This window comes from Lemur catta, chromosome 15 (genome assembly GCF_020740605.2).
Source record: "Lemur catta isolate mLemCat1 chromosome 15, mLemCat1.pri, whole genome shotgun sequence".
NCBI lineage: Eukaryota > Metazoa > Chordata > Mammalia > Primates > Lemuridae > Lemur > Lemur catta.
The window spans coordinates 30607029-30679117 of NC_059142.1; the positions used below are offsets into that span (position 1 = coordinate 30607029).

Genomic DNA, 72089 nt, shown 5'->3' on the forward strand with positions numbered 1-72089 from the left:
GCTCACAGCAACCTCAAACTCCTGGGCTCAAGGGATCCTCCTGCCTCAGCCTTCCAAGTAGCTGTAGGTGTACACCACCATGCCCGGCTAATTTTTCTATTTTTAGTAGAGACAAGGTGTTGCTCTTGCTCAGGCTGGTTTCGAACTCACAACCTCAAGCGATCCTCCCACCTCAGCCTCCCAGAGTAATAGGATTATAGGCATGAGCCACCACACCTGGCCTGGAATCTTATTTTTTCGTTAAGGCATCTCTTAAGACATATCATTGTTTTTGTTGACACGAAGTTAGTGACATACAGGCACAATATACACATATTTAAATTATTCTAGAATTTGTATGTTAGCTTTCAGCTTGCCCTCCCTTCAAATAGTCCAAAAGAAGAAGATTTCTCAGTTTCTGAATAGGTCGGGGTTCTATATTGATTTAATTATATCTATATTACAACAGACCTGAGCTGGAACAGAAGAGCATGTGTCCTATTTTGTTTCCTTTACTCATTAGATTTCTATTTTTAAATGGTACTCAATTGTGCATGTAATGCAATGCACACACAATCAGTCACAGATGGAATTTTATTCCTCCTTGGCTCTAAAGAGTTTTCACAGATTTAGGCTTTGTATAAAGAACTCCTTCACCTTTCTTAGATCCTTCCTTTTTTCTCCACTCCCATTGGTGTCGCCTTCCTCACTTTGTGTCTGGACTATTGTGCTCCTGTTTTAACCAGCCACTGTACTTCCAGCTTCACTTGCAGTATTTGTTCGGTTAAGCTGTGTATGACAGAAGCCCCAAACAAGAGCAGTATAAACGAGATGGAAATTTATTTCTCTCACAGACCTCCTGGAGGTGGAGGGTTTTCCTTACTGGTCTGGAGAAGAAATGTTGGATGGGAAAATGGGGTTATCTGGGAGCAAGGGATATGGCAGCTACCATAGCATGTAGAACTTCAGAGAAACAGAGATGTCTAAGAGTGATGCACAATTTAATTCCCTTTCCATATTCACAAGCAACTTTAGTAACAATTGACATTACTTGTCTGTGCTTTTAGAGAATCATTTAGGTGTGTGGATTCTCCCAGGATCATTAAGGCAGATGATAAGGCTTATCCAAGGAGGCTGAGCTGCACTTGGATTACAAAAGGATGATGATGTACCTTTCCCCAATAAGCTAGCAGGTGAGGCTTCAGAGGAGCATCTTTCAGTGTGTGCCAGTTTAGAAATGTTCTTGGGCATTTCCTCCAATGTACTCTGCTTTTTTCTCTTCAAGAGAAGTTACACTTTATCTTCACCACCACTTCTTATTTATTATGAACAAATAGTATAGCTGAGACCATACACAGACACCAAGAACCTCTCAAATCTTTTCCATTCACAGTTGACTTTGGCAGCATAAAAGAACTCCCAGATTGACCACCCCCACTGTTTTCCTACTACCCCTACCTAAGAAAGAAAGAGGCATCAAGATAAATGGCAAAATGACCCCAATGAAGGGGCATCTACACTTTGTTAAATATAATTCTTTATAATTTGTGGCTGATGCAAGAGCACAGACATGAGTTTCATACAGACCAATATGAAAGCCCTTGTGTGATCCACATTATGAGAACCACTATTATCAACTTTTTTGTTTTGTTTGATGTTGGTCTTTTGGGGTCTCCTTTGCATTCCCATCCTTATTCTCATCACCTCCCAAACCTCCTTTTGAAGAAAGAGCTACAACAATCCTGACCCTCAGTGCTCAGCAGGAACACACGAGGCAGAGTGTCCCACATTCAAATAATGCTTTTTCTTGGGAGGAAAACAATCACAATAGCCACCACAATGCCATTTATTGATAGTTCAGTGAGAATAGAACAGTGCTTCATGCAGTGAGGAATGACACAGTCATAGACTGTGCTGAAGCATGGAAGGAAAATAACACTGGCTTTGGGGTCAGAAAACCTGGGCTCAGATCTTGACTTTTTCTCTAACACAAATTTATGTTACTCACAAAACCTCCCTAAGCTTTTGCTTCTTCATCAATAAAATAGACACGATATTATCTATCTCATAGGATGGCTTTAAGGATAAAATGAGATAATAGATGTAAAAATTCTAGGACCACTCAAAAAGGTAATGTGTGTGACCATTGTATATGCCCCTTCCACGTGACCCAGTCTTTGAAAGAAGTCACTTTGAAATGAATACAATCCAACAGCCAAAAATAATCTTAAAAGAGGACTCTAAACTTTACGTATTGGAAAATATTAGAGTATACAACTCAGACTCTTGATAAAACTCACAATCCCTTTCCTATTCTTTTTGTTCTTTTCTTTTTTTTTTTGGAGACAGAGTCTCGCTTTCTTGCCCGGGCTAGGGTGAGTACCGTGACACCAGCCTAGCTCACAGCAACCTCAAACTCCTGGGCTTAAACGATCCTACTGCCTCAGCCTCCCGGGTAGCTGGGACTACAGGCATGCGCTACCATGACCGGCTAATTTTTTTCTATATATATTTTAGTTGGCCAGATAATTTATTTCTATTTTTTTAGTAGAGATGGGGGTCTCGCTCTTGCTCAGGCTGGTCTCGAACTCCTGACCTTGAGCGATCCACCCACCTCGGCCCCCCAGAGTGCTAGGATTACAGGCGTGAGCCACCACGCCCGGCCCTTTTTGTTCTTTTCATATCCCACAATCCTATGAATCCTCTTACCTTGCTAAGTCCTTCCCTACCTCTCAAAACACCTTTATCAACATACCCCAGATTATAGAATCTTTTTTTCTCTCACTTGTCTTCATCATGTAGATCAATATAACCTATCTACCTAAGTCCTTCCCTTTTTCTCTGGATCTTTTTCTTTCTTCTTCTTTCCATTGTTTTCTCCAATTCTTTTTATCAGGAAAGTCTAGGAACAGGGCATGGCAGACACAAGTATCCCTGAAAGGTCAGGGATTGTGGACAGAAGACCAAGTAGGACAAGACGACGTTCCTCTTTTCAGAAAAGGGGAAAGGCTGAGAGCATCTACATTTTAAAGATTGCTTTACCCTCTCGTATTTGTAAAAAGGCAGATTGAAAGCCAATAACAGAACATGGGCTTAGATGGGAAGTTCAGTTAACCTCCTCAGGGTGTCTGGAGTCCAAGTTTGGAGCAGAGCTGCTACTTTCTGATTGGACGATTACAGCTAGGAAATCAGATCCCAGATGCTTCCTCGTATGGCCAGCATCCTGTCCAGGAACTCCCTCAGTAAGCAGAGCAGGTGTTTGTGCTCACAAAAGTTTCCTCTGGCACCTGCTTCATCGCAAATCCCTTCTTATAGGCACAGGTAGTGCCCATGCAAATATATATCTGCAGTTTTGCAGAAAGAAGAACTATATCTCTGAGCTTAACAAAAATGTCACATCCTGCTAATGCGGAAAAACTTTCCATTGTCTTCAGCCCCCACAGCACTAATCTCTAAGTCAAATCTAGTAAGTACCTGTTTTCTTCAAACATACTTGGGATTCCTTCTCAGAAATAGATTAAAACGGACACTTCATGCAAAAAAATGTGGCAGGTGTTTGTATGATTCATTCAAAGCTGTTTCTTGTGTTTTATTTTTATCTTTTTAGGTTTGCTTTTACCTTGGGTGGGTGGGTATCAAGAACAATGAGGTTTATTTAAATTTGTGATCATATTTGTTTAAATAAGCCACTTTCAGGTAATATTCCTGCGTTTCTATGGAAGAGACCACTGTAGGTCAAGGTGTTTTATTCTATCCAATTTAATCTGATTTTTTAACTCACTCATTTTCTTTTTGCTTGGGTAAACATCATTCCCATTGGTTAAGTCATTGACAGAATGTAATCTGACATCTGTCGGTTCATTGTGTTGTTGTTTTCAGGTTGTTTTTTAATTAAATTCATATCAATGACTAGTTATTGAGCACCTACTGTGTGAGAACTTCTTTTAAAAGTTTTCAAGAAATACAAACATGAGTAAGTCAGCGTCTGCGCTCCGGATGTTTTCAGTCTGTTTTCAATTTTGATCTTTTTACAGAAATTGAACTTTTCAAAGTAATTTTTAACAACTTTATTAAGATATAATTCCTATACCATACAATTCACCCATTTAACATATACAATACAATGGCTTCTAGCATATTCACAAAATTGTGCATCCATCACCACAATTTAAAAAAATTTTCATTTATTTTTATTTGTTTATTTAGTTTGAGACAAAGTCTCACTCTGTCCCCCTGGGTAAAGTGCAGTAGCATCATTGTAGCTCATTACAGCCTTAAACTCCTGGGCCCAAGCAATCCTCCTGCCTCGGCCTCCCAAGTAGATGGGACTGCAGGCACACACCAGGACACCCAGCTAATTTTTCTATTTTTAGTAGAGATGGGGTCTCGCTCTTGCTCAGGCTGGTCTCAAACTCCTGAGCTCAAGCGATCCTCAGCCTCGGCCTCCCAGAGTGCTAGGATTACATGCTGAGTCGCCATGGCACCTGGCCTTAAAACATTTTCATTAGCCCTCCCACAGAATTTAGCAGCTCTTAGCCATCATTTCCCAACCCCCTCCAACTCCCCTGCCCTAGGCAACCACTAATCTACCTTCTGTCTTTATAGATTTGCCTATTCCAGACATTTCGTATAAATGAAATCTTACAATCTGTGGTCCTTTGTGACTGGCTTCTTTCATTTGACAGTGTTTTCAAGGTTCATCCATGTTGCAGCATGTGTCGGTACTGCATTTCTTTCTTTTTTTTTTTTTTAAGACGATTTTTAGAGCAGTTTTAGGTTCACAGCAAAATTAAGAGGAAAGTGCAGAGATTTCAAATCCCTCTTTCCTCACACATGCACAGCGCCCCCCACTATCAGCATCCCCCAGCATAGTGGTACACTTGCTACAGTTGAGTGAGGTTCAATTGCTTTTTAACCCGTCTGATTTTATTTCATACGATTAATTTTCATCTATCTTTATTAGTTATCTCCTTTGTTACCCACTCTCTCACTGATCATTTAGTCCAGCGGCCCAAGATAGGTGATTAGTGGTGATTAGCTGATTAGATTTTCAAGCCATACTCATCTTCCTGCCTTAACGTGTGTGGGGGGCGGAGGGAGGGATTTTTTTATTTTTTTCCTAAAGAGATATGTACTACTTTAAAACAGGGAGAGGCAGACCGGTGTACTATAAGGATCTGAGTCTTTAATGTTAGAGAAGCTAGGTATGAACCTTAGTTTTGCCTTTGGCAAGATTTTTTTATCTTCTAAAAGCCTCAGCCTCCTTATCTGTGAAATGAGTAAGATAATGCTTATCTCTAGCAGTTATTGGCAAGATTAGTGCCATAAGCATGGAAAGCACCCCTCTGGATCTCCCCCCGCACTTGGAAGTTTAAAAGAAAGGAAACTAGAATTATGGGTGAAAAAGTTCCCTAGCTTTCCAATGCCTCACTGCAGCGGAGTAAGAAAGCACTCCGAACAGGCTGTCCTAATGTCCCCTTGACAGCCTCAAGTTTGGGGGTGGGGCATGGGTGTGGACATGAGACCTAGAGGGGAGCACACCTAACTTCCAGGAGTGATCCTGGAAAGGCTAAATAAATCACACATTCATTCTTTTTTCCTTGAACGTCTCTTCCAGGAAGCCCTCTGAGTTTAGAAAGTTCATCAACAGGACCCTGATTCAAGTCACTTTTTGGTTTATTTGGAAGCTGCCTGGATAAAAAATATACTGAAGGATACATAAAAAGATCCTGGTAGAGGATTCCTTCGTCAGCAGCTCTCACTGACTCTCCGATTAGACGATGGCTTAGCGATCTCAACCCCTTCATATGACAGACAGACAAGGAAAGGCTTTCCGTGCTGCCCTGGATCCTCTCACAATAGCCAAGCGGGAGGTGGCCCTCGAAATGATGCAGGAATAAATGAATGGAGAGATGGAGAAATAGATGATGAGGGATGAATGAATGAGACGGGGTGCTTGCTCGCTGCTGTTTCCTTCACAATTGCCTTTAAGATTCTTGGCCCTCCTCCTCCTTTACCATTTCTCCCCCGCTCCCCTCCGTCTGCCCTTTTCACTCTGCAACTCGACCCTTTGTGGAAGCGCCCCGCCCTCCCAGCGCTCTGCCCCTTCCCCTCGCCCCGCCCCCCACCGCGGGGCTCGTCCCTCCGCCCTGGGATGAATGGCAGCGTGGCCGCCGCGCCGCTCCGGGCGCCGATTGGTCGCTCGCGCGCTGACGCGCCGGCGGCCGCGGGTGCGCGCAGGCGGGCGGAGCGGGCAGGGGTGGAGCCGGGCTCCGGGGCGGGGCGCGGGCGCCCGGGGGCGGAGGAGCCGGGGAGGCGGGAGGCGGGAGGCGCCGGGGCCGTTTTAGCGGCCTCCCTCCCGCCCCCAGCCGCCTGGTGTGGCCCCGGCTGCGTCCCGACCCCCGGCCTGGCCCGGTCCGGCCCACCCGGCCGAGCGGCTGTGAGGGGCGCGCAGGCGGGCTCCCGAGCAGCCCAAGCCCATGAGGGCCTCGCGCCCGGCCGCCGGTGCTGACGAGACGGAGCTCCCGGCCCCCGAGGAGAAGCGGAGGATCAATGCGGTTCAAGAATCGATTCCAGCGGTGAGAGGGGATGGCGCCCCCGCCCCGGCGCGCGTGCCCGGAGCGGCCCCCGGATCTCGCCTGTAGCGCGTGGGTCCTGGCTCCTCACCTGGGTCCATCCCCGGTGGGTCCCGCGCCTTGGCCGGGGACCAGCTCCCGGGAGATTCCCTGCTCTGCTGGCCGCAGGCGAGCCCCTTCCTCCGAGGACGGGAGCTCGTGCCTGACCGGGTGTCCCTGCGCGATCTGTGGACCTGGGATGGATTCCCAGACCCAGCACCCCGAGCCTGCCCTCCTTCCCGAAGATCCCTTTGCTCACGCGGCTTCACCCTCCCGACTCCCATCCAGTCTGGGCTCTGGCTAGCTGTGAGGACCCGAATCCAGCCTCAGGGGCCGCCCCCGAGTCCTCCGACCCTGGCTTTGGCTTCTGTCCCTTTAGGTCCAGAGTGGGGGTCTCCCGGGGCTCGCGGAAATGGGGGGTAGCTGCTTCACCCTGCGGAGAGACTTGTCGTAAAGCGGGGGTGCTGGGCGTTTTAGATGCTTTGTTTGTGAACGGCTCTAGCAACAGGGAAACTGAGGCACGCCCGCTGGCTTAGCCTTGCCTGGCCATGTCAAGGCCTTGCTGATTCTCAGGCTTCGCGTTCCAGGGCGGTGCTATTTTGGGGATCTGCAAAGGGGCAAGTTAGCTTTGGGGTGGTGAGACCTGCTGTGGAGGCGCCTGTGTTAGGAAACGAGGAGGAGGAACCCAGGAAGCGCCACCGGAAGGCTGACTGGCTGCTCATTCACCGAACTGGTGGGAACGCCAGGCTGGGGGGCACAGTGGCCTTCCCCCATTCGGGGTTTCTGCCATCTGGCAGTGGATGGAGGCTAGCCCATGGTTCTAGAGGAACTCTGGGCCTTTCTTCTTCGTTTAAGTGGGTGAAAGTTCACCTCTCTTGTGTTTGTGGTAACTCTCCATCCTTTTGTCTGAATCCAGCAGCCATCCCCACTCCCAGACCTTCACCTCCAGCAGGCTGGCTCAGTGTGCAGTGACGGGGGAATGCAAAGAAGAAATACATGAAATCACCCAAGGTGGCTGTTGCTACTGAGTTTTTAAACACTGCCTTTTTTTTCAGAATTTTAAAATGCACTTTTTTTTTTCTTTCCAATCTCTATTCCCGCACTGCCCACTCACCCATTATGCTTATCTCATTCCTCTCCCAGTCCCAAAGGGTAAAGGGGCCAAAAAATGCAAAGGAAGAGTTGTGGTGGTCTATGCCATCAGGAGGGGATCAGCTTGAAGACTTGGGTTGACTTCTGAATGTTGTTTATCACTCAGGGTGTGGAATGCCTGGCATTCCCCACAGTGGGAACTTCGTCAGTGCTTCTAAGGGCAAAAAGGAACCTTAGTGTTCTGACTTTAGAACCTGATGTCGGGAATGAAATCTGGAGGGGCTTTAGGGGAGAATGTAACCTGCGTTCAGGCATGATCAGTGAAGCCCTGGTGTGGTTTGTTTGATTTGGTTTTAACGTCTCTGCACATCTACACTCTTCCTGTTTTCAGAGAACAGTGGCAATATTTTGTGAAATTACCCCTTCCCTATTTGATTAAGAGTTTGTATTTCTTTCCTGTCCCTTTGAATTCTTCTCTTGAAAGAAAAAAAGAGTGTTTCATTATCTGCTGCACAAACATTAGAAGTGTTAAAAGAAATGAAAAAAACTCTTCATTTAGGATCCTACCATCTCAGCTGATTAAACTGCCTCCCCCTTTTTTGCTAGACATTTATCCCTCTAGTCCTTACTAGCAGTTTCTTTCTTGATGACATCTAGACCTATCCTGATTTTCTTTGAAGATTCGAATGATCTCATAATTTCCTGTTTCTCTATTATAGGCTAGATTGGAAAGATATTTCTGAGCATCAATTTGAACTTGAAAATAAAGCCTGCAAAAAAAAAAATAATAATATAACAAGAAAGTCCTTATTTTTGTGGTTCACATGTTAAAACGTTGAGAGTACTATTTCTGCACCTTTTAAGGCTGTGTTCATTATACATCTTTCTGAGCATTCACCATAGTTACAGGTAAGTAAATGACAAAGGAACTGGAAGAGGGGCACACTGTCTTTGAAGGGGGATGTGCTCCTTCCCCTGATAGATTTATTGGGACTGGATGAGGAACATGAGGGCTTATGCATTTATGGCTTCTGAAAAAGCTTAGGATGGAAAAATTCCACTGGGACACAGAGACATATTTTATCTTCCTTGCTTTATCCCTTTCACACTTGAGTCTTCCTAAGACACGCACATACAGACACACACACACGAAGTCATTCTCTCCCCTTCACAACATCTCTGACTGATGATTACTGCTAACATTTATTGAGTGCCTTTCTGTGCCAACCACTGGCTGGGTACTTGTATATTACTTATCTCATCCTCAACTGTGACCCTGGAAAACATAAATTTTATACCCATTTAATAGAAAAGCAAATAGGTTTAGAAGAGAATAAAAGGGAACTTGCCCATAGTCACACAGCTAGGAAGGGGCAGACCAGAGACATCGATTTCCTGTCTCTCTCCCTCCACCACCCATGCTGCTAGCTCACCTCTTTCTATCTCCCTGCCCACACCACACCACCTATGTGTATAGCATAGAGGCTTCGGACCCACAGAGCTTCTACTGTATCTTCTTGGTACATACTGATTTCTTCAGCCTGGCATCCAAAAATCCAAGAAAAAGGATGCTTTTTTTTCAGCCCCAGTCTCCTGACCAATGGTTAGCTTCAGCATTAAATGTGGGAAAGCATCTTATTCTAAACCATTAGGAAGTCTTCCAGGGTTGCTGGTTGTCTACTCTGCATGTTCTTAGAGCATTGAATCATAGGCATGGGGTAGTCTTGTTAAGTCAAGAGTACCACTATTGGCAACTCAGCGGACACTGTTCTGAATATCGCGGTCAATCATAAAGGGAGCTAGTAGTAAGGTGCTTGTACAGGGGTTGACTTATGTTGCAACATAGAGCGATGTTGAAGGGGCCCTTGGAATATCCATTGTCTTTACCTGTAAGAGTTTTCTTTTCATGAGATTCAGGGTTCTTTTAGTTCCAGGACTGGCTGTTTCTCTTACCTAACCTGCCGAGTCCCCAGTAAAACTAACTGACTGTGGGATATCTCTCTGTTAATACAAAATAGTTCAGCTGTAGCTGGGATGTCTGTCTTTCTATTCATTCATTCCACAATTATTTATTAAGCTCCAGCAATAAGCTGTGCCTTGTGCTTGAGATTGGAAATGGGACAGTGAACAAGACAGCCTTCATGGAATTCACATTATAGTGGGAAAAGGTAAAATAAAAAATAAACAAGTTTCTTAAAAAGCAAAGTCTTACCAATTGTGATAAGGACTCCAGCTGCGGGGGGAGGGCCAAAATGATGCTTTAGGTAGGATGGCCTGTAAAACCTTCTTGCTGAGGAGGTCACATCTGACACCTCCTCAGACATGACATTGTCCTCTGACACAACATTCTGTACATGAGCTGAGCTTGAAGGATGAGGAGAGAGGGGAGCATTTTGAAGAAGAATATCCTAGGCAGAAATAAATAGCACATGCAGATACCCTGAGGTAGATGAGACCTTGATGTGTTTAAAGAACAGAAGGAGGTAGTGTAGCTAGAGGGTGGAGTGAGAGGAAGGTGGCACCCTGAGGCTGGAGAGGTAGTGGGGCCAGACCAGTCAAGGCTCTGGGGCTCTGACATGTTGCAATACTGTCCTAAGCACTTTGGAAAGCCAACGGGAGGCCTTAAGCTGGGTTTCAGGTGTGTAATATGATCTAGTTTTAATAGACAGTTGTGGCTTTGTATAAGAAGAGAGTGTATGGGGGGACTCATATTGCAACATCAAGTGATGTTGAGGGGACCCTTGGCATAGCCATTGTATTGGCCTTTATGAGGCCCGCTTCCTTTCAGCAGGATGACCAGTTAAGAGACTTCCTATTTTTACACACCTGGGATGTTGGTGTCTTGATTTAAGGTAGGAACTGTGGAGCTCTAGAGACATGGACTGATTGGAATACATTTTGAAGATGGTGTTGACAGTACTTGCACTTGGAGAATCAAGGACAGCTTGTGGATTTGATCTTAGGCCTCTGAGATCTGCAGATCTTTCAGTGGGCAAGGGCTTTGGGCTGAATTTAAAGTGTGCTAAGGAGTGTCCCCAGCTCCCTATGTTAATAGGGAGCTCCCTTCATATTAATAGTTTTGAAATTCTGTCATGGCTGGGTGGGGGTGGGGGTGGGTAAGAACAGGGGGCAAGAAGGGAGGTGAGAGAGAGTGTTAAAAGAGAAAGTGAGGGGATAAGTGAACTAACCCTGCTTAACTAATAGTTTTCTTAAGCATGCTTCCCATGCCCAGGACTGAATCACCTTCCCTCCAGCCCTCTAATGCCTGCAGGTTACTCTGCTTAAACGTTGGGTGAGCATTACGGTCACTCTGCCTTAGATAGAGATGTCTTCCATGAATGGGTGCTGTTTTCTGTAACACGTGCACCTTTCCCATTCTCTTTTGGGGAAGAGATTAGGCCCAGTGTATGGGAGTTTATATGCATATTACATCTGATTTTCCATTTAGGTCTTAGGAGTGATTTCTTCAGCAGGCTGTGGAGGAGGCTTGATTTCTCTCTGGCAGATCAGAGAGAAATGGAAAAATTGTGTTGTAATTTCCCAGCAGAACAATTATGCTGTCTGTCCCCTTGAGCCCCAAACAGTGAATTGCTCCCAGGATAGTTACCCTTACCTTTCCTTATTGCCCAGATCTTGCCCTGTCCATTAGGAGAAACTGCCTTAAGTCACCATGGGTGAGATATTTTTCTCTACAACTTCCTACTTGAGTTTTAAACTGAATTATTCCAGGTGGGCAGGGACTAAGCTGCCACAAACATGGCCATCCAGTTTATTTGCTTTTAGGAGAAAATGTGAAAGTCTATCCCTGTTGCTGGGTAATGGCTTGACTATTTTTAGATTGGGCTGCCAGAGATATAAATTGCTATTTTAGTCTGCAGCCTGGTGGTGGGTAGACAAATCCTATTTACTGCACCCTACACAGAGCACTTTCAGTTTAATCAAACTTCAACCATCTTGGGGCCTTGCTCTTTACCCTTGAAAATTCCTAATAGGGTATGCTACTTATAGCTCTGTTGTTTATGTCTCAGGGTAATGAAGTGGTACACCCTTCAATGCTTGGGACACTTTTAAAGCATTCTTCCCAAGAATGTAATTATTTTCCTTTTTGCTAATAAGAGCTGTATAGCAACACAACATTCTTGTCCCTTAGGAAATTAGTGAAATTATTTAAAGGATTTTCAGGGGAGAAAAGATGATGCTTGAAATTAGTTATCTATGTTTGAGAATAGTTTGTATAAATTTTGAAGCTGCTAGCTGTATATTTCTCTTAAACAGTTAGTTTTCAGACCATCTGGTGGATCACACTCAGTAAGTACATATTTTGCACACTAGTTAAATAACCCATCAGTGGGCCAAGTGCAGTATCTTCATTGTGTCAGTTACATTCCCCAGTGGATTTTCTACCTGAACTGTCTGTTTTGAGTTAACAGGGACACCATCTTATTTTTATTTATTTGATCTAAGGATAACAGGCCCTTCTTAATTCAGGGAAGAAGTATGGCCTAGGCTTTTGTTCATAAACTGGGCACTCTTTAGAATGGCCTGGTCATGTATTTTAGCTAATTTTGGCAACCTGCCTCTGCCATTTGGTTTAGCCTTGTACCATTTTTCATTGTGTGGATGAATAAGGTGTGACTAGCCAGAACTTATTAGTGACAAAATATACCTCTCCCTCCACTTAAACTAGCTCAAGCAAAGGGTTAATTTATTGTACAAAGCCTGTTGACATCTAGCAAACTCCAAGCACAGGAATGCAGGGGGCCATTGAGACCTGAACACTTTGAAGGCCCTTTTATCTCCATTTGTTTCTCTACGTTTGTTTCTTTCCTCTTTTATTCAGAACAGTTAGACTAATCCAGAATCTCTGTGGTCCCCAACACTCAGGCTACAGACCAGTACCAGTCTGTGGCCTATTAGGAACCAGGCCGCACAGTAGGAGGAGGGCGGCCAGAAAGCAAGGGAAGCTTCATCTGTGTCTACAACTGTCCCCCATTGCTTGCCATCCCCACTCCAGTCTGTGGAAAAAATGTCTTCCATGAAACTGGTCCCTGGTGCCAAAAAGGTTGGGGACTACTACAGAATCCTTCTTGAAACTTGGCGTGGGTACGGGTTGGGTTTGGGTTGGGAGGATCGTCACCCATACAACTGAAATGCAAGGATGCTGTCGTCTCTTTAGGTCCTGTGGTATTCATGCTTCTCACTCTTGCTCATGGTCACAAAGTTAGCCCAAAGGGGAGTATGGGACATGCACATGTCTGTATGTGAACAGATTTTAATATTTAGCTATATAAATACATTTGTGTGTACATATGAATTTTATAGCCAGAGTATCAGCTAGTAGTCATGTGTTTGGTTTTTGAAGCAAACTCTTCTAATTCAGGGAGAATGAAGGTAAAAATATACTTCCTGTTTTAGGTGGCCTAGAGGTAGTCAGGTAGCATTATTTGAGCTGCCTGATGCTGGAATAGGTAATGCGATACAGGGAAACTGGTGGGACAGGCCTGTTAATTATGTGATGTAGGATTTAAAGATCTACATATATAAAGTTTTATAAATTTCAAGAGAGAAAATAGAAACCTTTCAAATATAGTCTATCCCTTTGCATTTAATGACAATAACTAAAGTTTAGAAAAAATTCCCTTGATTTTTTTTTTTTCCTGTTAAGATTTTGTTGTGCCTTTTTTCTTCAGTGTAGGGGAGTTCCAGTGGAAGGAGTGGATATGGTTTCTGTTTGCTTTTGGTTGGTAGAAGGCTGTTCTTTTGAATAAACTGAAAGAATACTTAATCCAATAAACTAGGACATTTGCTTTAGGATCAGCGTTGTTGGTTCAGTTTACATCTCTTTGGTAGCTTTGGTTTTGTTACCTTAACTAGGTATTTCCACCTGTCTCCTCCTCATTTAGAATAGACCAAACACCTTCTGGCAGGTTTCCCAATTGTTCTGCACACACTTTTTCTCACATGATGTCTTTTTGTTTTTACAGGTTCATGAACCATCGGGCCCCAGCCAACGGCCGCTACAAACCAACTTGCTACGAACATGCTGCTAACTGTTACACACATGCAGTGAGTACGAGTTTCCTGCCACTGCCATCCTTCCCAGAGGGCTGTGGTGGGAGGAAGGGTAATTATCTCTAGAAACCTCAGCACAATTAGTTGGATTTACCCATCTCTGTGACCTTATCTACCAGGATATCAGTGCTGGGTCATGTTACCAGAAACTGTGAGCATGTAGAACGCTTTGTGTGTTCTAACCTTCAGTCTACTCTCTCCTGGACTTGCTTTCTCCAACAAGATCTTCTTTAAAAGAATAATAGTAAGTACCCTAGTTATAGAAAAACCAAAGGAACCTATTTATGAAGACTGTCACCCCAGGAGTGAAATTAATTGCCTTTTCAAGACAATCAACTATGTTCGTTTGGCAAGGAGAGTTCACAATTTGTTGAAAAAGATGCTATTTTTTTTTAGTGAGTGATCCTGTGAAATGGGGAAGGGAGCCACATCCTGCCACCCCTACAGTGGCCGTTGCTTCTCAGAGAAGATGTTACTCTGTATCGTTGAAGAAAAAGCTGGTGTGATCCTTAAATTTTTTGTTAATTTTTTTCTTCCTTATAAACACAAAACATGCTCACTGTAAGAAATTTTAAAAATACTGAAAAATATATGAGAAAAACAAAACTACCCAGAAATAAACTGGTAACAGTTTGGTGCATTTCTTCTTTGTGTGTGTGGTATTTGTGAATATGTATGTATGTTCATAGGTTTTCTATTAATGTCATATTATTGGCATTTTCTTGTGTCATTATAAATTTCACTTTATCTGTGGTTTCATTATTTACTTAGAAAGTTGTATTTAGTCTTACTTAAAAATGATGTTTGGGATATAGTCTGAAAATCAGAAATAGAGAAAAAGACCAATTTACTTCTTTAATGAATAATGTTTACAACAGACTAGTTTAATTATTATAGGCACAGTTGGTATAGTATAATGGTTTGGACATTGAGAAACACAGCTCACCTTTAGGAATAATATTTGCTTGGGCTAGACCTGAATAATCCTTAACTTATCTCTTCTGAATGTCACAGGTTAAGGAGCACTTACAAAATCTGTAGTTGAGGAAAAACTGACAAAGCCTCCATGTTAATTTTTTAGAACAGAAAATGTAATCTTATTAAACTGTATCCTGAATTTGTGGATTTCAAAGACCAGTAAGATTTCTAAAACAGACACAAGACTTCTATTGTCATCATTTCATTAAAGAGAAGACATGAAAAAAGTAGTAAGGATATAATAGCAAAATAAAGGACATTCCTTTAAGTCAAATAAATTTTTTATTATGAAAAATTTGCCTTATTATTTTTACTGTTCTTATTTTGCTCTGGGCCAATGAAAACTTCAGCATCGACTATTCATGCCGATCTCTTCTGGGGGATTTAATATTCTGTTGCAAGAGGGCAAAATTAGGTGTTCGGGGAAGAAAAGATAGGTAAATTGCTGAAGTTTACATTCTTTGTCAGGTATGCTTATTCTAATCTCTAATAAAGTTATTTATTCTCCTGGGAATTTCTGTTATGATAAAGTGTTTACTAGTCATAATCATACTGATACGACTAGACATTGAAATTTGTGGTCATATGAACTATGAAAAATGATGCAGAAATCAAAATTCTCTCTAAGATTCTATTTCTTAAAAATTTTTAAATAGGTGGGCCTTTGGAGTAGATTACTGTTGCTTACTTAAAAGGTGCTATTAAAAATGAAATGACCCCCCCCAAATCCCTTCACTCTGCACTAGCTCCCAAATTGGTGGAATGTACAGATCCAGACTGAAAAGCAGGACATATGATTTGAACAGTGGACTTTGTGTGTGTGCGTTGTGGTGTTGCATACACTATAATACTATTGATTCATTCAGTTGCCCTTTGCTGAAATATTGGGATTTTAGTAGCTTATGGAGGCAACAGGATAGAATATTATTTATTTATTTATTTATTTGTTTGTTTGTTTGTTTATTTATTTATTTTTTCATCTCAAGAGGTAGAAAGAAAGGATAGAATATTTTAAAATGAGGACCTCCCTGTAAAGTCTGGGTATATGCTTGGTATTTGAACATGTTAAGTGCCTACTCCAAAGCAGATTGTAGAGTACAATGGACCATGTCCTTATTTAATGAAATTAGTATAAAGTACATCTCTTTTGCAACAGCTGAGTAGTGTTGCATCCTTGACTGCTTGTCTGTGTACCCATTGGTTGGCACAATACCGGGGCCCTGAACAGCAGTACCTGTTTCTATTGTAGCAACTAATAACTTCCTCTGGCTCTCATTTTCATTATCCAAGAGAGGCAAACATTTGTTTTAAAATTATTTTTCTAAAATAGTCCCTGGTAAACCTTTGTATTTTTAGGGAAAGTCTCAATTCTGTAAAAGCCAAGATGTTCTATTCACTTCTCTTTACCTTCCCGACAGTTCCTCATTGTTCCGGCCATTGTGGGCAGTGCCCTCCTCCATCGGCTGTCAGATGACTGCTGGGAAAAGATAACAGCATGGATTTATGGAATGGGCCTCTGTGCCCTCTTCATCGTTTCCACAGTATTTCACATTGTATCATGGAAAAAGAGCCACTTAAGGTACAGTGGAGGCACGCTATTTCAACGGATTCAGATAGTTGACTCAACATGTTTGGTAGCCTCCCACACTGGCATCTTTGAGACAGGTGGGACAAAGAGTAAACATTTTCTTGCTTTGTAGATTATAATGCTATCCTATTATTTAAGACATTTTCTTTGGATTGGACAGAGTTTGAGGACCCTCCCCCGCATCTATGAAAACAGGCCTTTTTTTTTGCCCAGTAACCACAAATAAAACCTCACTGGTTCCCCAGGATTGACAACTTACAATCCTGAGAGCTCTTTTCCAGTGCTGTCAAGCACACTCAGGATACAGTGAGAGCAGCAGCTGTGGCAGAATGGCAAAGCACACTGAGGGGTCAGCAGGTGGGCCTTGAGGTCCAGGTCTGCTTAACTTTGGGTAGGTCACTTGACCTTGTGGGGCTTTCAGCATCTTCATCACTAAAACAAGAATGATAATGCCTGACTCACATGGTTACTGTGATAGGTAAATGAGAGGTGATATATGTGCAAATGATTTGAAAATTACAAAAGACCATAGGACTATGTGATACAAGGTGGTAGGTATACCACAGTTTGAGTTTACTGTTTTGCAAAGTTCAGCGTTCAGAATTAAGTCTTGTGTATGTTATTCAAACAAAATTCACATATTTTGCTATTATTAGCTGTCAGGCACTTTCCAAACAATACTCTGGCTCTTGGCATACCAATGAGAAGGACATAACAACTTTCCTCCTCTGAGTGAAGGATTAATTTGAGAAAGGCACACCACTTAGGTGGGAATGGGTTGCTTATGAAATGGATTCTGTACAGCCCAAAAGGGCAAAATTTCTTCTCAAAAATTTGAGATTCAGAGCAGATTAAGAGTGATTTAAAGTAATACCCAATTTACCTTTTGGTTTTACAGAATGTCCCAGAAATCTTAAACTGTTTGAACAATCTAATATTAAAAAGCTATGCCTCATTTATGAGCAGAAGTTGGGATTTATGAGATAATTACTAGTTTCCTTATATGTAGTATCCTAGAGTTTTAGTGCTGGAGGGGTCCTTAGAAATCACCTAATCCAACTCCCTTAATTTTTACCTGGAGAAACTGAGGCTCAGAGAAGTGGCCCGACTTGCCTGAGTCAGTGAAAGCAACAGAATGACATCATCCTGGGGCCTCTGACTCCCAGTCCTGCGTTTCTTCACCATATCTTTCACAGTATTGCATAGAGTTTGCAGTCTGCTACCTTTATGTATAAGGTGACAGTTCCCTGGGCTTAAAATAAAACCACAGCATTGAATCACAAGGACACTCTGGGACACACTCAGAGGAGAGCCACAAAAGTGCCTGTCCCATCACCTCAAGCCACACTTGCAGCACCCAGAAGCCAGTCTAAAAGTAGAGCACTTCATTATCTTTTTGGCACAATCCAATGTTTGTGGTTGCCTCAGCAAACTTGGCTTTGATGTCTAGATTTCTGAATCAATAAAAAGTTGTAGATACCTACTTCAGTATTCAGGGCCTCCCCGCCAGAGGCTGGAGAGGAAGGTGTGATAGAAACAAGACTCTTAAACCTTGAAATAGCACTGCTAGAATCATAAGCCATGTGTAGAATTCTGCTCTGCGTTAAATTTTTTTAAATATTAAAAAAAGCCTTAATTCAAGTAAAAGAGAGAAGGGAATAAACATTTATTATGTGCTAGGTGCTACCATGTGCTAGGAACTATGCTAAATACATGGCCTACATTATTTCATTTAATGCTCACACGTACTCATGAGAGAGATCTTATTTCCATTTTACCTGTAAGGAAAGTGATGGAGAGGTGAGTGGCAGATCCTGAATAAGATTCTAGGTCTAGCTGGGCATAGTGGCTCACGCCTATAATCTCAGCACTTTGGGAGGCTGAGGTAGGAGGATCACTTTGAGGCCTGGAGTTTTGAGACCAGCTTGGGCAACATAGCGAGACCCCATCTCTACAAAAAATTAAAAATTAGCCAGGTATGGTAGCATATGTCTATAGTCCCAGTTACTCAGGAGGCTGAGGCAGGAGGATCACTTGAACCCAGGAGTGAAGTTTGAGGCTGCAGTGAGCTATGATAATGCCACTCACTCTGGTCTGAGTGACAGAGTGAGACCCCTTCTCGGAAAAAAAAAAAAAGATTCCAGGTCTGACTACTTACTCTAACAGTGTGTAACAATCAATCTAGAAAGCAAAATTAGAAAGGCCTCAAACCTTGCTAGAAATCACAGTCATCCAAGGAATTTTTAAAAAATAGAGAGTTACCCCTTCCCTCCACCCTGTTTCCCATCATCTAGCCCTTTTAAATTAGAGTCTTCAGATCTGGAGTCCATGATGTTATAAGCTCTCAGGTGATTCTACTATGTAGTCAAGTTTGAGAAGCTTTGATCTAGTGTTAAATTATTATCTGGGGGTAAGCTATAGCTTTTAATAACTAGTAGACTGAAAACAATTCTTTCTCACAAATATATTTCTCACTTCACTAACAAGTCCTCATCAGTCCACTTTGGTCAACATTGTGTGATGAGGCAAAGTCTTAATTCTAGTGCTCCATCAAATTATAGCTATTATATAGCTTGAACACTGAGAATAAATTCAAGATGATGCTATGCATTTGTACTTTTAAATCACCTCAGTAAAGGGGAGATTTTATCTAATCTGTTTTATGAATGGACCTCAGTGAGCCAATGACTTTGACCATGCACTTCCGATTTTCAGTTTCGGAAGGAAGAACTTAGAAATCCAGATGGCCATGCTCTTTCAGCAAATGCACCTTTTTGTTTTTGTTTTTGTTATTGCTATTCTCATATTAGTTTCTGGATTTCCTTTATTACAATTTATTGTCTATACTAGGATATTTGAAGTAAACACTTCTTTAAAGACATGGTAAAAAGACACACGAGTGTGATTGCAGTTGAGGGAGTGTTTGCTGAGGAGTAGGACTTTGTGCACTGCACTGTGACAGGAGCCAGGGGTGATCTGCTCTACAGGAATTTCATTTTTCTGTCTGACAGGATCTAAAAGAAACGGAAAACATCAGGAAAGACAGATTTTGTTTGTTTTAACCACTTCAGTCTTCCTAACTATCATGAGGCTCTGTCCCTATGTCTCATTCATGGTGAGAATATCTAGTGTGTGTACAACTTAAGAATAATGTAAAGCTTTTACTTGTGGCTTTGTATCATTAACAACAACAACAAAAAGTTGTGTGACTTTGAAGGCCAAGTTATAAAAGCCATGAGAAACTAGAACAAGAAAGGAAATTGCAACATAGTAGAGTGATAGCTCATACTTTCATTCTGAAAGTTTTCTGAGAAATTTGTCTAACTTGTTTTTTTCCCCCTACTAGGACAGTGGAGCATTGTTTTCACATGTGTGATAGAATGGTTATCTATTTCTTCATTGCTGCTTCTTATGCTCCATGGTAAGATATAATTTTTCTATTTTTGAAGGTAGTGTTTTTATGATTAGAATTCCTCGCTCCCCCTTTCCTCTCTTTCTCTTGTTCCTGCCCTCAGCCCTCAGGTATACACCCCACCCTGCTCCCCCAAACACATACATACATGCATTTTTTTTTCCCAAATGGATTTATTTGGGTCAGATGGTATATTTAAAGAGGAGAATATTGCTACTATTTAGAATGCTGTTTAGAATATCTAGGCATTGGACTGTTCAAGAGGAAGTGCTGTGAACTTGTGCGGAGGTGGCTGGCTCACTTTTGAAATCAATAACCTTTGCCCTCCATATTCTCCATATACTCCTACTGCTGTTCACAAGACTTGGAAATTGAATGGATTAAGTGGAAATGCTGTACATATGTATGAGGAAAGCAAGCTTACTTTTGAAATTTATACCATTTTTCTTCGATTCACTTCACATCATAGTAGCTACTCTATACCGAGTACGTTTCTCATTTCTTTTGCTATCTGAGCAAGAGAACTAGCCAAATTCGTTAACTATTTAAAATACCTAGTGTTTTGTTCAGTTTCCTTGATCTTACTGCCTTTTTAGTATAGATAAAATAGAAGTTTTTGTTGCACTGAAATCCTTAATTAAAGAATTATTAGCTTTCCTCTGTCAGCAGACGGAGGAAATGGTCCAGTTTTAAATACTCAGAAGTTTATATTATGCCATCAACTGCTGTAGTCATTAGCCTCTAGATTCAGGCTAATGCAGCATCAATCATTCAAAAGAAACCTATTATCTGATGGAGTAAGAAGTAAGTGCCCCCTCTCCCCAACGCCTCTTACTAGATTGTAGGTCTGCTTCATATTGGAACAAGAACACTGAAAGGCTTTTGTGAATAGATATTAAGTGCCCAGTACAACACTTAACCTAAGTAGGAATCTAGGGGGTGTTCCAAAAAGGATTCCTTACTTTACTTATTTTAAATTAAAGAATTTAAAATTAAATACAATTCTTTAATTTGAAATAGGTAAATAAAATTTTAACAATTTAAGTGTGACCTGAGGAATCAAATATCAAAGGAGGCAATTTGTTTACATGTAGTTTTAGATATATAGGTGACACTTTTTCCATTTAGAAAATATGAATTTTGTAATTATAGACCAAAAAAATCAACATATTTTCCTCATAGTTATTCTTGTATGAAATTAGCACAGATGAATTTGCAGTATTTTAAAATTCAGAACTCACAGCAGTCCACGGGTAAGTTCTAACAGAATATCTTCTGTAACACGTGTTGGGAGTGGTTCTCATGTTCTCTCTTGGCAGAGAGATTGATAATGGAGACACTTGGTTTGTGTATTAGGTATCTGCTGTGGGTATGTGATCCCAGGTCAGGATTTTGTTTCGGATTCTCATTAAACTTTGTAAGCCATCTGCTCCCAAGTACATGGTCAGAAATAAAAAGGCCAAGCAGCATTTACCTCCGTCTGCCTAACGGAAAGTCAGGAGTCACAGGTGTGCTGGGACTCACTTTTTTCTACATGTCTGCTTTTAGCTGATGCTATTTTTAAACCGTGTTGGAACTAATTCTAAGTCTTAAAGGTTGGCTGACAATTTCATCTTTGAGTTATTTAATTTTACCTAAATTGCCCAAAAGCTTCCTTGATGTGTTGAGTGTCTGTTCTTCCTGCTCTTATTCAGGTACTTTCTCTCAGTTTTCAATAACTAGAGGAAAACACAGATTTTATTAATTCCTTTCATTTATCACTTCTTTGTTGTTATGTTTACATTTTTAGGTTAAATCTCCGTGAACTTGGACCCCTGGCATCTCATATGCGTTGGTTCATCTGGCTCATGGCAGCTGGAGGAACCATTTATGTATTTCTCTACCATGAAAAGTAAGAGAAAATAATTTATATTTGATAGTTTTAAAATTAGCTGCTGAAATTTTACCTGCATTGCAATACAATTTACTTTATGTTAGTACTTCAAAATAGTAGAAATACATAAATAGAGTACATATTATATTTTAATAAATCTTCAAAACCATTTGGTATTCGTTATTGCTGGACAGATTGCTGTGGAAAGACAAGAATGGCACATGGGTGGTATGAGGGACAGTGTGACCAGTCATTTTGGAGACCTCATTTCTTATCATGAGGCAAACTGGCCTGATCCTCTGTGATTCACAGTCATCACATGAGAAAAATAGCCACTTTCCAAGGTTCCTATATAGACTGAAGATAAAACTGAAGAGAATAGATAGTAAGTGTTCAGCACAATACTCACCTAAAGAGGAAGCTAGCAGATATTCCAGATAGGATTCCTTGAGAAAAGGGATGTTTGGAAGGACATCTGAACTCTTAATATCCTAGCCCTGGGGCACAGTTTTTTAACCCATTATTCATCCCTCGTAGTCATGAGTATTGAGCAATATAAAAAGAAAGGTTTATTGAAATTTAGCATCTTTGTTCTAGAGGAGACCTTCAAGGTCATCTATTCTGGCTTCATGCTTAAAAAATGAGAACATTCAGGACATGCATCAATTAGTGACTCATCTGGAAGTTAGGACCCAAGTGTCCTAGTTCTTATTCCATTGCTCTTCTCATTCATTACCCCATATGCTTGAATTTGAGAAACAACCATGAAATCATTGTCATTGGATTTATTAATTTACAGTTCATTAAATTTGTTATCTATTGTGGTAAGCCGAATGACTCTCAGAATTGAACATAATTGATGTTTATCAGAAAGTATTAAATTGTTTTCCTCTTTCAGAAGAAAATAATAGTTTTCACTAACTTGGAGTTATTTAATTTCACTTTGAAATTCACCTTTTTGACCATAATTAGCAATGCTGAGTGGTATTATGCAGTATATATAAATCCATGGAAACAGTTTGCTTCTTGTGCTCAAACCCCTAATTTATATTCCTGGATAAAATAGGAAATAAAGTAAGGGAGCTATATTTTCTCTTATTCTAGGGCTTCTGGTGTAAATCAAACCCATAAACCCATTCTTCCCCCATATGATTATTTCACAGTAGGCTTTGAGTACAAAACACGAAGAATGAGGTGTTAGTTATCCTTGGCCATTGAGTTTGGCAGACATTAGGGAGTCCCTCAATCATGTCAGGTACTGTTCTAGGCCCTGCAGATGCAAACATAAATAAAACATGGTCCCTGCCTTTGAGGAGCTTATAGACTAATTTGAGTAGGCAGAAATGTTAAGTTGAATTTCAATACAGTGTGTTTCTTAGGGGCTTCAGATATTCTGTAGCCTAATGTGATGAGCCTTACAATTAGAGTTTGTGCAGATGCAAAATAAAGACAAAAATACATGCCCTTTCCTTAGGGCTGCCATTCCTTTGTCACTGATGAACTAGATCCCAAGCTGCATCCCCATGCATCGTCAGAGTTTTACTTATAGCTCTGTATTGGAATGGTAATAAGGTAAACACTCTAGGATTGGAAGGGGAAGAATGTAAGGTGGATTGGATTAAAGGATAACTACTTTTGGCAGAAAACATTTTCTGGGTAGCATGTGGGGTTTGATGGCTTTTCAATTCTGAAATAAATGCTAGTTCATTATTATTCAGCTACTGTATTTTAGTTAAAAGCCTGGTGGTTTCCTACTAGGAAATACATTTTATTTGAATAGTTAAGAGTTTACATTTTTTTTTCAAAAGAAAAAAGAAAAACTGCTATGTAAATGATTAAATTAACTACACTTCTGTTCCTGCAGATATAAAGTGGTTGAACTCTTTTTCTATCTCACAATGGGATTTTCTCCAGCCTTGGTAGTGACGTCGATGGTAAGATATAGCTTCATAATTTTAGCTGTTTTCTTTTAAATTGCTGGGACTCGATATGATATGTAGCTCTTCTTTCCAAAGTTACGACATGTCCATTAACTAGAGACTCAACAGAAAAAAATGTATAAATAATGAAGTGTGTCAGCAACTTGTACCACGTACTTCATACAGTTTGGAAAAGCTATAAATGTTTCTCTCTTTATGGTCCGGTCCTTTTTTGCATTTATTTGTTTCTCTTGGACGACCTTTCTGTTTTTCATCCCACATCACCCCCACCCTTTCTCCTGAATAGGTGTGTGATTATATAAAGGTGAGTGTTTCTGACTGAATTACTTAGCTACTTAACCCTGAATCCATGGAGGAGGGTAAATTTTAAGGTTTCCTATAATGAAGAAAATATAAACTTCTCAAATCTCAACAATTAGAAGGACCTTAAAAGATCATTTGCTTCAACATTCTATTGGCTATTTTTCAAATCCCTTCACTCTTTCCCTTTCACTTGCTTTTAAGTCATACTATTTCTCTTTCTAGGGAAAGCACTTTTTTTTCTTTTCTTTTTTTTTTTTTTTTAACTTAGCTTGAAAATATCTTTTGGGGACTTCTGTGGATAAAAGTGTAGTATTAGCAATAGGAGGCAATTGCACGTATATGTTTTGAGTTCTCTTTCAAATTGAATTACTGTTGAGAAATCTATATGTATCAGTCACTTTGAAACAAAAACATATTATTACAACCTCATGGTCCCATCTACTTGGTTACGGTACCTTTAGCTTATGCACTCCAGTGTCTTATGTTCCACATTTTTTGGTCCTAGCCACTGTATTAATTAAGGAGGCCGCAGTGTGTTGAGTGTGAACTCTTCCTAGCCTGCAGTGGTCAGAAGAACTGTATCTGTGATTTCATTCCTGAGCTCATAGGCACATTATAAGAACATAATTGCATGATACATAGTTTTTGCCCTGATCACAAAAACACCTGTAAAAGGTTTAGGAGTTACAAATCTGGTTCTGTTTTTTCAGGGGATATGTCTTATTAGAGTGTGACAAAATATGTTTCTTTGACGTGTGTGGAGTTTATGATGGCTTTAATAGTTACCTAGCGTCAAAAATACATACAGTCTAGTTGGTAAAGGCAGCGGGGAATGGTGAGAAGAAGGAGGTGAATGACTAAAGTGAGAAAACCGGTCTTAACATTATATAGTTAGAGGGCATTTCAGGACACCCAGAGCAAGATAAGCAAGGTCTATGTAGATAGGTTACTAATTATTAGAGTAGAATTTAAAGTAAATTTCCTCTGGGTATCATAAGAACAGGTTTATCCAGTATTTTTACTGGCCTAAATCTTTAGTAGGCATTTCCATAAATGGTACAATAGCAAGTGACTAATGTTTATGATAATCAAGCAGGGTAATCCCCACACTGCCCTCACAGAACTTAGAATCAAGCAGGCACATACAAGGCATATTAAGTAAGAAGGTATAATGAAATCTTATAAAGTCTTTGATTGGGGAAAGTTCTAGCCGCCATGGCAGCACATGGCAGAAGTACCAGAGGAAATGATATTTAAGTTGATTCAGAAAGACTGGGAGGAGCTGAGAGCTGGTAGGGGTGAGGCGAGTGTTGCAGGTATAGAACACAGCATGAAAGAAGCCGGAGAGCGGGGAAACACCAGCTGGCTTTGAAGAATTGAAAATAGTTCACTGTTTGGAACATAGAGTGCATGTACCTGCTTGAGAATGTACATATGCATGGTGGGGATAGATTAGTAGCACAGTCTTAAGATATAGCTGGACAGCTAGACAGAGTCTAGATCAGAAAGGACCTCATAAGCCACCTGGACTAACAAAGTGACAAAATGAATGAAGATGCAAAGCTGTGGTTCTGACCAGAATCGGGGGTATCAGACTTATTTTTCTGCCATGAAGAACTGTAAAACTGGAAGAAGAATAAAAGCAAGTGATTTTTGGCATCGAACACAGACAGTACAGGATTGGATTGTGATCCTTGAGGGAAGAGAAACCAAAAAATGAGCTTCAAATTCATCTGAGTTGTCTCCCTGGAGACATTTTCCAAACAACAACAGAAGGAAGAGGAGCCCAGAGGGCAGCAGTGTGGGTGGAGGAAACAGAAATTGGCACTTCAGGCCACTGAGACAGCTGCAGTTTGTGGGGCAGGGTACTGAAGAGGAGAGCTGCTCAGAGTAGAGGCTTCAGAAATCTACAAAGACCTTTCCTTGAGTGTTTGCCCAAATATGAAGCTGAATTTTATACAGGGCAAAACTCTGCAAGCCCTGGCCAAGAATAACTGTTTGAAAGCTGGGGGATCAATGGAGAAACACTGGAGTGCCCACCAGCCAGAGTGAAGAGAATTGCTGGACATCCCAGACATTCATTTGACCCTACCAATGCCACACCTTAGAAGTAGAGCTACTCTCACCTTAGAGTGAAGACTATTCTAGAACTGCCGTAACAAGGTCCAAAACAAACCTTAATAGGATAAAATTGATCTTCCAGTAGATGAACTGCCTACCAGAACAAAACTCAACTGCCTTTAAGGGAAAACAACAAAATCTATACTCTAACAGCTTGGCATCCACTATCTAGGTAAATATTGCCAAATAAGCAAGAAGCAAGAAAATGACACACACCTAAGGAAATACAGGTTCATAGAAACAGACCAAAGGTGATAGAGATCTTGAAATTTGCAAATGAAATTTGCAAAAAGGACTTTAATGAGTACACAGATGAGGAATCTCATTTTTATAGTCTCTATAAATGGAGTCTATAAAGAAGAATCCAAATGGAAATTCTAGATCCAAAAACAATGATATCTTTTTTTTTTTAATTATTATGGGTTCATAACAGTTGTATATCTTTACAGGGTACATGCGATGTTTTTAAACAGGCATACAATATGAATTAATCAAATCAGGATAATTGGGGTATCCATCACCTCAGGCATTTATCATTTCTTTGTGTTAGGAACATTTCAATTCCACTCTTTTAGTTATTTTAAAGAATACCCTAGCTTGTTGTTGATTATAGTCACTTTGTTATGCTATCAAATACTATACATTCTATCTATTAATAACTATATTTTTGCACCCATTAACTATCCCTACATTATCCTCCCTTCCCTGCTACTCTTCCCAGCCTCTGGTAACCATCATTCTGCTATCTGTCTCCATGAAATCAATTCTTTTAATATTTAGCTCCCACATATGAGTGAGATCATGCGAGATTTGTCTTTCTGCACTTGGCTTATTTCATTTAATGTAATGTTCTTCAGTTCCACCCATGCTGGTGCAAATGGCAGGATTTTATTCTTTTTTGTGGCTATATAATACCCCATTGTGTATATGTACTGCAATTTCTTTATCCATTCATCCATTGATGGACACTTAGGTTGATTCCAAATCTTGGCTATTGTGAATAGTGCTGCAATAAACATGGGAGTGCAGATGCCTTTTCGATATACTGAATTTCCCTCCTTTGGATGTATACCCAGCAGTGGGATTGCTAAGTCATATGGTAGTTCTACTTTTAGTTTTTTGAGGAACCTCCATATAGTTCTCCATAGTGGTTGCACTAATTTACATTCCCACCAACAATGTACAAGGGTTCCCCTTTCTCAGCATCCTGGCTAGCATTCATTATTGCCTGACTTTTTAATAAAAGCCATTTTAACTGGAGTGAGATGACATCTCATTGTAATTTTGATTTGCATTTCTCTGATGACTAATGATGTTGAACATTTTTCATATACCTGTTGGCCATTTGTATGTCTTCTTTTGAGAAATGTCTATTCTGATCCTTCATCCATTTTTTAATCGGATTATTTGATTTTTTCCTATTGAGTTGTTAGAGCTCCTTATATATTCTAGTTATTAATCCCTTGTCAGATGGGTAGTTGGCAAATACTGTCTCCCATTCTGTGGGTTATCTCTTCACTTTGTTGATTATTTACTTTGCTGTGCAGAAGCTTTTTAGCTTGATGTGATCCCCTTTATTCAATTTTGCTTTGGTTGCCTGTGCTTTGGGGGTATTACTCAAGAAGTCCTTGCCCAGACCCGTGTCCTGAAGCATTTCCCCAGTGTTTTCTTTTAGTAGTTTCACAGTTTCAGATCTTAGATGTAAGTCTTCAATCCATTTTGATTTGATTTTTTTGTAGATGGTTAGAGATAAGGTCTAGTTTCATTCTTCTGCATATGAATATCCAGTTTTCCCAGCACCACTTATTGAAAAGACTGTCCTTTCCTCATTGTATGTTCTTGGCACCTTTGTTGAAGATAAGTTCACAATAGATGTGTGGATTTATTACTGGGTTCTGTATTTGTTCCGTTGGTCTATGTGTCTGCTTTTATGCCAGTACCATACTGTTCGGGTTACTATAGCTCTGTAGTATGATTTGAAGTCAGGTAATGTGATTCCTCCAGTTTTATTCTTTTTGCTCAGGATAGCTTTGGCTCTTCTGGGTCTTTTATGGTTCCTTATAAATTTTAGGACTATTTATTCTATTTCTGTGAAGAATGCCATTGATATTTTAATGGGGATTGTATTGAATTTGTAGATTGTTTTGGGTAGCATGGGCATTGAAAACTGTGATATCTTGAGACAAAAATTTATTTGAGAGATTTAACATATGCTAGATGCTGCAGAAGAAAAGGTCAGTGGACTTGAAGCCAGGTCAGTAGAAACTATATAAATGGAAACATAAGAGAAAAAAGTATTTAAAAAATGAACAAAAGAAGAGAGAGTTATAAGGTTAGGTTGAGTTATTCATTATAACCCTGCAGAACCTGTCTCCTTTCTACTCCTAGTCCTCAGGAATCTGGGGGACAGACTTCATCAGCTTCTAAGCACTGCCTCTATTCTCTCACCTCTCATTCACACAAACCAGTTTAATCTTGTAGATGGGCCTAGGTCTTAAAAAACCAAGAACAGCCTAAAAAATTCTCCCTCTTGTCCTGAAACACACAAGACTGTTAACTTCCCACTAAGCTAAGAAATGCCCAGGCTCAAAGACGAAAGGACCAAGAGATATCTAGAAGATTAGGTAATACCTTGTACTATATGATCTGTGATCTCAGAGGTTACTTCTAGCTATGATTTGCCTGTGTCAGCCTTAAAGAAGCTATAAGTTCACACAAGCAGGGGAAATCTCAAAAAAAAAAAAAAAAAAAGAAATCAGTGTAGAACAGTGTTTGAGAAGGACAAAAGGAAGTGAAAACCTTGACTGAGAGGTAAATTATAAATAGAGTGGCTTGGGTCCGCCTTATAAAGACAAAGATGAGAACTGAGGATTGTACTTTATTAAAATGAACTTCCGTGTTTTGCTGTGATTACAGTCTGCTTAAATGTGCCATAAATGAGAAGAACGTGCTTTTTTTGTGTGGGGCTGTAATGTGACTGCTTGGTCACATCGAGAATGTCAATCCAAAGGGTAATCCAGGTTGACGTGTGAGGGCCATTTTTTTATGATGGGTTCATGTTTACAGAATCAGGATTCTGTTCACACAGCTTCTCCATTGTCTAGAAAACCAGGAGCCTTAGGGGACGTTACATTATCTCTGTAGCTTGTCATATCAGAGTAACATCAAACCCTTTTTATTTTTTTCCTCTGTTGACAGAATAACACTGATGGACTTCATGAACTTGCCTGTGGGGGCTTAATTTATTGCTTAGGAGTTGTGTTCTTCAAGAGTGACGGCATCATTCCATTTGCTCACGCCATCTGGCACCTGTTTGTGGCCACGGCAGCTGCAGTGCATTACTACGCCATTTGGAAATACCTTTACCGAAGTCCCACGGACTTTATGCGACATTTATGACCAGTCTGTACTAGGTCTCCAAACCAGTATTATTTCAACTGTAGCACTTGGGAGTGGGGTAAGAGCTGAAAATTGCACAGGGAAAGGAAAAAAAAGAAGACAGCTGCACTGACTTCCTTTATATCTTTTGAATATAATTACTGTGAAAGTATAAAAGCTGTGTTCTGGAATTTTCCCCCTCACAGCAAATAAATAAGGCAGTGAATTAATTTTCATTCCATTCCACTATCATGAAGGACTCTGGATAGGCTTGGCCAACTGATGTTTACAAACCAGAATTTTGTATTTTAATTTTACAGATTTTACTACATGATTTTTCTAAATTACTAGGTCAGGTCGTAAAAGTCAGTGCAATAACAAAGCTTCCTTTTTAAGAAAAAAAATTGTTTCACTTTCCCATTCGCTGTGTAAAGAATCATGGACAGAACTTATACTACTTTTTACCATGTTTCATCTTGGCATAACATGGTTATTTTTTAAATAGAAACTTTAGTTTTTTGTAAATTTTTAAAAAATATTTAATTGAAATGCATCTCTGCAGTTCCTCATTCATGTTGTGAATTTTTGCAGCAAGCAGTCAACATTCCACAAATGAACAAGCATTATACCTCTTCTGATCGTTTTATTAAGCATGGAGAAATTGCCAATTTTTAAAAACTGCAGTTTTCCAAACTTTGCTGCCAACCTCTGACTCTGAATTCAGTGCTGCTTTGGGATACATACTTGACCTAGCTTGGTTTACCAGTGATGGAAAAGTATTTTGATATCATTAACTTTTTCAAAAGATCCAACTTTTTCTCTATGCCTTTGCCATGTTTTCTTCAGGGTCTCTTGCAACAGTGGATGAGTGTTCTGTCATATTATGATGGGACTGTTGGATTGGCCCTCTGCTGAAAACTCCTGAAGAGCAGTATGAGTTATAATGAATAGTTGTATTGCCTGTTTGGTGCCCAACGGCTAAGTCATTGTCACTTAGCTTTATATATCAGTTTGATATTTATTTTAAATTGTGGAATTAGATACATAAATTCACATTTCTACCTTTCCTCTGTATCTCCTAATATACTATTTTTTTTATATAGAAAAATATTTAAAGTATTGTTTGACAGGTAGAAACTCATGTGTCTACAGTCCATGGGTTCTATCCTGGCTCAGTGGAGTGGTATTTATGCATTATTTTTAGTTTTCCTTCAGTGTCTTATATTAAGATTAATGTATTAGTTGCTTTATTAGTTAATCTCTCTTGTTGGTGTTTTAATAAATGAAATAGCCTTGCCTTTTGATCAGGTGCTGATATTGTCTGTTTTCAATTGATTGTCAGTTTGACAATGAGCTTATCAATTGAAATGTTGTGCTGATATGGCTTTAAAGAAGGGTTTATTTTGTGTGCATGTTTAGAACTCTCTGATTTTGGTGAGTCGTGTGGGAATAAGGAACAGAAGAACTGGTATTTGCTGGTGAATTTGAAATAGGCAAGGTACCCAGTGATAACACCAACCCCCGCCCCCATCTGCATGATTCTGAACATCTGGATGCCTGTTGTGTTACTGTGTATATTTTATTTTTAATATATTAACTTTTTGTGGATTCATTTAAAGTCTGCTCAAAAGTAACAGTCAAAACCACTAAAATATCTGTAAAAATTGTGCTGTAAACTACAATAAAGTTGTTACTTGGATTTGTTCCACTGTCTCTATATCAGACGACTGTGAAAATAATAATGCATATTTGAGAGCTTGAGCTCATCTAGCATTTGCACTTTGTATACAAGCCCATTTTTTAAATCAAAATGGAAAGAAAAACAAATATACCCTGTCACTTAGAACTTTCTAGTCTGCTTTTTAATAATTGAAATGCCAGAGCCAGCTCCAACATTAATCAGCATACATTTTCAGTTTAAAATATGCTAGTCAGGGACTAAAGATTGTAAAAGTTTTGTAGATGATGTGTCTTTATTGAGAGAAGCCTTTTGGTTTAGCCTATATAATATATATAGGACTCAGGTTACAGGCTTCTATATTACCAACCAGACATATACCAGACTATAAACCGAACAACTCTGAGTGTCAGATGTCATTCTCCCTCTTCTATAGTGCAGGAAACCAGGTTCAGAAGTTGAACTGCTTCATCCCAAATCAGGGAGCTGGGACAGGAACCCATCTCTGTCCAATTCCAAAGCCTCCCGTTCACCACATACCACAGCATTTCCAAAGTCAGCAAAAACAAATAAAAAATCTTGAACTGAAAATTCAGCAGTCATGGATATGGAAAAGAAAACACTGTTCATGCATTTTAGAATCTCAATAAATCCTCAGACAACCCTCTGTCAAATCTAATTTTGAGGACTGAGCCTCTTGAAGAGTTATTATTCCCAAGAATTCTTTCCTCTAGTTCACCAGGGTGACCTCATCCATTTCCAGGGTGTCTACACACTACTGTGCTGTCACAGCCTAAAACAATTTTCTAAGGAGGTTGGGCTTGGTGGCTCACGCCTGTAATCCTAGCACCCTGTGAGGCCGAGGCAGGAGGATCGCTTGAGGTCAGGAGTTCAAGACCAGCCTCATCAAAAGCGAGACCCTCCCCCCCATCTCTACTAAAAGTAGAAATTAGCCAGACAACTAAAAAATAGAAAAAATTAACTGGGCATGGTGATGCACACCTGTAGTCTCAGCTACTTGGGAGGCTGAGGCAGTAGGATTACTTGAGCCCAGGAGTTTGAGGTTGCCATGAGCTAGGCTGACACTGCAGCATTCTAGCCTGGGCAACAGAGCAAGACTCTGTCTCAGAAAAAAAAAAAAAAAAAAAAAATTTCTAAGGACCATGCCTCTCTAATCAACTGCCTACATGCCCCTCTAATCAACTGCCTACATGCCCCCAGTCATATTTACTCAGCCTGTCCCAAACTGAGTTCATTATCTTTCCTCATCTTACCACCAGAACCATTTCTCAGAAATTTTTGTATCTTAGTTAAATGCCATGGCCACAGCTATCCGGCCATCCTCAATGTCTTGCCACAGCCCCCACCCTCCATCCAACAAGTCAACCAGAGCTGTCACCTCCGCTTTAGAAACAACTCCCTGATCTGGTTCCTCAACTCTCTTCCCATTGCAAGGCCCTGAAAAGACCTAGTTAGCAGCCATCAGACTACTGCAGCCACCTCCTCATTTGTATCCCTGCCACCGTTTACACCCCTCAAGTGAGCTCATCCTCCACACTGCTACCAACAGTATCTTCCTAAAATAAAATCTGAGCATGTGTCTCTCCTGCTTCAAAACTTCCACTGACTATTACCGCGCAAGACTCATGCCAAGCGCCTTAGCATGGACTCTTCATATGGGGACGCCTGCTGATCTGCCCTCTCCCCAGCTGAACCTCGCTGGAAATCAGCCCCACTAGTGATTTTCACAGCCTTCCCCCACAACACACATGCCCTCATGGTGCTTTTGCAACTGTGTTTCTGTACCTGCTGTTCCTCGGCCTGGGATGCCCTTACCCCAGCCCCTCTCCTACCTGGCAAACGGTTGCTCACGCCAGACCTCCATCAGGTGCCACCCAGGCCTTGTGGCGTTGACCCAGGCCCCATGCCTGATGAGCAGTGCCCTCCTCTTTAACTGCACATCACTGACACTCCTTCATGGCTTCTGTTGTGCTGCACTGTGGTTGTGTTTACTGTCTTCCCCACTGTGGTCCTGGGACTAAACTGTTTCGAGGCAGAGACTGAGTCGCATCCACTTCTGTTTTCAGCTTCTAGCATAGCCTGGGTCTCACAGTAGGAGTTAAGAAGGTTTGTTGAATGAATTGAGAGAGAGTGGGGTATGTTTGGAGGATGGTGTCGTGGAGGAGAAATACTGAGAATAAAGCATTTTGTAGGACGGACTTGGGCTTTTAGCAAGTTTATCCTGTGCATCTCGAATGCTGAGCCCAGCTCTTACTTACTGGATAGAACCTTTCAGCTTCTTTGACCTTGGTGGCTTCCCTGACCAAGGGTCAGCTAGAACATTCATAGCAACCACAGGAAAGTTGATGAGAAACTGGAGTGTAAATATTAGACAGTGTGTACTACATAAGGAAAAGTCAAGCTTGTTTATTGATGTTTCCATACAACCAACTATGAACAATTTACAAAGTTATTTGGGAAAAAACAATTATTTGGCCTACTCTATTTCCCTCTGGTCCTCTTTTCTGAACATAATAATAAAATAAACAGAAACAATAGTTCTATAACCCTTGAGCATTAAGGCAGATTATATTCAGAAAACAACTTTAAGAAATTTTTAAATATTTCATATATCTTTACTCTAAAAATCATGCAACTATAGAAAACACTTTGGAAAATAAAGCAAGCTAAAAATTACCCAGCGTTCACTCATCATAATACATTTTAATATACTTTCTGTCAATCTTTGCTTCCCTAATATTTGTTATAAGGTTTTGTTTTTGTCTTACACAGTTGTAAATATATCATAGATGTAATTTTATATACTACTTTTTACTTATTATATCATAAGCATTTGAAAATATTATTATATAGTTTCATAACCAGAATTTTCAATGGCTCCATCATCTGGGTTATTTTGCTTAATCATTCATCCAATTTTTGGTTTTGGGATTGTTTCAGATTTTTTTATTCTAAACGATGCTGCAGTGAGCATAAGGCTTTGTCCTTATTTATGACTGGGTTTTAAAGTAATAATAAAAACAATTGGGTGTTTCTTATGGATCAGGTACTGTGCTAGTTTACATGGATTATCTCATTTCATCTTTATAAAAAACCTTATAGGTAGATAATTTTCCTATCCCCATTTTACAGATGAAGAAACAAGCACAGATGAATGAATTTACTTGCCCAAAGGTAAGTGGTAGAGCCCAAGCGAACCCAGGAAACCTAGAATCTATTTGCATTCTCAAGAGAGCAATTCCTGGGTCAAAGGTTTATTAATGGGTTTACCCAAAAGAAGCCCTTTAACAAAATAAAGCTCATGCCAAGCCTCCACGTTTTTACTTGGTGTCTTCAGTTTATGTCTACTCTTCTCGTGTGCCAATTAGATGGAGAATGGAATAGGAAAATCTCCAAATGAAACTGACCTCGAAGAAGCTGGTTCACCTCCCTCCTTGTGAAGCTAAATAAGAGTTTCCCAAGAGGACCTGAGGAATGTTTTTAGTTTAACAAGGTTAGAATTACTGCATTCATGTCTTTCTGCTGCTTCTGCTATTTTAAATAGACAGTGCCAATATGTTCTTGCATTCTGTGCCATTCCCACCTACATCCCTGCAATGTATCAGTGGTGTTATTTTTCCAAGAAACGGTGCCACTGTGCACTCTAGCCGCTTTGCAAGGGAAGTTAAGCTATTCTCATCAGAGTCCTGTTCAACACAACAGAACACTTTCTCATGCTGCTACACAGCTCATTATCACTCAGACTTGCACTGCACAGTCATTAAGTCAAAATAGACTGGCAAGGCTTAGGGGGGGCTTGGGAAAATATGCTTTGGAGCCTTGCCCTATCTCCTGGGAGAGGTCACAGGTCCTTTGCTGTCCACTGCCAGGCCACACTTAATACACCTGATCCACCCTGTCAGTCGCTGTGAAGGTCCAGAAAACTTTCTGATCACGAGGATTTGGTTCTCTTAAAGTCGCATCAGCGTTTTCTGAATCTCATCTGTGAGCTGTGTGTTGAGTCAGTGTGGAATCAGACAGCCTGCGGCAAATTGGTTGGGTGAGCTTAGGCAAGTTAGGTGTTACTTTTGGGCCTCTGTTCCTGTCTACAAAAGGGGTGCACCACCTCCCTCACAGTGCAGTCGTAGATATTAAATGATACATGGGAAGTGTCTAGTTTATGCATTCTGGCATATAATTCCTGCTGGGTAAATATTCTAGTGCTTTCTTTCCATATGGCCAAGCTTTTAAAAATTATGGTTATAGCCCATCTGGGGAGATTTTTCATGTAGAAACAACCTGAAGGAACAGTTCAGTATGCCTTTTAAAATTGTTTTCTGCATTTTCTAGCTCTTACAAATGGTCCTGGATGCATGATGGCCAAGACTAAACTGAGACATGTCCCAGGCTTCATAATAATTTTGTATCCTTTTTAACAAATATTCTTTAAATAGGAAACATTTCTTTAGACAAGATCCTGAGTATTCCTGGAGAAAGGGTAGAAAAGAAGGAGGCCGGAGCAGTTCTCCTCGTGTGCCCAGATGGGAGCTATTCACACACCCTCCACTTAAGCAAAACAAAAGCCCTTCAGTTAACTGGACCCACGCTCTGTCCCACGGGACAGCAATTTGGTCATCATCTGTTGTGACCTGAGCGTGCCTCTTGGGAGACTCATACCCACCAGACTGACCCTTAATGGCTTATTAAAGAATTCCTTCCAACTGCAGCACTCTAATGTCTTCTCCACTTTGTTTCTTTCCCAGCGATTGTTGTAGGATCCGTTATCCACATATTCATTCAACAAATGTTTATTGGGTATCAGCCATGTGCCAGGGACTGGTCTAGGTTCTGGGGATTCTATAGTGAAATTAAAAAAAAAAAAAAAAAAAAAGACCATACTCTTGCCTGTTGCTCAATCTAGATGATTCTCTGCCCCCTACTCCCTTAATCTGGATTTGATGCTTTGGTGAGCTTTTGTCGGCCTGTTTGTTGACACCATCCAGATAGGTGCATGTGGCCAGCTTTCCCACAAGGATGCCTTCCTTGGTGTGACCCATTTGTGCATCTGCTAGGCTGAGTTCCAATGACCTGTTTGAAAATTGGTCCTTATTTTTGAGAGCACCGAAGCAGCTTATTATTTAAAGGAACCTGTGGTGAACTCTGCCTTCTAATGAATAACCCTCCATGGCAGTAAAACTCAACAGTAATCAAGCGGAGGGGGAGGGGGGAGGAGGGGATAGGCGAAATCACTCCAGCGGGTACAGTGTACACAATCTAGGTGATGGACACACCTAAGACTTTGATTTGAACTGTACAACAGCAATTCATGTAACCAAAGCATTTATACCCCCGTAATATTCTGAAATAAAAAATTATGATTACAACTTGTAAAATTTATGTAAATATATCTAGTGAACATGGAAAAATAAATACTATGTTAGATGGTGGGGGAAAAAAAAAAAGAACGACCTTCGCGTGTGAATGAATCGCCCTCTCCTTTGGCTGCACGTTTGTTTCGGTGTGTCAGGTTCATCTGTAGCAGGACTTACCTGTCCTCCCAGGGAAGGGATGATGAGTGAGAGACGCCCACCCGGGCCGTTTCCTTCCTTGTTTACAGTGTCTGGGAGGCTTCACTTCAGCGTTCACCCCAGCCCTGAGATGTGTCATTCTTGTGTTGGTGGCGGAGGATACAGTATCCGACAAGGTATGTCTCTGCCCTCCAGGCTCCTATAGTCTGCAGGAGAGAAGGATGTGGGAACAGATGAACAATTATGAAGCAATACAATCTCTGCGTTTGCATTGGATGCTGTTGGTGGAGGAGGGTGTGATTAACTCCGCCCAGGGGAGTTCGAAGTCCTCCCTGCAGAAGCCGTATTTTATCTGAGACTTGAAGGGTAAGTGAGGACTTGCCGGGGAGACAAAAAGTGAGGGACAGCAGGTAGAGACAGAGTAGGGGAAAGACACATTGCAGGTACAGGAAACAGCAGGATTCGGGAACAGCAGGGGGTGCACTTGGGAGAATGTCACCTGGCCTGGGATGTCTGGAAGGGGAGAGAATGACAACAGCTAATATTGATCAGTTAAGACTGAGAGCCCGGCCCATTCCTCATATTTTACATACATATTGACTCGTCTGTTATTGGAGTGAGGAAGAGGATCTTACATACATCTGCAGCAAACTGAATCTTAGATGGCTTTCTTTGTCTTCATATTTCGGCCTCCTTTTCCTTTTTTTAACCCCTCACAACCACGTGTCCCCATAGAATTCTTACGGAAGGCAAAGATTCTATGGCTCATCTGAGCTAATTTCCTGTGTTCCCGTATTAAAATTGAAGCAAAGCATGATCAAGGGCATTATGAATTGTTTGCACAGGCCATCGTTATTGGGGATCCTCATCCTTTGCTGCTGACGTAGATGACGAAGCTATGAGGGTATTTACAGTGACCCTCGTCCAGGCATCCGATTCATCTGACACAGAGTGACTCCCCCTGGGTGCCCGATGCCACTCCTGGCATTGGGGATAAAGCAGGGAACAAAACAGACAAGTTCCTGCCTTTGTGGGACTGACATTGGGGAGGGGCAGGGCATAGGCAATAACAAACACATAAGGAAAATATATAGTGTTTGGTGGAGATAAGTGCTAGGGAGAAGAATCAGTCAGGAAATGCCGAGGGCAGGGTGGGTGTGTCCTCGTAAAATACGGCAGTTAGGGAAGCTCTCATTGAGCAGGGGGTACCTGAGTCCAGACCCCAAAGGCCCAGGGCCCAGGGCCTCTGGGAAAGGCATCCAGGCAGAGGCACCAGGGAGTGCAAAGGCCGGATGGAGCCCATGCAGGGGGAGGTGTGGGTGCAGTGAGGGTTTGAGCCAGGGCAGGGCAGTCTTGGCAATGAGGCCAGGCGGGCGACAGAGACTCTCTCCTTCGACCAGACTTGCGTTAGGCTCCTCTGAGTCCTCATTCTGACTCATCCCTGACCTTGCGCTCTGTCATCCCATTTAGTCTAGTTTTAGTAATAATCCTACTGAATCATTGTAGTGAAAGTTCCCTACCCTTGATATCTGATCAAATTCCTCATCCCTCACCTCCCATATCTCATCTCCTTGGGCTGCCTTCTGCGGAGAATGTCCCTGGCCTTGAAGTTTCCCCTCAGTAGTTTTCCAGCCGCTGACCCCCACCCTGCCCCTTGGCTATAAATCTCCATGTGTCCTTGTTTTCAGAGTTGAGCCCTATCTCTCCTACTACAAAACCCCATGTTGTAGTTCCCCCGCATAAAGTCTGCTATGAATTATTTTTTTGTTTTGTTTTAGAGACAGGGTCTCACTGTCACCCAGGTTGGAGTGCAGTGGCATGATCACAGCTCACTCCAGCCTCAAACTCAGGGGCTCAAGCGATCCTCCTGCCTCAGCCTCCTGAGTAGCTGAGATTCCAGGCATGAGCCACCACACTCAGCTAATTAATTTTGACTTTAACAGGGGTACTGAATGGCAGGGTACATGGGGCCTTGTAAGCCAGAGAGGAAGGTCCACGGGCACATGTGTGGGGTGATTATTAGTGGTGGATCATCCATGCTCAGGTATTAGAAAGATCCCAGTGTCTGGATTCATAATACTGAGTTGAGTCCTGGCTCCTAAACAGCCACAGGGACAGGGTCAGGTCCCTGAGCCTCAGCTTGTTTAACTTTAAAATGCAGATTAAAGTAATAAGACTGTCAACCTCACAGGGTAGGAAACTGAAAATGTTAGTTAAAAATGATCACTAATCTTAAAGGTAAGAAGTACACCAGGGCATTTCTGAGTATCCTTGAATTGTCTAATTGTTGAGGGGGGGGTGGATATTTTGCTGCTCAGTACTTGGGGGGTGCTGAGGTCATTCCAGCTGACCTTCCTCCCCTACTCCACCCCCCACCTTACCGCCATGTCCTTTGCTCCTTTGAAAGACAACATGTTTGTGCAGCATCTTCTCTCTCTTCTACTCATTGGCCTAACTGTGTTCCTGTGGGCCTGTCATGGTATAATAGAAATCGCATCCTACATCTGGCCCAAGTCTGTCTTTATTTTTACTTAACAGGAGCTTGAGCCAGTGAGAGACAAAAGGCTCCTCTCGGATCTGTTTTGCGGATGGTGACCTGGTGACCAGTAGAGAGGAAAGCAACAAGCAAGTGACTTGGGCAGGCCCAGCCTCGATTTCCTCATTCCGAAAGGGAGTATTATGCCCTCAGCCTCAACTTGCTGCCAGGGGATTATTTACATAAAGAATCGAGCACAGGGCCTGACAACCAATACTTGCTGAATTCCACTCCCAGCTATTCCTCACAGGTGCTCTGACGAATGTGAAATAGCCCTTGGCTCTAGGCAAAGCGGCACAGGCAGGTGGCTCTCCAGTTTATCTCCTTCATCTCCTATTAGTGAAATGTGGCCCTACTCCTACCCAAGGCTCTTACCCAAGCCCATCAGCAGCTTGGGCTCTACTCCAGTTTTGGCCTTCATCATACTCACCCTCCCTAAGGAACATGATAGCCTTGAGCACCTTCACTCAGCCCCAGCCTCCTCGACCTTGCTGCCTTCTGGTCTCCCCTGTGGGCTTCTGGCCTCTCTTTCTGCTGGTTCTTCCTGCTCTACTTCCCTAAATCTTGCTGTGTTCTGGGCTTCTCCTCAGAGCCCTTCGTTTCTCTCTCTACCTGCTCTCCCTTGGTGAGCACCGGTGTCTGTGGTGAGAGCCTCTAACCCCAAACTCTCTCCTGACATCCACATCCTCAAATGCATTTGTCTACTGGCAATTTCCACATAGATGTCCCACCACACCCACCTCAAAGTCAGAATTTTCCAAGCTAAACAGACCATCTTTGCTTCTAATCCCGATTTTCCTCCAGTATTTTCTATGTAGGTTCACAGTATAATTGTCTACACTATCACCTGAGCCAAAAACCTGGGAGTTATTCCAGACTTCTCCCTCTCTCACATCTATCCTCCACATCCCATGGTCAAGTCCCTTATACTCTCTGCCCAAATCTCTCTCTCCTACCCCTCGCCCTCTCCACCAGCACTGCCTTAAGTGAGGTCCTCTCCATTCCCAGTTGCTTATCTGTCCTCCACATTTCTACCTGCACACTCTTTCTAAAATGAAGAATCTGATTCAGTTCTCTGAAGTCGTTCCTCTTCTCCTTGAGGATACTCCCAGCACTGGATCTGGCACCAACGTACCTGTCTGGATTCATCACTTGTCACTCCACAATCTATTAAACTGCTTGCTGTTCCTCAGATATACCACTTCCTTGTCATGCCTCCGTGCCTTTGCACACGCTGTGCCCTCTTCCTGGAATGCCTTCCCTGTCCCACTTTAACCTTAATCCATCCATACTGAAAATTCCTACTTACCCTTCAAGTCCAAGTTCAAGTATTACCTCCTCCTAAAAGTCTTTTCTGACCCCTCTGGGCTTAGAAAGGGCTCCTCCTTCACATTCCCCTCAGGCATTCCATTATGATAGTCATTCATCACACTGTGTTTTATTCATCTGTTTCCCACAATAGACCTCAAGGTAAAGGAAGTTTTCTAATCTTTGCACCTCTGATCCTTAAGAAGTTCTTGACATGTAGGAGCCACTTGGAACTTGCTTATTAAATGAGTAAATGAATGAATGATTGCCACTTGATGGTCAGTGGCATTGAAAGGGGCATTTGTTGGAAGAACGTCAGTGGCATTGGGAAGACAAGAAAGTGGGAGACCAGGCTGTCAGGTGTGGCATCAGCATGTGACAGTAAAGAGAGGAAAATCTTGAGCCAGGCTTTACTCCAGACGACCTTCCTCCCACCACCCAACGTCTGTCTGGACCTCCTCTCCCTTCCATCTCGCAAAGCTCAGCCTGAGCAAAATAAAATTAAAAAAGTAAAACTTCCTAGTATTATTACTATTATTTCAATGCTGAATTAAAATGATTCACGCTCCTCGAGATTATCTGCTCTTTGAGATGACGCTCTGCCCCTTAGCAAGGAAGATTAAAGACTGACTGCTTTTCTTTCTCAGCACATTCTCTTTCCTAATGCATCAGAGAAAACCGGTAACACCTTATAAGCTGAAAACTGTCAAATCAACCGGGAGACATGGTGGAGGACCAGAAAGAGCATGGGGTTCAGGAGGGCTGAGGTCCCTTCCCAGCCACAAGCATCATGGAGGCCCTGTCACCTTTCATGCCAGGGCAGCAGAGTAACCCACAACCCCGGGTGATTCTGAGAAATGCTCTAATGATAACATCTCCTGACCTAAGACATCCTCCCTTTAGAGATTTTTCCAGGTGTTTTTGTGGCTATCTGCCTTCTTTTCAGTTCTCTTGGGAGGCCATTTGATGGCACTTGTTCTAAATCCTGTGTTATAGTTGGAGAGACTGTACCTCCCAGGAGGCGAAAAACAACCTGGGGTCACACACTGAAGTGGAGATCAAGCCAGGACCTGCGCTGGGGCAGAAATAACTCATGAAAGGCTATTTTACCTAGTCTTCTAAGAAGCATCATCTGTTCTTTATTTAAGTCTGGGGGAAAATTAAATTTGGGAAAAAAGAATAGAAGCATAATTAAAGGATCTGGCAAGAGAATATAAAACCCGGAGGGAACAAATCATTCCTTTGTGCCTTTTTTTTCTTTTTTAGCTGCTTGAGCACGCATATGATTTTCCTTATTCCTTATTTGCAAATGTTCCTTCTTCTTTTTTAAAGAAAAATCTTAAAGTGCTGAAGCCCAAACCCTTCAGCTCCCGACTTTCTTGGGGCCTGATCATCCTTTGATTTACTCTGCCAGGGGCTGACAGAGCAACTCAATGCTATTCAATTTTTTAAAACTTTTGATTATGGAAAATTTCACATGTCCACAAAAGTACCCAGCAGCTCAACTCTAAACAGAAAAACAATAAAAAACAAAAGACCTAGCCCTAAGGGGTTTTTGATGGATTTTCATCTCGGGACATTATTGGCCCATTTTCCAGCGGCTTCGAGGTCCAATGCGCTCGAGACGGGAAGGAGAATGTCTGCATCCGGCCTTGCCTTGTCTGAACTGCGTGGCATGTGGAAAGTTGCTCTGGGGGTCGATTTTTTTCACTTTCAGAATAGGAATAATCAAACTAGCCTCACAGAGTGGCTGGGACAACGATATGAGATAATGTCTGGGAGCATGTTTCTTAAGTTATAAAATGTGAAGAACTATTATTAATATTTCACGGGGTCCTTGGAGCATCGCCATGCAAAAGTGTGGTTCATGTGCTCGGGAGTGTAGACAGAAGTTGGATGCTGGGAGCTCTGCCGTGCCCACTCCCTGCTCAGACTCGGTCCTGAACCTTCCACCTCCTGTTTTCCAGCCACCTAACTACCACCCTTGCTATTGGCACTCCTTTCCCTCCTTACTTCAAGGACAATTCTTTCATCAATCCTGTCTTCCCAGCCTCACCCAGGCTTCTCTGGTCACCACCAGCCCTGTTTCTCCACCCAGACTGTACCAGCTCAGGCTGTCTTCGTTTCCAAAGACCCCCTCCAATGGGGCACCTGTGATCTTCTTATTCTAGCAAAATCCTAATTGGCAGCACCCTACCCAGTGTCAGGACCTAGGCGTGAGCAACGTGGGCATAGAAAGGAGGGTATAGAAGGAAGACCCCTTGTAACAGGCTCAGCCCCTCTCCTGAGGGTTAAGGAAGAACCCACTCTTCCTAGAAGGTAGTTTAGCGACCGGTGGTGAACAAGATGAAATCCATGATGTCCCCAGAGGGGAAGCTGACTATAAACATGGAATCATACAGATATATAATAAGTAAAATAAAAAATAAATAATACTTCAAATTGCAAAAAATAATGCAGAATTAGGGACTAGCGAGAGACTAGAGCCTTATTAAGAGCCCTACTTGCTGCTGTAGCCATCCCAATACCCTGGAGGGAGCTAGTTTTAGGATGAAGCTGCCACTGTAGATAACAGAAAAAAGGAGAACAGGAGTCTTTGATGCTGTGGTTAAGCTGCTGTATTTTGTTGCTGTTGTTTGTTTGTTTCCTTTTGAAACAGGATCTCCCTGTTGCCCAGGCTGGAGTGCGGTGGTGAGATCATACCTCATTGCAACTTCCTACTCCTGGGCTCAAGTGCTGGGATTATAGGCAGAAGCCACCACGCCTGGCCTGCCACTGTATCATTGAACCCTGATCTTACATTAAGATGGTATATTAGTCACAATTAATGGACCAAAGTTGATAAATTATTATTAACTAAAGCCCATACCTTGTTCATATTTATGAGTTTTTACCTACTGTTTTCTCTGTGTGTGTGTGTGTGTGTGTGTATATATATATATATACACATATATATATATTTCTATTTAGGGACAGGGTCTCACTATGTTGCTCAGGCTGGTCTTGAACTCCTGACCTCAGTGATCCTCCTACCTTGGCCTCCCATAGTGCCAGGATTACAGGTGTGAGCCACTGAGCCCAGCCTATACCTACTGTTTTATCTGTTTCAGGGTTCCATCCAGGAGACCACATTACATGGAGTCATCATGTCTCCTCAGGATTCTCTTCGCTAGGGTAGTTTCTCAGACTTGCTTTGTTTTTTATGACCTCAACGGTTCTGAGGAGTACCGGTCAGATATTTTGTAGAATGTCCTTTAATTGGGATTTCGCTGACATTTTTTAATCATTAGAATGGGGCTATGAGTTTTTGAGAGGGAGACCACAAGGATAAAATGCCCTTCTCATCACATCCTATCAAGGGTACATACATACTACCAACATGACTGATCACGGATAATGTTGACCTTGATCACCTGGCCGAGGTGGCATTTGTCTGGTTGCTCCACTGTAAATTTACTCTTTTTTCCCCCTCTTTCCACACTGCCCTCTTAGGAAGGAAGTCACTGTGCACAGTCCACATTTGAGTAGTGAGGACTTAAGCTCCACCCCTTGGAGCGTGTAGTATCTACATAAATGATTTGGAATTCTTCTGCAGGGAGATTTGGCTCTCCTTCATTTACTTATTTATTCGATCATTTATTCATATCAGTATAGACTCATGGATATTTATTTTATGCCTCGGGGTATAATCCAATACTGCTTTATCTGTTGGTTGCTCAAATTGCTCTAGCTTTGGCCATTGGGAACTCTTTCCATTGGCTGGTTGTACTTGTAACCCAAACATATATTCTGATGTCTTTCTTCCCAAAAGCATAAAGCAAAGAGTCAGAAGAACTTTTTCACCCCACCTCTTCCACAAATTTTTATGTCACTTTGGTCAAATTTCAACCCGTCTCTCCTTTTCTTCACCTGTGCAGTGAAATTAACACCACCTGCTTCCCCTCACCTCTGCTGGAAAACTAAAGTGAGATGAGATAGGCAGGAAAGGACTCTAGAAAATTAAAAACCAAAACCAAAAAAACTGCAAATCCAAGACCTTGTTTTAAATCTCCACTTCCCCTCCCCACTCACCTCTGCAGAGTTTCGCAGTTCAAGCACTAATAAATATTTTCCTATTTTTTGAGCGAGTGAATGAATGAGCAGGCCGGGCGCGGTGGCTCACGCCTGTAATCCTAGCTCTGGGAGGCCGAGGCGGGTGGATCGCTTGAGGTCAGGAGTTCGAGACCAGCCTGAGCAAGAGTGAGACCCCGTCTCTACTAAAAATAGAAAGAAATTATCTGGCCAACTAAAAAAAATATATACAAAAAAAATTAGCCGGGCATGGTGGCTCATGCCTGTAGTCCCAGCTACTCAGGAGGCTGAGGCAGTAGGATCGCTTAAGCCCAGGAGTCTGAGGTTGCTGTGAGCTAGGCTGATGCCACGGCACTCACTCTAGCCGGGGCAACAAAGTGAGACTCTGTCTCAAAAAAAAAAAATAAAAAAATAAAAAATAAATAAAAAAAAAAAAGAATGAATGAGCAAATGAAAGAATGCACGTGTGCTTCCTGAGCTTCCACAGCAGGTGAGCAATAGAGAAGAGGGAAAGCAGCCCAGGTGTTCCAGAGCATACAGTCTCCAACTCAGCCCACTGCAGAGCGATTTCGCATAATTCGCAGCTGGGTCTGTGATGGGTAAGCCCCGGGCTTGGGATTTGCAAGGACACATGAGATACACAATGTGCCACCGGGAATTTACAATCTAGCAGGGATCCACACACATACAAGCCACTACTCATGGAGAGTGTGATGTATCTCATGGATACCAGACATGCATCTCTACTTTGTTATTTTTTCTGTAACTTGACCTGATCTCTATAAAAGTCTCCATCGCACCTCCTGACTGAACACTTGGTCAAGCCCATTCCAGGCTGTTTGAGTCATGCTTCCTTCTCCAGTCCAGGTCTTCCTCCCTCCCAATCCCTTTCGTCCTAGGGCTGCACCTAAACATCACCGCTGAGTAGGCGTTAGAGGTGAGGGAGGCATCTGATGACCTGGGTGTCATCTGGCACCATTGTGCTGGCCTCTACCCGATCCTTGGGTGTGGTTACCTGTCCATCTGCTTCGTCGAGGTGCAGACACCATCAGGATCCGCCGGCTGGCTGCCTTTCATCGTTTTTCCTAGAGAAACAGCGATTTTGGAATTCTTTCACACTGCTTTGTTGCCGCTGCCAGCCTCTCACGTGACAGTCCCTGCCTTCTGCTCTCAGGCCACAGGGGCATAAGGAACACCTGCATGACGCCCAGGTCCCAGACAAGAATCGAGGCAGCGTTCCTCTGCTCTTGGGTACCCACAGTTATCAGGGACGTTATCAGGACACCCGCTTTGAAGCTGACTCTGGGGAGGAAGGCCCTTCTCAGGTACACCCACCCTCCGCAGTCCTGCTTTCCCTCCAGCCCTCTCACGTTCTTCCCCTTGGCAAACGGAGGGGGTTGGAGGGGAACTAGCTCAGCAACGAGTCTGTTAAATCATTATAGCTTACACCTGGATTATGATGGGTCTCTTAAGACCCAATAACTTGACAATGTTGTTTCTGCTTTTCAGTCCCACCTGGGACTCCAGAGGCCTTTTATCTAGCCGGCCTGTATGCAGAAAGATCTCAAGAGGATAAAAGAGCCAGATGCAGTAATTGAGTGACACACCAGAACCAATGAGCATGAAAGCAGCATCTTCTCCCTTTAGGAACACAGTGCAATGAGGACAACAGCACACAAAGGCAGTCGATGTCTTCATCAGGGACCTCATCCACGCACCTAGTTCAATATGCCTCTTTAGGCAGCGCAGACTCTTGCATAAAGGCACTGATCCCTCTCTTCTAGGCTGTGTTGGTTACCTTCTGGGATTAAACAATAATAAGACCTTAGGTTTGCCTAACTCTTCAGTTTACCAAGCATTTCACATCCCTGAGTGCATTTGATTACTACATCCCCATAGGAAGGCAAGTCTAATGATTCTCATTTTATAGATGTGGAAACCAAGATTCAGAGAGGTTAAGGGATTCTGCCCAGGCAAACCAGAGAAAGACAACAATCACTAGAAATTAACCTCTCCTGTTTCTAAATCCTTTGGTGGGGGGGCGGTGCGCTCAAAGGTGTACTTCATCACCTTTGGAGTAGGAAGAAATGGCAAAGCAGAAAGCCTGTCTCAATGCTAGGGCTTTGGGGAAATTGCCATGATGTGACAGTGAAGACAAGAGCACCTAAGTCTTCAGCGTTAGCAAACTGCTGTCATTCAGGTCTGTGACAGGGAGTGTGTATATCACAGTAAAAAGGATGCAAGTTTGGATATTAATTATTTATTCATTCAACAAACATTTATTAAATGTCTGTTAGTGTTGGCTGCTGTTCTAGGTGCTGGGGATAGAAAGGATGAGTCCATAAGATTTTAGAAGTTTATTCTCTAGCGAGGGGAGAGATGTGCACAAGTAAGTGAAATATAATCTGACATGAGTCTTAGAGGTGGACACAGTTCAGTGTGGCTCAAATGGGGGATTGGTCAGTCCCAGGGAGCAGAGGTGGGAAAAGGAGGTGCCTCGTGGGCTGAGTCTAAAAAATGAGTGGGTTTTCACCAGGTGGACAGGAAAATGAGGGGAAGCGCAATTGAGGGACAGGAGGTATCATGGGGAAAGGTCCTCAGGCATCAATAACTGTATAAAATATCTCAAGCAATGCACTTCCACGTAACTGAATCCTTATGCGCAGGGAGGCTTGAAGAGGGAGATAAGACGGAAGAGCTTGGGGAGCAGCTGGACCCTGGAGGGCCTGGCAAGCCATGCTGACGGGTTAGAATTTTCCCTCTAGGCCCATATTCTGGCCAGTATGGTAGCTACCAGCCACACGTGACTGCAGAGCTTTAGAAATGTGGTTAGCGTGAGTCAGGAGTTTAATTTTTAACTTCAAGTAATTTAAATTTAAAAACTAGTACTCAATTCAGTTATTGGAAAACTTTTCAGTGTGTTTGGAACAACTTAGATAAGTACATCTACTCTTTGAACTCAGTTGTAAATTTTGTGAAATCTAAACACAAATCAAGTAGTTTCAGTGAAAACTTAATATCCGAATTGACATGTGCTATAAGTATAGAAATAAACACCAGATTTCAAAGACTTGGCATGAAAAAAGAATATAAATTATCTCACTAATGATTTTTGTATTGATTATAGGTTGAAATGATAATATTTTTGCTATATTGGGTTCAATAATACATATTATTAAAATTAATTTTACTTGTTTCTTTTTACTTTTTAAATTTTCTGGGAGCCACATAAGATTACAGACGTGGCCCACATTATATTTCTACTGCACAGTGCTGGGGGATCAGTGAAGAATTTTATGTAGGATGGAGACATGATAAGATTTTGATTTTGGAGGGAACATTCTAGTAGGAAAGGGTAGGATAGATTGAAGGGATCTAGGGCTGGTGAAAGGAACACTAGGTGGGAAATGATTGCAATAGTTCGGGTGTGAGATGGTGAGGGCTTGCCTTAGAATAGGAGCTTCTGGAATGAGATAATTAGAGAAATATAAGGAAGGTTATTTTAGAGCATGCATCACAATAACCTGGGTGACTTGATAAGACACAGATTGCTGGGTCTCAACCCCAGAGAGTCTGATTTAGAACTAGGGTGGGGTCCAAATTTTTTTTTTTTTTTTGAGACAGGGTCTCACTCTATAGCCCAGACTGGAGTGCAGTGGCCTCATCACAGCTCACTGCAACCTCAAACTCCTAGGCTCAAACGATCCTTCTGCCTCAGCCTCCCAAGTAGCTGTGACTGACTACAGGTACGAGCCACCATGCCTGGGTAATTTTCTATTTTTCGTAGAGACAGGGTATTGCTCTTGCTCAGGCTGGTCTTGAACTCCTGGCCTCAAGCAATCCTCCGGCCTCAGCCTCCCAAAGTGCTAGGATTACAGATGTGAGCCACCACTCCCGACCTAAACATTTTTATTTCTAACTAGTTTCCAGCTGGTGGTGATGCTCTGGAGACTTCAACCTGAGAACCTCTCCTGACAAGACTTGGTGACCAATAAGACATATCAAGAGAGAAAGAAGGAGATGTCTATGAAGATTTCTAGGTTCCCACTATGGCTATCTGGGTAGGCAGGGACTATAAGAGAAGCTTATCTGAGACAGAATAGGGTGGGTTTAGTTTGGAATATATTGAGTTCAGGGTCCCTTTGGAACCCCCAGGAGGAGATATCTAAAAGGTAGTTGATCATATGAGTCCAGAACTCAGGAAAGAAATTGAACTATAATTAAAGATTTGAAGGTGATCAGAATACAGTTGGCAGTTAAAGCCCTAAGCATGAGAGAGATTGCCCAGAGAAACAGCAGGGAACGAGAAGAAAAGAAACCCAAGGACAGATTCTTAGAGTGGAAGCTCTGTTTTGATCAAAATCATCAGTGTCCAAGGAAAATAAGATAGGTATGAATTTCTACTTGTTTTTAACCATATGCCTCTTATATTTGATCACAGTGACCCAGGTTTGGGTACCAGTTTCACATGGCTTTAAAATCCTTAAGATTCTAATCAATGGGTAGCTATGCTCCACCAATGACACAGCAGAAGTTAAGCAAAGCCTTCATTTGTTCATTTGATCATTAATAAAATAAACTTGGCCAAGTAGCAGAAACTCCCAAGAGCTTTAGTTTCTTCATCTATAAAATTGGGCTGCTGATACCTCTCTCACAGAGTTGCTGAAACAATGGGGGTGGGGTCTGTCAGGCATGACACCTGAGGGACCCACAGCCACATCTCAACAAAGGTAATTATCATTACAGTGGTGAGACTCCCTTCCAGGTGAGTCTACTTCCCTAACTAAACCTTACTGGCTAGGGGCCAGGGAAAGACTCCATTCACGTGGAATTCCACCCTGTGCAAAGACAGTGATTTAAAGAGTCGAAAATAGCAATAATGATTCCAGTATTATAATAAGTGTAATTTTAGAATTCAAAGGGAAAAAGCAACCTCAGTTACTTAGAGCAATGCCTGTTGTCCATTGTTTCATCGTGTTTTTCTAACAATTGAAGTGGAAGGGACTATGTGCTAGCCTATGTACTAGGCAGGCTGGATATTATTATTTCATTTAATTTATCAATATAATATATTTAAATAAGGCCCCAGTGAATGGCTCTAAGTGCTTCTTGGGATGAACTGTGTCGCTCTGATCCCAGCAAATGCCATTGCTAAGACGGTCAAAAGCTGGGTCATTGCGGGTGGCGTGTGATGTGCTCAGAGCAGCAGATGGCTGGCCACAGCGCCCACTGGATTGATGGGCGGGCCGGACCTGTGCAGAAAAGCACAGCCATCCTTTTGTTCATTTAAGCCATTTTCCTTCTCACCTTCTCCTGTTCTCATTTTCTCTGGGAGCCTCAGTACTTTCTTTGGTTCGTCTATTTTTCCGCCAAACAAAACCCTTCTCCAGCTGAGAGAGAAAGTCCTCCTCACGTTATCTTTAATCTGAATATCGATTTCAGCATCTTAACCAGACAGCCTTATCTAGTCCAGCTGCTTTGATTTAGATGCCATCTGGAGAGAAGTAAAATCGAATTTGTGGGGCTTGGCTGACCTCTCTCCTAGTCCTCTTGCACTTTTCTTTCCAGAGAATTCTCCCACCTCTTTTCAGGTCGTGTTGTGCTAATGAAATAGATAGTCTTTGTTTCCGCTAGGCACAGAGTGAAGCCCAAGTGCATTTTCCTAATGGTTTGTTTTCCAGGTAGGCTGAACAGAATCAAAGCCACAAACCACCAACAAGGGCCTGAGACATGTAAAAGAACAAAGAAAGCCATTTAAAATGCCAAAAATAAAATCAAATCAGAGGCCAGTGAGAGTCTCTGTAGTTATTTTATTAAGAAGTGAGAGAAGATTATTTTATATGCATATAAATGTATGTCAATATCAAGTTTTTTGTATTATGTTATTTACCAAACAACCAGATAAGCTGCACTGGTTTTTTGTTTGTGTGTTTGTTTTTTTATTGCTAGGTTAGACTCAAGCCCATTCACTGTTTTAGTTTTTTTTTTTAAAGCATATCTATACATCCCCTGATCTAACCAACCTGTTATTCCTTCCCTCCCCCCCAACCTCTGCCACTCTGCCACCCTGCCACCAAGAGCCCACTAAGTGACAATTTCACCTGTGTCCTCCAACACTTCTCTGAGTATTCCATGTACCTCCAGGCCTTAGTTGAAATCCAAGGTAACTATGTGTCTTCTGTTATGGTCTGAATATTTGTGTACCCCCAGATTCATGTGTTGAAATCCTAACCCCCGGGTGATAGTATTAAGAGGTGGAATCTTTGGAAGGTGATTAGATCATAGAGCAGAATGATCTATGATCTCTCATGATTGGGATTAGGGCACTTACGAAAGAGGCCTGAGGGAGCTCTTCCGTCCCTTCCACCACGTGAGGACACAGAACAGGCCCTCAACAGACACCAAATCTGCCAGCACCTTGATCTTGGACTTCCCAGACTCTAGAACTATGGGAAATAAATGTCTGTCGTGTTTTAGCTGTCCATTTCATGGTGTTTTGTTACAGCAGCCTGAACCAACTAAGGCTCTCTTAGTTCTTTCTCTCCCACAGCTCAGGCTCAGGTGGTAGAAGAGGGGTCTTCCTGTTTGCTTTGCTACTTCCAGGCCATTATTCTTCCACCCTCTTATTAAAACAAAACTAAAACCAAAATACACAACAGCAACAATAAACCCAGCTCCTTCAAAGCTCATGCTGTTCTACATTACCTTTCTCTCCCCTTCTTCCTTCGTTGCTTTTCCTCACTCACTGAAGAATTTAGGACCCGGTCTTTGTCTCTTGCAGTCCATGCCATCAATGGCAATAACTTGCATGCAGGTAAGCTTCTTACTCAACATCTTGTGCATCAACTCATTGACCTCAACTCCACCTCCCCATCCCACCCTGGATGTTGCGTCTCCACGTATGTGCACCCCTTCTGAAATCATGATTTTGTAGATCCAATTTTTTAAAAAATATTTATTTATTTATTGAGACAGAGTCTTGCTCTGTCACCCCAGCTAGAATGTAGTGGCATCATCATAGCTCACTGCAACCTCAAATTTTGGGGCTCAAGCAATCCTCCTGCCTCAGCCTCCCAAGTAGCTGGGACTATAGGTGCTTGCCACGACGCCCAGGTAATTTTTTTTTTCTATTTTTAGTAGAGACAGGGTCTCGCTGTTGCTCAGGCTGGTCTCGAACTCCTGACCTCAAGCGATCCTCCCACCTCGGCTTCCCGGACTGCTAGGATTACAGGCGTGAGCCACCACACCTGACCCAGATCCAATTTTTAGACCACATCTTCCTATCTTGCCAGGACTTCTTCAGCCTCCTGAAGGCCTCCAATCTAGTAATTAACTCCTTGTTTTTTTCTTTTGTCCATCTGCCCTCTCTTGACAATCACTTACACCTCTACGATTTATATGTCATGACTTATCAGTGTCACCATTCCCCTGACACTGCCGTGGACTCTTGCCCTTCTCTCCTTTCATCACATTTGCCTCACAAACAGAGCAGTGTCTATACCAGCACCTCTGGGAATGGCTATAGAAAACCATAAAATGGGGCAAATTACTGTCACTTTAAATTAAAGATAACTCACTTTAAATTAAAGATAACTCGCTTCAAATTGCGTATGTCAGGAAGCCTAGGATTCCTGCTGTAACTCTCTACTAAGCCTAATCTCTGTGATGGTTAATTTTAGGTGTCAACTCGACTGGGTTAAGTGATGCCCAAATAGCTGGTAAAACATTATTTCTGGGTGTGTCTGTGAGGGTGTTTCTGGAAGAGATTAGCACTGAGTCAGTAGACTGAGTAAGGAAGTTCTGCCCTCACTAATGTGAGCAAAGATCATCCAACCTGTTGAGGGCCCAGACGGAACAAAAAGGCAGAAGAAGAGCAAATTCTCTGGTTTTGAGCAGGGACATCAGAGCTCCTGATTCTTGGGCCTTTGGACCCTGAGTCTTACACCAGCACCAGCTCTCTCTCTCTCCAGGTTTTACCCCTGCCTCTGGAGAGAGATTCTCAGAGCCTGTGCTGGACATCTGTCCCTGGCACACACACATCCACTCTCTGGCTTTCTCCACCCTGTTCTGTGCCCTGGGAGGCTGACTCACGTTAATTTCCCGCCTCATTTGCCTTCTTATTTCTTGTCGGGTCTAGCTAATGGGATGCCCCTGCAGGAAATTGAACGGTAGGAAGAGAATGAGAATGCCATCCCTATGTCCCAGCCCTAGCTCAGCAGGGTTGCTGTGCATTGACTCTGCCCCCCTGTCAAAAAGCTGCAACTCTGTTGGGTCCCCTTCCAGGATCCTGCACCTGCTTCTTCCTCTGGCCTCTTCAGTCCTGGGGATAGTAAAGCTCCAACTATTGTTAACCTTGGGGGTACTATACTATCCCTTTTTGTTTCCCTAAGCCTTGCCCACACCTTTGTCAATAGTCCCTTTATAAAATCCTATTCTGACTAATTAGTTTGAATGTGCCATCTGGATTCCTGCTGGGATCCGAAAGCTTCTCCTCTACCTGAGCTATAAATGCTTAAATTCCTCAGGCTTCAGCCTTAGCTTCCTTTTCTTTCTATTTTCTTCCCAGGTCATCTCAGTCACTTCTATTGCTGTATGCTGACAATTCAATAAATTATATCCCTGGCTGAGAACTTGCCTTTGATTTTGGGACTTCTAGAGCCAGCTGCCTATTTGGAATTCCCGTGGACACTAACCATACAACAAGAGCATGCTCCACCCCCTAGGGTTAAGTGTTCCTGCCTGGCCAGCGTCTGCCCTGTTACTGTTGCCATGTCTGAAAGTTATTCAAGCAGGGCTGTAGCTATTCCGCCCAAGTCCTTCTCCTTACCACCACCCCCACCCCCAATCTTTTGTATTGTCTCTTTCTCTAAAGTGGCCTCTACCCAAATGCAGTGGGGATAGTTTATTCGAAGTCCAAGCCATTCCCAATTAAATGAGGATGTTATTCTGAAAGTTCATCAGCTTAGAATTCCTAATGCTTTTCCCCAGAGAAATTATGCTATAGCTTCTGCCTAGATTTCTAGTCTACTTCACAAAGACTACTGAACGCGTATTGTACTTGTAAGCTTCTCAAGGGCAATGATCTTGTCTAATTTATCTTTTTTTAAAAAAAGCATTATTGAGATAGGACCCAAACCCCATGCAATTAAAAGTGTGTAATTCAGTGTTTTTCAGTACATTTGCAGTGAGTATACCGTTACCACAATCTAATTTTAGAATATTTTCATCCCCCTCCCCAAAACAAATCCCATAGCCATTAGTAGTCATTTCCTCATCCTACCCCACCCCATCCCTTGGTAACCACTAATGCACTTTCTGTCTCTGTAGACTTGTCTATTCTGGATATTCACATAAATAGATTCATATAATAGATGGCCTTTTGCGACAGGTGTCTTTCACTTAGCATAATGTTTTTAAGGTTCATCATGTTATAGCATATATCAGTACATCATTGCTTTTTATTGCCAAATACTATTCCATTGTATTGACACATCACATTTTGTTTATCCATTCATTCACTGATGGATGTTCAGGTTGTTTCTACTTTTTGGCTATTATGACTAATGCTGCTGTGAACATTTATGTTCCGTGTGTAGGCATAAGGTTTTATTTCTCTTGGGTATACAGCTAGGAGTGGAATTGCCAGAGCATGTAGTAACACTATGTTTAACTTTTTGAGTCACTGCCAATTTTCTATAACAGTTGTATCATTTTATATGCTTGGTTGACAGATTTTTATTTCAACTCTTTGAATATATCCATCTTCTCACTGCTTTCTGGCCTCCATTGTTTCTGATGAAAAGTCAACTTTGAATCTTACTGGGTTTCCTTTGTGTGTGATGACGTGTTTTTTTTTTCTTGCAGCTTTCAAGAGTCTCTTTGTCTTTCAACATTTTACCAGGATGTGTCTGAGTGTACATCTCTGTATTTACCTTAGAGTTTGCTGAACTTCTTGAATGTGTATATTAATGTTTTGCATCAAATTTGGGACATTTTCAGCCATTTCTTTTTTGTCCATTTTTCTCTTTCCTCTCCTTTTGGTGCTCTCATTACACATATGTTGGTGTGTTTAATGGTGTCCTGCATGTCTCTGAGGCTCTGTTTGGTTTTCTTCATTCTTTTTCCTCTCCGATTGTCAGACTACATCATCTCTATCAATCTATCTTCAAGTTTGCTAATTCTTTCTTCTGCCAGTTCAAATCTGCTGTTGAGTCTCTCTAGTGAATTATTCATTTCGGTTATCATACTTTTCAACTGTGAAATTTCCACTTGGCTCTTTATTTTTTTAAATAATTTCTATCTCTTCAATATTTTCATTTGATGAGATATTTGCATCATACTTTCTTTTATTTCTATAAGCATGCTTTCCTTTTTTATAACAGCAGCTTTGACGTCTTCACTAAGTACAGCAACCTGGGCCCGCTTCCAAGACAGTTTCTGTTGCCTGCTTTTTTTCTTATGTATGGGTCATGGTTCCCCATTTCTGTGAAGGTCTCACAATTTTTTGTTGAAAACTGGTTATTTTAGACAATGTGTTGTAGCAACTCTGGCTGAAGCAATTCTTCAAAGTCTATTTCACCCACAGTGTACAGCCTCTAATGTCCCTTCTAAGACTCTTCCCCCTTACTTTCATCTTTTAGCCTGGCTATCTGGGGGTTGACCCTGCATTGGCACAAGCCACTTACTAGTCAAAGATCGTGTGCTTTATTTAAGTCCGCTTAGTCTATTAGATTGTTAACCCTTTGCTGTTGGAAACGGCATGTGTGATGTGGAGGCTTTTATCACAGTTCAGAGAGCTCACTATTTTTCTCCCATGTTCAGCCAGGAACTAGTAGCTCGGTGGTTCCCTCTCTGATTATTCCTTAGGGGATGCAGCCTTGGCCATGCACGTCGTCTTCCAGATTGCCAGGCATGAGTATGATTTTATTCTTAAGCCTGGCTTTCTAGGAGTCACTCCTGAGTCAGAATAGCTTATTGTTCGGTCAGGTTTTAATCACAAGTTGTACTTACGCCCTTTATGCCAATAAAATGTCTACTGTATGCTGATGGGCCTGTGGGTGACTTATGGAATGCTTTGAAGTCTGCCCCACTTCCTGTTCCGATTGCTCCTAAGTGAGTGTGGCACAGCACAGCCTTTCTGACCCACAGAGTTGGCTGTGATCGTAGGAGGGCTCTTCTTGGCTGTCTTTTTCCCTGGTTTATTAAACTTCTGGCTGCTCTTCCATTTTGTTTGTAACATGCATATGCCAGCCTCCTCTTAATTGCTCTCCAACAAGATCATCATCATTTTTAACAATGCCCTTACATAGGAACCTCTTCACTCTTTGTTCCAAATAAACTCAGTCTCTTCGGGAAGAGCTGTGGATATTTTCCTTTTTGTAGCCTGCCTTTCCCACTGGGCAGAACCCCCATACCACTACACTGGAGCTCAGTCATAGATCCTCTTTCCCCAGAGTGACATCCCTGCTCTATGAGTGGTTACTAAGGCTAGAAAGTGTGGAGGCCCCTGTCTTCTCATCTTACCTCTCCCAGCATGGAATTTCTGACTTGCAAGTGAACTGAAATGTGGGAAACCAGTCTCCCAGTATTCTTGACTTGCTGTGCCTAGAGTAGAGCTTCCACTTTACAAGCAGGGGGCTGGATGAAACCTGGTCCTCTTGGCATGTCTATCTGGAATAGAACTTCTGCAAACCGAGGCTTGAGGGAGTGATAAACAACAGCGTCCTGCCTCTGCTGGGGTGAAACCATAGCTCTACACTGGGATCTAGGGAGAGGTGGAGCCCTGTCTTCTTGGCTGCACATGCCCAGGTAGAGCTCCCATAATAGGGAACTGGTGGAGACACTGACGAGGCAGATCATAGCTCAAATGCCACAGACTCTTGCTGTTATTATTGAGATTTTATAATTTTTTTTTTTGAGACACAGTCTCACCTGTTGACCTGGCTAGGGTACAGTGGCGTCATCATATTTCACTGCAACCTCAAACTCCTGGGCTCAAGCGATCCCCCTACCTCAGCCTCCCAGGGACTTCAGGTGTGTGCCACCATGCCCAACTCATTTTTTATTTTTTTTTTGTAGAGATGGGGTCTCACTATTGTGCATGCTGGTCTCAAACTCCTGGCCTGAAGTGATCCTCCCAAAGTGCTAGGATTACAGGCATGAGCTACCACTCCCAGCCTGGATTTTCTTGAATGAAAGTTTCTCCTTTGCTGTGTGCCCCTGTGCACTGTCCAGAGACTTTAAATGATGGATATTTAAAACAATTTTCCCCAGTTCAATTGTTGTTCTGCTGGGGGGAGTGTCCACCAGGCTTGTTATACCATTAATCCAGAGTTCCCACCTTTTGACTCATCTTTATATATCTACCATAATATCTCTTTGCATATAACATAAAAGTTAAAAGCACAAGCTCCAGTCTAATCAGCCTGGATTCAAGTCCCTATTCTGCCACTTGTTAGCTGTGTTACTTAGAACAAATTATACATTATACATTTTTTTGTATACATTTTTTTTTTTGAGACAGAGTCTCACTGTGTTGCCTGGGCTAGAGTGCCGTGGCGTCAGGCTAGCTCACAGCAACCTCAAACTCCTGGGCTCAAGCCATCCTTCTGCCTCAGCCTCCCGAGTAGCTGGGACTACAGGCATGCGCCACCATGCCTGGCTAATTTTTTCTATATATTTTTAGTTGTCCAGATAATTTCTTTTTATTTTTTTAGTAGAGGCGAGGTCTCACTCTTGCTCAGGCTGGTCTCAAACTCCTGACCTCGAGTGATCCTCCCGCCTCGGCCTCCCAGAATGTTAGGATTACAGGCATGAGCCACCGTGCCCGGCCTAGAACAAGTTATTAAAATATAGTACCTACCACAGGGGATTGTGGCGAGGATAAATGAGCTAATCCATGGAAAATGCCTACCGTGGTGTTCGGCTCAGAGTTAGGTACCACTAAATGACAGCTGTCATGTTCATCTTGGTAACCCTGCATGATGACAGATTGCCACTAGGGGGCACCAAGAACCAGGGGTAATGATGAAGGACTCAAGGGATTGATTCAGTTAGAGCATCCCAAAGTTTATATTTTTAGGCTAGCAGTTATATTTGTAGGCTAACTAAAGTAGGTATTTTTTCAGACAATAGAAGAGAGAGGTTTCAGGTACTTTCTAAACATCACCATACCATCTCCCACATCCTGAAGATGGAAATTCAGGATCCTTGCTAAATATTACCAGGCCATTTTCCCAGATTGGAAGCTTAGCTGTGCACAGGCAGTATGCTGTGAAGGGGAATGTCCCATTTGATCTTCTAGGTACTATTCCTGTGTGCAAGGTACTGTTCCAGGTTCCCTTAAGGAGCAGTCAAATGTAGTAAGTTGGTATTTACTCACTGAGTGCCTACCAGGCACTAGGGATTCTGAACAGCCTAAGGCATCATCCCATTCCTTTTGATTGAAGAGAGCCCCGGATGCTTGGCTGAGGATTTGACCTAGGTCCAGAAGAGGAGGATAGAAGGTCAGCAGATATTCTGCAGCAGGGATAGGGTAACTTAATGAAGAAGGAATTTGAAATGATTTATCTAGAGTGAAGTGCAAAGCTCAGGGATGCCCCTGGCAATGTTGAAATAGACAGGTGTGAAGTCAGACATTGTTAAAGCAGAAACTTACGATAAAACTAAATTTTAAGAGAAGCCACAATAGTTGTTAAGAGAAATAAAAATGAAGCTTTTGTTCTGGGTGAATCAGGAGTAGGGAATCTGAGTTTCCACCTACTAAGCCTCTTTCTCACCTTCTAACCACCCCAAAAATGGTAGTTCTTAAAAACTGAATCAAATGTTGGAAGAGTCTTGGGTGATTCTCTGTGAAACACAGTTTGAAAACGACTGCAGTGGTTCAAACAGCAAAATGGATGGATGAAGACCCAGGATAACGGATGGCAGTGAGGATGGAGAAAGTGGGTCAGAAAGGTGACCCAGTGGGCATGGTGGCGCATACCTGTAGTCTCAGCTACTTGGGAGGCCGAGGCAAGAAGATCGCTTGAGCCCAGTAGTTTGAGGTTGCTGTGAGCTAGGCTGATGCCACGGCACTCTGCCCAGGGCGACAGAGCAAGACTCTGAGAAAGAAAGAGAGAGAGAAGGAAGGAAGGAAGGAAGGAAGGGAGGGAGGAAGGAAGGAAGGAAGGAAGGAAGGAAAGAGAGAGATCTACATTAAGCACTCAACTACGTTGTACTGTGGGGAATTTCATTTTGTGTGTATTAAATATATCCATTTCTTTCTCAGAGCAATTTCCCACCTTTACTGCCAGATGGCGCCCACGAGCAGTGCTGCCCTTCCCAGAGGCTTTTATTTCCACTCTTTGGCCGCTAGGTAGTTATCTTCCTCTCTCTTAGTGCTCAGGCTGGCATTTAAAATCCAGTGTTGCACACAGACTTTGTGTTTTTAATCCATCTGCTCCATGAAGAACTGTGAAACCCAGAAATACCTATTTCTAGCCAGACACCCATTTCTCCAATAGGATTTGTCAGATGATAAGCCTTTGTGATATAACCGTGCAGCTGGGCATTTAAAAGGAGTCAAACAACCCTTAATTAGGAATCTGTTTTTGTGTATACTTATCCCTATTATAAGTTTAGAGAGGCTGCAAAGAATGCAGAAATTCAAAGTTCAGGCCATGTGAGTTTGAATCTCATTGTTAGCATTAGCTGAGCGACCTTGGACAAACTATTTGATCAATCTGAACCTAACTCTCTTCATCTATAAAATGGTTGTAATAGTAGCTATTTCATAGGACTGTTGTCCAGGTAAATGAGATGATACATGTGGGATACTCAACGCAAAACCTGGTACACAGGAAGTGCTTACTAAGCGTCAGCGATTATGATTATAAAAGCATGAGCTTTGAAGTCAGATGGATATAGGTTTGATTCCTAGCACTTTGACTTCAAAGTTGCATGATTCTTAAAAGTTGAATGAGTTATGTAACCTTATCTTGACAGTTGCAAGGTTATTATGAACATTGCAGAGATGTATTTGCAAATACCTTTTACCTTTTATTTACTTGTATTATCACCCATTTCAGACAAGATTTGTGTTTACCTACCCCCCAAAACAAAAGAAATTAGCCCAATGACTTTTTTTTTTAAAAAGCACATACTAGAATCAGGGTGAAAGAAAAGCAAGAGTGGGAAAAATAAGGAAAAGCCAGAGATAAGGTTAGGAGCTTAGATCACATCATAAGATTAGGTCACAAATTTGGCTTTGAGCTTCTTAGCATCTAAGGCAATAAAGCAAGGAAATATGGTTTGTTAGATGATTCACAGTGCCAAGATAAATGCAGAGGAGTTCTGAAGAAGAAACCCAGCTATTCCTAGTTCTGAGACTTAAGATACTATAGCACATGGTGGATACACAATAGATATATAAATGTTAGCTGTCCTCATCTACAGGCACAGAGGGAAGAGTGAGTCTAAGAATAAAAGCAAGATGGAAGAGGTGATTTTTGAGCTGAATAAGACTGAATACAGATTTGCCAGGGGCTGGGGGGCCGGAGAAGGGCAGGGGCCTGTCCATAAGAGTGTGACTGTATCTGGACGGTCCCCACACATCAACAGCAGGGCACCTTTAAATGCGGTTTACACACTAGGGTGAGGATGAAGTTCCCATCTGGCTGAAGAGCACAGGAACTTGTCATGTGAGGAGGCTGGAGGGACAGGATGCCTTGGGAGCACTGTCCAAGCAGCTGTTTTGGTTTAGAGGCTCTCTCTACTGGACATCTGGTGTTTAATGACAATCCTCAGAGGGAAGTTAGTTGTCTTTTTTTTTTTTTTTTTAAGTGCATTTTCTTTTGTTCTGTTTTCCTGAGGACCCAGACTTATGGCTCTTGAAGAAAGAAAAGGGTCAGGATAGTTACAGGGAATGTCACCTTTTTCCTCCAGGCCTTGTCATCCATTACTACCAGTGGAGGAGTAGTCACAGGGTTAACGGGATCAGGCTTGGAGGCGCAAATGAAGAATGAAGGATTCTGGCCTTATTCAAGCAGTAGGGAAAGCAAAAACACAGAAATATCACTTGAAAAGGACACCAAGATTCTTTTTCTCTGTGACATCTCAGAGAGGAGACTCTCAGAGCTGGAACTTTAGCTTCGAGCCCCTCAGTTTGCAGATGAAGACTCTGAGACTCAGAGAGCTCAAATGAATGTGTTTAAGACATTTAGATCACACAGATAGTTCATATTAGAGCCAGGTATAGAACCTACACCTTTGGACTGCCAGGCCACGGGGCTCTTGGAAGAACATGTTCTTCCAAAACACTGTTATGAGCTAGAGAAGAGGTACAGGGAAGGAATTTGGGCGTAAGTCCCTAGAGCAGTAGAGCACATGTGAAATAGCAGTGGAGATACAGTCAGGGGCCTTTCTGCAGTACGATGGCTCTGTGTTTGCCTCTTGATGCTGCATTGGCCACAACCCAACAGCTGCAACACTCATGGAACTCTCGCTGCTGGCCTCAACCCACCTGGTACGTATCATGTTTCTTTTCTCAACAAATAAGCATCTGTTCAGTCACACATTGACCAACTAGTATGGACCAGGAACTGCACAAAGCACTTGGGCTAAAATGCAGAATGCCTGTCTTAGTGAACTTTACAGTCTGGTGAAGAGACAAGTAAGTGTCATCATCATCACTATATTAGAGGATTTTATGGGAATACAGAAGAGAGAGCGTTTAGCCCAGCCTGGGTGTGGGAAGTGGTCAGGGAAGGTCTGCTGAGGAAAGGCTACTTGAACTTAACCAACTTAGTGTGACGCAGGAGTAGGAGGCATAAACAGAAAAGAGAGAAGGACATTGTAGGCAAAGGGAGTCACCTGGGCAAGGGCGTCATGAGAAAGCATGACATTTTCAGAAAACTGAAAGCGATTTGATTATCCTGAGAGAATAGGGTGTATAGAAGAGATATTTAATACTATACCAGTTTCCTAGGACTGCCATAACAAAACACCACAAACAGGGTGGCTTAAAACAACCCAAATTTATTCTCTCACAGTTCTGGATAGCAGAAGTCTGAAATCAAGATGTCAGCAGATCCATGCTCACTCTGAAGGCTTTGGAAAGAAATTTCCTTATCTCTTGCTATATTCTGGTGCCTTCCAGCAATGCTCGGCATTCTTTGGCTTGTAGCTGCATCACCCCAATTTGTCTCCGTCTTCCCATGGCCTTCTTCTCTCCTGTGTCTATCTCCTCGGCGTCTGTGCGTCTTCTCCTCTTCTTACAGGGACCCAGTCCTTGGATTTAGGGCCTACCCTAATTCAGTACGACCTCATTTTAACAAGTGACATCTGCAAAGACCTTATTGTCAAGTAAGGTCGCATTGTGAGGTTTTGGGTGGACATGAATTTTGGAGGGGGGTACTATTCGACCCACTACACATACTTTATTCTGGAGAGAGAATCCACAGCTTTTATTATATTCTTAAAACAAACAAACAAAAAAGCCTCCTAATCCCTAAATCTTGAATTACTACCTAGATGAATTTGAGTTGGGAAAGTAGAAGAGGGACAAGAAGCAGGGCACTCATCCTTATCAGGGCCCTGTCACCCCAGTTCCCAACCCCACAAGCCGATGCCCTGAGCTAACGCTTTCTAATGACTTCTCGTGTACCTCCTGGTACCCTTCACCTGGAAGGTGCCCAGACAGCCAGCGGGGATGAGAAAGAGGGTGTTGCTGGGAACAAATGTCTCTTGGCTCCTCTCATGGTCCCTCACCTATAAATTGGGGGTACAGATCATTGCCCAGTTAGCCGCACAGGGCCGCCGGAGGATTCTGTGAGATGAGGGATTGAGAAAGAGCACTGCAGGCTGCAAAGACCACAGAATTGCCAGCGAATGGTGTCTTATTTCTTCTCTTCTCACGCTGCTTTTTGCTCCTTTCTTCTCCTTCCTTCTTCATTTCTTCTAACACATTCCCCCTCCTCTCAGAAAGTGAGCGAGAGGGAGTGAGATAAACCGGCAGAAATCTGTGTTTCTTTCTGCTTTAGACACCCAGAGGGGGCAAGCTCTGAGGCTCATCCAAGTCCCCATGTCCCCTCAGAACTCTGCCCTAATGGAATAAGCCTGCTTGCAAGCACAGCGCTTTGCTGCTTGCTCTGGGGTGCGCATGCCCAGGAGGTTAAAAATGAGCTAATCTGTGATTACAATTAGGTTTGACTTCTTCAACACAACCCTTGGTACTACTGCCTCCCTTTCAGAGACAATTGAGCAGTGACTCATTGTTAGGACTTCAATACCTTTGGGGCTCTTCCTGGCCTTCTCAGCACAGGCATAGTGATCATTCTCATAGCACCCCAGGGTAGTAGCTTATTATCTCAGCATCATCTGTGTTCTAAGAATTCTCCCCTGGGCCAGTTCTCGGTAAGGTTCCGATTGTTATCTTTGTACCCTCTAAGTGACATTTAGCTCACTCTGCCCAGGTAGGGTGGAAGGGGACAGGATTGGAGAGTCAGGATATCTGAGTTCCAGGAGCAACTGTCACAGACAAATTTGGTGACTTTGGATAAGTCATTTCTATTTTCTGATCTTTAATTTTTCCATCTGTAAAAAAAAAAAATTCTGTATTAAAATTTCGTTTTATATGTGGATTTTTCCTGGGCAGAACTGTCCATGGCTGTCATTATTTTCTCAAAAGGGTCTGTGACCAACAAAGATGAAGAATCCCTGGAATGGCTGATTTGTAAGTTCTTATAATGCAATTTAGAACAACTCTTTGGTCCTGTACGTTTAGCAATGTCATACATCTAACCGCTGAACGAGTTTTTGCTGACTGCCGACTATATACTAGGTCCTTTGGCAAGGCCTAAGGTTGCAAAAGTAAATAAGACACCTTCCAAGGAAGGCCCTCTCCCCTGGGGGAGACAGACTCACAAATAAAATACGTCCAAAATACAATGATGGAGAAATACACAGGGCATTTGAGTTGAACATCTGGAAGTGCTTGTAACTTTTCTTCCCGGCCTCCAGAGAGGTCGTGAACTGCTGAAAAGAGGGAGGGGGCTCTTAAGGGCTTCCCTGAAGGCTTACAGAGGGGACAGCAGGTTGTTCCCCTCCAGTCACTGAAGGCCCCAGGTTCCCACTCACCTGCTCCCTCCTGACACCCTCCACCCGTGGTCTCTCTCCTTGTGCTGCTAGCAAGGGCATTGATTTTAGTGGAAACGGGTCTCCTCCTTCCTGGACAGAACCCCTACTGTGCATTCCTCAGACCTCCTTCTTCCAGGGTGAGAAGCCCCACAGCTCACAGCTCCTAGGAGCCCCAGGTCCTGCCGGGGTGCCTTTTCCTGCCCTGGCTGCGTGGGCACTCTTGGGCCCCTTTCGCATCCGGCACTGCAAGAGATCAGCCCTTAGGGACGCTGATGAGTGCGTTATCACACCAGCATGCTATTCTTGCCCCAGTGTAGGCCCGAGCAGTTCCCAGTGGCATTATGGTTCTGCAGAAAGCAGTGTTAAATGGGAAATTTATTCAAAAAAAGAAAAGCAAGAATCTTGACGTTGGCAAATGGCAAGCCAGAGGGGCAGATGCTGCAGTGGGCCCGGGGTTCTAGTCCCCGTTGCCTTACTTGCCCGCCGGGTCCGAGCCTTTCCATTGTGTTGCTACCCGGTAGTCTAGGCTACCATCACCTCTGCCTTCAACTGTTCCGCTTAACTTCCACATACGCCTCATTATAACTTCGTCTCCATATGGCAGCCAGAGGGATCTTTTTAAAATGTAAATCAGAGCATGCCACTCCCCTGCTAAAATTTTCCAAATATTTTTACTGTACTTAGAATAAAATCCAAAGTCCTTACCAAGTCCTGTAAGCCCTTCCCTAATCTGGCCTCTGCCTACCAGTCTAGCCCTACCCTGGACCCCTCTCCTCCTCACTCTCTCAGCTCTCTGAACTTCTGTCTGTCTCTGCATCACAATAACGTCAGTTCTGCCTCAGGACCTTTGCACTTGCTGTTTTTATTGACTGAACTATACTTCCTCCCAGATTCAGGTCTCAACTTCAAAGACAGCTTTTTTGGGAGAAGTCTTCCCTGCCCATCTCATCTGGAGTTGACCCACCACACCCCCACTATAGCCTTTTCACTCCGCTTTCTTTTACTTTTCATAGCATTTATTGTAACCTGGAACTGTTACTTGTTTATTATCAATCTTCCCTGCTCCAACCCATTCTGTCCCATTCACTGTTGTATTCCCAGCATCTAGGATAGGGTATAACCATAATAGATAATTATTTGTTGAATGATTGAATGAGTAACTACGATAAATGTCATTGAATATATTTGAGCCCCCAAATCCTTAGCAGTAAATTGGGGAAAGGAAAAATATCTACTTGGCTACATAGCAGATCTTTTATGATCCTTAGAAAACTCTCTGAGGTAGATATTATGATTATAGCCACTTTATGGTTGAAGAAATGAAAAACCAGATGGGTTAAACAATTTGCCTAAAATCATAGTTGTAGCCTGAAAGTTTATCCTCATTGAGACACTAATAAAGATTTAGGAGAGAGAGGCAGGGGAGAGAAATTCTCTATGTTCTTCCAAGTTTTAAATATCAGCAGAAAGTTAAGCACCCATTGGAGAATGGGGCCATGTGCTGTCTATCCAGTGTATCCAACAGCAAGGTCTGTGGCTGGAACTCTATGCCTACACATAGCCCTTCTGCATCTGATTTATTCTGACACTGCATTCATTTATTCATTTATTTATACATCAATTCATCACATATGTCCTGTTAACAGTCTGTCACTATGATAGGTACATGGCAGCACCAGGGAAGAGCCCCCGATTCGTGCTAAGGGTGTGTCCCTAGATTCCCCTAGAAATGGAGAGTCCCCAGTAGGGTCATTGGTCAAACTCTAATTCTTTCGGTTAATTAAGATAATGCATATAAAATGCTTATAGCCAGGGTTCTGGCATGGAATAGTCCCTTAAGGAATGTTAGTAATGATGAGTATCAGAACCTGGGCCTCCTTCCTCAGCCAGGCTGCCCGGGAGAGGAGAAAAAGACGAAAAACGCCCTTGGCAATTTTTCCCACCTAGAGTCATCCTGTTCAAAAATCCAGCTCACATGACTCCCATTGCCTTTTCCTAAATCCACAGCCTGTACAAGCAACTGAAAGTAATAAGCATAATTTAAATGCTGTGTCTTTCCTAATTAAAATCCATCCAGAAAGGGATGCCAGAGTTATTTTTGTCCATGTGGCAGAGGAAGTTTCATTATATAAATCCAGGCTTCTAAACGGAGTCCAGGGGGAGGTGTGTCCATGCGTGTGTGTCCTTGCGTGTGCATGCGTGCACGCATATGCATGTAGCATAAGCTTGGGGGAGCTACCAAGAATGCAGAGTTGGCCCTAAACAGGTTGAAGGCTCTGAATTCTCAAAGGCAGCTGTCGATGGAGCCGCTGGGAACTGGAAGAACCCCGGCGTCTGCCTTGGCCCTCGTGGGTAGTTCTGAAGAAATGCGCTGGAATGGCTTTTCCACGAGGGGATGTTGTCCCAGCTCTCCCGGCACAGGCCCCACATGCTTGTCAGCTCCTGGTTGCCAGAGCAGCTGTGTCGGCCTGGCTTCCCCAGAAGGGCTGGGAAGGCAGGCAGGGAGCCCCCTGCTCACCCAGGGGCCTCTTTCCAGGGGGCGACTCCCAGGAGCATCCACAGGAAACCAAATCCAGAGAGGGAAGGGAGGACAACAGCAAGACAAGGAGGAAAAGAAGAGAAGGAAGGAAAACTAAGAAGGGCAAGGAGATTTAGAAGGCTTCATTACAAGATGTTCTCTCTGAGGGTAGGTTTTGCTTCTCCAGGGCAGGACTTTATTTCTGTGTGGGAGGACAGTTGGCTGAAGTGTGAAGACAGTTTGGGGCACGCTTTTCATTTTTGGAGGATTGTTCTTTCCCTACACCTGGCCCTGCAGCCTCACTGGAACTCTGCTAATATTTTTGAGGTGCATTTCCATGTATATCCTCTTATTGATAAATCCATTTCTTTGACAGCAGCCCTTCTGCCATATCGCCCCTGCCATGGAGTAGAGAAAAAGGAAGAGATGATGTTAAGGGACCTCCCCACCTAACAAGAAGCAGGAGGAGATGCATCTACAGGCCTGAGGAGGGGGCGCAGAAGAGAGAGAAGACAGGGCAAGAGATAAGAGATGTGGGGCCAGGCACTCACAGGTGCCTCACGCCTGTAATCCCAGCACTTTGGGAGGAGTGCTTGAGGCTAGGATTTCAAGTCCACCCTGGGCAACCTATTGAGACCTACCCATCTCTACCAAAAAAAAAAAAAGAAAATTAAGAATTAGCTGGGCATGATGGTGCACAACTACAGTCTCAGCTACTTGGGTGGCTGAGGCGGGAGGATCGCTTGAGCCCAGGAGTCTGAGGTTATAGTGAACTATGATCGCACCAATGCACTCCAGTCTGGTGACAGAACGAGACCCTCTCTCTTAAAAAAAAATAAAAAACAACAAAAAAAAACTTAAGAAACCTTAGTTAAGAAAAAAGGATACGAGAGATGTGGTGTTTCTGCTCCCCAACTCAAAGTCAAACCTAGGGTTGTTGGGGATAGGAGCAGAGAGAGGACATTCAGCAGGAGTTTTAAAACACTCAGATAAGGAAATAGGATAACTATTCCCTGGGAAATACAAACGTCTTAGGGTCCAACTAACAAACATCACTTGCCAGAAACCTGGCCTTATTGAAGCTTCATTTCCAAAATGCCACGGGGTGATGGGTGAGTCAGAGGATTAAGAGGAAATTGTGCTCATTCTGGGCAGGGTTGTACCCTGGGGTGTACCGGAAGCAGATAGCTCTTAATCTCCCCTCCTATGGACAGCACAATTATTTTCAGTAATAATCATGAAATAAAATAAATAATAGTAACAGTCAGAAAACCATAATTTTTTTCTTTTATTGAATGTAATAATAATCATGTCAGTAAAATAAACACAGTAAAACAGGAAAAGAGTAGTAGGATGATACTTTTTCATTAGTGTATTTTCTTTTAAAGGAAAAAACTTATACCTGCATATTGATCTGTTGCAATAATGAATAATAGTATTACAGATTTTGTGTTTGTGCCTTAACGTCTGTAAATTTGTTAATCACTTTGTCAAAATTGGTCTCTTCTGCATATTCATGTTCATCGGACAGAGCAGCCAGATTTATCCAGCTGTCTCCACTTATAGTTGATCAGAGAACTATTTATTAACTTTAGTTTTGAAATTTTCTTTCACAAAAAGCAACAGGTTTATAAATAGGAATTTTAATATTTACCTTGTGGACAAGTTTGGCAGAGATTCATAAAAATCCCATTTCCCAATAAATTCTCCAAATCACAATACTGCCCACATCTTTGATTCAATTCGTGATTATTCTAGCAGCTTCCCAAGGTTTTCCCAGTTGAAAATGTCCACTGAAATACCTTCAGCAGAAATTTCATGATTTCTATTGTGCTTGGTAAAAATCTGGAAAATTTTCTTCTTCTGCAAAAATGGAGAAAATGGCTAAATACTATAGAACATGGACATTAACACTCTTAAAATCACTCCAGACAAGGTGCCCTCTATTGCCTACACCCAGGGCTTACCCATCCTGCTGCTTAGTGCTGGGTGTGCATCTATCCATGGGTGCTTCCTGGAGGAGGCGTGTTTCATTGCTTAGGCAGGGTGAGGATCTGTGGGGGAAGGCAGGCTTCACTGCATCACAGTATTCCAAGATTAAAGCCTTTTCTTTTTTAAAGTTTTGTTTTCTTAAAAAAAATCTTTGCAAAAAGAATATGAAAATGCAGAAACATATTACAGAATAAAGAGCACACATTGAATTAGTCAGGATTAGGTTTGCTTACAATCCACAACATCCAGTCTCTGTCCCCAAAGATGCCGACATCTTTGTGGAAGGGGCTAAGTTATGAACAATGTATTTAAATTGCATTGTAGAAAGTCAGCCATCACAAAAGAGGGACAGATGGAGAGCTTGGGTTGGATGTGGGGTGGGGTTCACAGGAGGTTCAACTGGGAGACTAGAGAACATTTCATGGGGAAAGTGGCATTTCAGTTTGTCCTGAAGAATGGGCAGGATTTGGGTACTGAAAGATGTTGCTTAGGCCTAGAAGACAGTGGGCTGGAAGAATGAGGCTCTTTGTGTCTCCATTGCTCCATCTGCAAAACAAGAATCTGATCGTCTTTGCCCTTTGGCTCCTTATGGAAAATAACAAAAGGGGAGACAGGGCGCTGTATTCAACAGCACGGCCCCAGAAGTGAAGTAAGGGATGCTGTTAATGTATAATACGCAGCTGTGGGGAACACTCAGCACCCCACTTTCCTTCTCTATACCGCAAGGTTCTCTCATCTGAAAAATGAAAGGATACACCAGAGGGAATATATCCTCAGAAGCATCCTCTCACTCAAACATTATCTTGTGATCCTTAAAGTGCCCTGGGGTAGGTTTCTGAGAGTGGGCAATGGGCTTCCTGCTCACATAGACTCTTCAGTGAGCGGGTATCACAGCTGTGGTGTGTTTACAAGGTCACAGTCAGGGGGCCAGGAAGTCTGGGCTTTTCCTGCTTCCATCCATCTGCCTGGGGCCTTGAATCTTCATCCCTGCTTCCCTATGGTCATCCCCACCTCTCGTCCATGTCCACCCACTCACATCCCGCCCCCAGCACACACACACAAGGCATGGGAGAAAAGCAAGAAGAGAAGGAGGCAGCAGAGAGAAGAAGGGGAGAGAGAGAGAGAGAAGGGAGAGAGGAAGGGAAGGGGGAAGAATGAGAGAGAGACTGAGAGGCAGAATGACTCCAGCACACAAATAGCTCAAACCCAAGGTTCCCACTGGGCACGGTGGGACCCAGGGAAGTCTCATCTCCTTTCTGCTCACCGCCCCACCCCCTCCTGCCTCTGTCTCCTCTTTTAAATTACTTTTCCTCTATTTCTGAGTTTCATCTTCATTCAAAGGAAAGAAAGGCGCTTTGGTCTTCCAAGGGCTCCTTTTCATGAAGCTTTTCTGTGTGTCTGCTTCCCTCTGTAGTTCTAGGGAGGCGGCGGCGGGGGTTCGGGGGCCCGGGAGGAGGTGAAGGGGGTCCGGCGATGCTGCCCGAGGAGGCGGTGGATGGGCCGGAGCAGCGAGGGGTGTCTCGGGACCATCACAGCGGCCTTGACAAAGGACGCACATTTTCCGGCTTCAAAGCTATGAACAGGAAAGTTAGGAAGAGGAGACTGAGGTTACAGGTGAGGGGGGTTCGTCTCGGGAAAGCGCTGTCTCAGATGCCATCCGCTCAGCACCCCCAAATCGCTGTCTCCCGCAGATCACAGGCTTCCGTCTCACAGGGAGTGGGTGGAGAAGCACCAGGGTGCAGGCTGGGGAGTCAGCAAACTGTCAGAGGCATTGTAAAAAATGTATTCAAAATTAATGAATTACAGCTGAGGCGTTGGGGTATGTTTGCAGGGGATCGCGGAGGCTCCTGTGAGCTCTTCCCAGCCCAAAGAGCACAACACCCCCTTGGGGACACAGGGATGGCACAACACTCTGCAGCACAGACCTCCCCGCCCCCCTCTGACCCGGGTGAGGTTTGCCTTCACCGAAGCTGTTTTCTTGTGTATTTTACCAACCTGAGTACCTCCTAGGGCTGCCAAAAGGGCCCAAATGCAAAGCAGACGGAGGAATGCTGGCCGTGCGGTGGCCCCCAGACGTGGCAGGATCCCTCCCACACGGGCTGGAGTCATTTTCCTTCCCGGAGAGCACCCTCTTCATGGGAGAGGTTCATGAGGAGGCCCTCTCCTTTCTTTCCTTCCTCTCTTCCCCTTCCCAAGTCGCAGGATGCTGTCAAGAGGATGGACGGAACGGATTACCGTGGAAGAAACCTGGCTTGTAGCTGGGCTTTGTGACTCACCCTGGAAGTCCATCCTATCCACTTCCAAGGAAAATCCCACAACTCCCAATGGGCTGGGGACTGAATGTTCAGCTAACAGACACTTTCAGTCTTTTATATCCTGGGACTCGCTTCCGCAGAAGCTTCAGAATTTCTGCATAGACGTGGCTCAAGGGCTGCGATCTATTTCAGGTGTAGAGGGTGCTGCTAGAATTGGAAGCCTCGTTAGCAAAGCAAGCACCCTGGTTTTACTTGAATATATGCAAATTTGGGATGGCTTTTGGAAATTAGTGGTGATTATGGTGTACAAAGATCCGTGAAGCTTTCACTACCAATTTACCTTGGGGGTAGAAGATAAAGATGTGATGATGATTGGTAAGGGCAAGATTGATGGTACAGTGTGAGCATTAGACAGGGGAGTTGCAAACCTAGGATGGAATCCAGTCTCCACCAGCAACTATTTGATTTCTCATTTTAAAATTAGGGTAGTAGATGAGAGATTCTCTAAGACTTGTTTCTTAGGTCCTATCCCAGACTCCTGAATTACAATCTTTTTTTGTTTGTTTGTTTCTTTTGAGACAGAGTTATTACTCTGTCATCTGGGCTTGAGTGCCATGGTGTCGTCAAAGCTCACTGCAGCCTGAAACTTGTGAGCTCAAATGATCCTCCTGCCTCAGTTTCCCAAGTAGCTGGGACCACAGGCACACACCACCACACCTGGCTAGTTTTTCTATTTTTTTGGAGAGACAGGGTCTTGCTCTTGCTCAGGCTGGTCTCGAACTCCTGACCTCAATCTATCCTCCTGCCTCGGCCACCCAGAGAGTTAGGATTACAGGCGTGAGCCACTACGCCCGGCCAATCCTATCTTTCTACAAAGCTCCCAGGTGCTGTTGCTGTTCCTGAACTGCGGACCACATTTGAAGTAGCAAAAACTGAGATCACAAGTGTATAAGCTGCAATTGGAATCACCTGGGGAAAATTTTAAACTACTGATGCCTGGGTTCCACTCCCCTCCGTTTTGATCCAATTGGTTGTAAGTATGTCCTGGGATTCATGATTTATAAGTTTCTCAAGTGATTCTAATGAGCAGCAAAGTTTGAGAGTCACTGTCTCAGATCAAATTCCCACCCGATCCAATGGAGCAGCTCCTCTGGGGCTGGGTGTCCCTCCTGGTTCAGGCAGCTGTGGATGGAGGTGAGTCTCATAAGGTATGAACACATCAGCCACATGAAAGAATATATGGGACAGATGGGTGAGCAGGAAGGGGGAGAAGGCAGGTGGGCAAGGATCAACATATCTGGAACAGGAAGGGGCTTGGCATCCAAAACACTTGGGCTCAAATCCCAGCATCACCATTTCCTAGTTGCATGCTCTGCTCCAGAAATTCTGATTTCAGAACTCTTTGAGCTTTAGTTTCTTTAACTGAACGGTGAAGCCTACAATCCCTGACCCACATCCCTCTCAACCAGGGGGGTGTGGAGTAGAATAAGCTGGGAGAGCTTTCTGAAGAAAACAGGCTGGTATTCCACACCAGAGGCTGCAAGGTCAGCAAGTGTCGGGGTGGTGCCAGCACGGGTGTTTTTACAGTCTCCTCAGACGGTTCTTCTGTGCATCCCTCTCTGTGAAGCAGGGATCAACTGAGATTGTGTAAATGAAACCTTAGAGCTGTCCTTCACCCCTTCTACCAAACCCTGTGGATTCAGCCTCCCTAAATAGCTCTTGAATCTATCCATCCAT

The 72089-nt window shown here is 42.8% G+C and overlaps 1 protein-coding gene across 2 annotated transcripts; it reads left to right on the forward strand.

The window, feature by feature from the left end:
• Positions 1-6242: 6242 nt before the first annotated feature.
• MMD (monocyte to macrophage differentiation associated) lies at positions 6243-31049 on the forward strand. 2 transcript variants are annotated; one of them, XM_045525268.1, is made up of 7 exons: positions 6243-6557; positions 13670-13751; positions 16154-16314; positions 19670-19744; positions 21525-21626; positions 23473-23542; positions 29171-31049. In XM_045525268.1, the coding sequence occupies exons 1-7, from the start codon at positions 6532-6534 to the stop codon at positions 29369-29371; spliced, it is 717 nt and encodes a 238-aa protein (XP_045381224.1). In that variant the 5' UTR covers positions 6243-6531; the 3' UTR covers positions 29372-31049. The 2 variants fall into 2 exon arrangements, with proteins under 2 accessions (XP_045381224.1, XP_045381225.1); XM_045525269.1 differs by lacking the exon at positions 6243-6557 and adding an exon at positions 7544-7604.
• Positions 31050-72089: the final 41040 nt, after the last annotated feature.

What these genes read in the sequence shown, in the direction of transcription:
- MMD (XM_045525268.1), top strand. Translation starts at nt 6,532, where the DNA reads ATGCGGTTCAAGAATCGATTCCAGCG. An exon ending in TGGAAAAAGAGCCACTTAAG is followed by an intron (nt 16,315 to 19,669) that starts GTACAGTGGAGG and finishes TCCCCCTACTAG; the next exon opens with GACAGTGGAGCATTGTTTTC. An exon ending in GCTGCTTCTTATGCTCCATG is followed by an intron (nt 19,745 to 21,524) that starts GTAAGATATAAT and finishes TTACATTTTTAG; the next exon opens with GTTAAATCTCCGTGAACTTG.